Source organism: Epinephelus fuscoguttatus, linkage group LG11, assembly GCF_011397635.1.
Source record: "Epinephelus fuscoguttatus linkage group LG11, E.fuscoguttatus.final_Chr_v1".
Classification (NCBI taxonomy): domain Eukaryota; kingdom Metazoa; phylum Chordata; class Actinopteri; order Perciformes; family Serranidae; genus Epinephelus; species Epinephelus fuscoguttatus.
Window position 1 is genome coordinate 10692347 of NC_064762.1, and position 55334 is coordinate 10747680.

The 55334-nt window shown below is 40.5% G+C and overlaps 2 protein-coding genes across 2 annotated transcripts; both read right to left on the reverse strand.

The window, feature by feature from the left end:
• Positions 1–1076: 1076 nt before the first annotated feature.
• Positions 1077–5218, reverse strand: ccl38a.4 (chemokine (C-C motif) ligand 38, duplicate 4). The gene is made up of 3 exons (XM_049589622.1): positions 5025–5218; positions 2955–3066; positions 1077–1393 (listed from the first exon to the last, which is right to left on the reverse strand). The coding sequence occupies exons 1-3, from the start codon at positions 5110–5112 to the stop codon at positions 1297–1299; spliced, it is 297 nt and encodes a 98-aa protein (XP_049445579.1). The 5' UTR covers positions 5113–5218; the 3' UTR covers positions 1077–1296.
• A 20090-nt stretch (positions 5219–25308) lies between these two features.
• ehd3 (EH-domain containing 3) lies at positions 25309–53498 on the reverse strand. The gene is made up of 8 exons (XM_049589591.1): positions 52298–53498; positions 43620–43796; positions 42897–42994; positions 34265–34406; positions 34046–34145; positions 32494–32664; positions 29950–30114; positions 25309–29854 (listed from the first exon to the last, which is right to left on the reverse strand). Exons 1-8 carry the CDS (start codon positions 52522–52524, stop codon positions 29327–29329), a joined length of 1608 nt encoding a protein of 535 aa, XP_049445548.1. The 5' UTR covers positions 52525–53498; the 3' UTR covers positions 25309–29326.
• Positions 53499–55334: the final 1836 nt, after the last annotated feature.

The window sequence follows — 55334 nt, forward strand, 5'->3', positions numbered from 1 at the left end:
TCTGCCACAGGTAGGTCATGCTTATATGCTAATTTAATAGGACATCTCCAAGACTCCTTTGGTTGTCTCATGAATGACTATTTTCACCTAACCAACAGCAAAATCTCAAACATTTAAGTGAGATACAGTGGCCGGTAAGCATTCTTATTTATTAACGTTGTGGCTGATGATCTTTACAATTGCAAATAAGAAGCACTCGAGCTGCCCTGATTTTTTTTTTCTCCCCACATTAATATGTAAATGTATGCAGCAAGGTCCTCCAAAGATCTAATTAGACCATCTCCTGTAATGGGTCACCTGTGGTGTGAGTGTAAAGCTTTTGACATGAGCTTTTGCTGAGCTATTGTGCTCATAAGATTTTGTATGTACACACACACATGGAGTAGCATGAAGAGTGGCACTGTATAAAAATACAAATCTGGGACACTATTTAAAGAAAAGCTGGGCGATGATGTCACAGCATTGACGTCATCTGAGGTGTCGTTCTGGGACAGGAGGAGATTTTCGGGTCAGTTTGTCAAGATATGTCAAGGAAGTCTAACAAAGTAAGAGCACTGGGAGTAACACTTGCCGCCTACTGTCTGATGTGTAGTGTTCGTCACATATGGTATTTTCCCTTGAGTATGTTTCATTTTAGCATTGACCCCAGACAGAGGCCATCTGAGAGGGCTTCAAGTTGTTCGACTCGGCACTTGACTCCATGACTGACTACGCTGTGGTTTAGCTGATGAAAAACAGAGCTAAGATACTGAAACATCATCTCACTGAGCTGCCGTTCTAAAGAGTGCAATTAAAAATGAGATTAAACAATTCCTCATTTATGCTGCAGTCGACACAGAGCAATAAAAACCTGGTTTTGGAAACTAATATGAAGCATTTACACTTTTATACAGAGAGTAGAGCGACATCTGCTGGCCACAACAGTGCATTACATTAAACTGCAAACTAAAGAGTTAAATGGGATTGTCGCCGCCAAGCACTTGTGATGTGGCTCAGCCAGAAACCACATCAGCTCTGATGTGTCACTGTTCAGCAGCAACGTGATGTGCATGAATTCAATGCAAAGAGACAAATAATAATATGCAAAGTTTTAATCATTGTGTCAGGAAATAATTTTTGGATACATCACATTAAAACAGTCAAAAGAATAGATAATAAAAAAGCAGCAGGAGTTATTTTGCATTTATCTTCAGACTAACAGAAAAATAATTTGTATAAAAATAGAGAAGGCTATGAAGATGAATCGCCACTACGCCATCGCTTCCACTCGGCTCAGTGAGTTTTTAACAAGTCGGCTCATTCGATCTGGAGTTTCAGTTTGGCCTTGATGATGTTCTTGACCCACTGCTCAGACGGGTCCACACAGAATTTAGCTCCATTCTTCATTGTAAAGCTGAAACAGACAAAAAGATTGTTGATGCCATTTTTCAGTTTCACAGTTCTGTGACAGACAATGTGATGTTTGTTGTAAAATCACTACATCAGGGCTATTCAATTACAAACTCAACTGGGCCATATTTTAAAACCAGAAAATGTCGATGGGCCACATTTTCAGCAGCGAGTAACCTATCTACTTTTTTTTTAGTGTGTGTGTATACATATATACATATATATATATATATATATATATATATATATATATATATATATATGTATATATGTATACACACACACACACACACACACACACACACACATACATACATGCAGAGAGCAGGAGAGAGATTGCTTCATGATGATACATGAAACCAAAACTTCCGGGGTCTTGGTACCAATCCCTGCCAGGCCACTCAGAGGTTGCTTCTGGGCTGCATGTGGCCCACGGCCGCTAATTGAATAGGCCTGCATTACATGTTCCTAATACATATATATTTACATTTTAAGTTATATAGACTATAGTGTACATTCGTGACCATTTATTTATGTGTAAATCTATATTCATACTTACTGCACATGCATGTACGTGATACATTAATCTTCCTGTGTATTTTTTCTTATACTAAAAACCCAGCCGAGAAATGTTGGCATTGTATGTTTCTAGAAATGATGTTACATTTGCACGTTTAATATGTATCATATGAACGTTTCTGAAGTGATGTAGGTCAGTGGTTTTAGTTTTTGGCTATCTTTTGTTCCACTCACAGCTTTCTCATTTTAAATGTTATCATCCCTTACACTAGCTGCCAATCAGGGCTTTTGATGTGACACGCAAACGGTGACCAATAGGTCTCCTGAAGGTTTTTTAAAATTAAGGTTAAGGTTATGAATTTAATTTCATTTAATTCAATATTATTTTATTATTTTATTTTTCAGCTTGGGTTTGCCTTTTTTTAATAAGAAGTGGGTGTGAATATTGCAATAAAAATGTGTGGTTATCACAATATCCCACGCCATGCCTAGATTGGCATCACGGCAAACCATTTGATAACCACTGATGTAGTTGTTACTGAGAGGTGGAGGAGATGGTTGATGACCTGTCACTTAGGCGAGACACCTGACACATTGCAGACCACTGTAGACCATAGTTCGAGACTAACCACATCAGTTGTCCTTTGGCGACCCTTTGCGATGTTTCCACCAGTGTTTGTGGCACCGAACCGGTGTTTTTCACCGGACTTGAAGCTGCAGCATTTCCCAGCAGCTTTTGTGCCACTTAACATTGGTGTAAAACTTTTTCTAACCATAACCAAGTGGTTTCTGTGCTCAACTTAGCCACACATTCACCGCAGTGTTGCTGAGACACATTAAGTTTCAGTGCACCCACTACAAAATAATGTACAAATGTCATGTGGCTGTGGGTTGGAGTCACATTCAAGTCAAACATTTTCGTCTGGGTTGGAAAACCGGAGTCATTTTTTTTGTGAATATTACAACATTAGAACACCGCGAATAAGGCTGATACTGATTTTGATTCTCGGTGTATAAAGTTTAACAAGAGAGGATAAGACACTTACAGCACACCCTCCTTTGCACAGCGCGTGTCTGTGTTTTTGAAGTTCACCACCTTGTCCTTACGCAGCCGTGTGGAGAAGAACTCAAAACAGCACTCTTTTGGAGAAAAGTTGCCTGAGAAACCAAGAAAGAAACAGGAATGTTAATGGACCTAAACACACACTATTAAACAAATATGGATCCTAGGAAGAGCCAAGGCAACATTTTCTCTTTATACTCTGTTCCATTTAGAGAACAACGCTGCTGTAACCTGCTGAATATCTTAATTCTGATACGATTCAAAGTAACAAAAACAAACCATTTAAATGTTATCAGTATTTATAAAAACACATAAAGTGAATGTTGTTAAAAATTTTAAACCAGTGACTGTTAATTTATTTATGACAATATTTCAGACATTTTAGTAGCTTTTGTTTGCTTTTTAAATAGCAGGGCTGTCTTCACTTGTGTAACTATGATGGTGGTGGTGGTTGAGAGGTGCATTTTCATTTGACACTTTTTGCAACCTAACCCTCGAGTGGGGTCTGGAGGAAACGACTGCATCATGACTGAGAGCCATTTTAGGTAGCAAGCATATGATTGAGGGCTGCACAGGAAATGTGCACACATTATGAGACATGTAGTTTTCACTTTTTTTATGATAAACTGTGACATTTATGATGACTTAACTTATGACACACTTACACTTTACAACAACTATAAAAATCTACAGAGATACAGCCCATGAAACAGTTGTATTACACTCTAGTTTTCCACTTCGTAATACATTTGATAGTATTGAAATAGAGGGACAGTAGTGTTTGACATTGATTGTACGCACAGCAGTCGAGCTACAGCTTCTGCTGAGGTACGGAAACACCACTTGCACAAACCACACGCAGAACTGCTGTACACTGTTAAACTAAACTGTAGTAAGTTGTGATTATGTCATCAGTGATCATGATTACGTTTGACAATGATTATTTGCCTTTTGTAGCATAGCAAATTATCTCTCTTAATATTAATGTTTTTTTTATGTGTCCCCCTCAATATATTTCTATAATTACTACCTAGATTTATGGAACCATATCGTTGACCTGATGTCAGATCAACACCATAGCCATAGAGTCAACATTACGGTACCGATTCGCGTTGGTACTACCGAGTACTGATTCACTTAAAATGAATCGTGCCAAATTTCGGTACCTGAGGTGGATGCGGAGCGAGAGCGCATGACTCGCACCTCAAGCTCTGCAACAATGGCAACAAAAAAAATGTGCAGACAAAAGTTAACGTGCAGCACTGTTTCTAAATGTTCTCAATAAAATGTTGAAACTGAGAAGTTTAGACTTTAAAAAGTACCAAAATAAGGTACCGTTTGGTACCGGTACCAAATTCCAGATGCCGGTACTGGTACCGTATCGGTTCAGTTATGAACGGTACCCAACCCTAGCTACGGCAACACCACAATGACAAACCACGCAGAAATGCAGCACACTGTAAAACGAGACTGCAGTAAAAGTAATGGCAGTTTGTTCCATTTTTTGTGATTGTGATGACATTTGGTATTATCATGTCACTGATTATTTTGACCTGATGTCAGATCAACACTGTGGCCATGGAGTTAACATTGGCAAACCAAATCAGTGTGCAGTACAAATATGCTGTAAAACGACTTCTGTCTACATAGATTACACAGGCAGCGCAACATAAATGAGACTTTATGCAGATTTCCTGTGGGCTATCTGACTTATATAATGTAATAAAGACTTTATTTGAGTCATGTTCTGTTGGGGTGCGGCAACACAACTTTGACAAACCACGCAGAACTGCAGTACTCCATAATACTAGAAAAGGCAGTAATAATAATGGCACTTTGTTAAGTTTATTTATGATTATATTTGCTCATTATTATTTTGGACAGTGGTGCATATATTATATACAGTTGAACCTCCCTCCAGAATATATTATAATTATTGCCTTGTATCACAAACACTTAATTGGACCCCAAGGAAAATATTAAGAAATTATTACAGTGACGCAGGGATAAATTTGGCCTTTAAGACAAAAAAAGTGTAATGTAGCCAGCTTACCACTTTGCGCCAGGACAGTGACAGTTGAGAAAAGCAAGACAAAAGTCAACAGAGTGATGGGGTTCTTCATCATCATCATCATCATCATCTTGACTGGCTCCTGTTGTTTATCTGACCTGCCCGTTTATCTTGTGCTCTTAAAGGTGTCTGCCTTCCTTCTGTCCGCTTCACTCGCAGCCCCTCAACTTTTATTATGCTGTGTGTGCATTCCCCCTTGTGCACTTAATAGTAAGCATAATGTGTGTGTGTGTGTGTGTGTGTGTGTGTGTGTGTGTGTGTTGCTGCAGGCATAGGTAGCAGGTTCCATGACACAGTAATAAAAAAAAACACAACAACCTGAAACTACCCAGCATGCAAACAAGCTGTGGTCATGTGGTCAACACTTCTCAGTATATACGGAGGTTGGGGGAAGAAGAGTGAGGGGCGGAGGAGAGAGGATGCTGTGGGTGAGTGCAGATTCTATGAAATGTGTGTGTGTGTGTGTGTTTGTGTGTGTGCAGTCTGCAGATGCACTGTGGTTTAAACTCTGTAGCTGCTTTCCTCGTCGCTGGTTCATGTGGTTTTTTTGAAGGATATGATAAAAATGATGATGAGACATGATAAAAGAAACATCTGCAGTCTAAGCTATAGGTTTAAACATATTGATAACAGGCAAACAAGGCACAATATGTCTTTGAGCAGCAGTTAAAATCTGTCACTCTTCTCAAAATTTACAGTATTCTCTACACTGAGCAGGTTAAGATCTTAACTTCTCATAGAGTTTTATTTTTTAAATCTTCTTTCCAACTCATTGAAACCCAAGGGCCTTACAACAGTCTGTCCACAACAAGTCTTCGTTCTGCTTTGTGACTTTTTAGGAACATGGTCAATTTACTGTTTGTATATTTATGATTATATTGATGTTATATTAATACTGACAAATGGCATAGGTTAGGGACACAGAATTGATAGTGAGAGGTATATTTTTATGTATGTACTTTTATGTATGTTATTAGACATGATACATACAGTATGTGTTAATTCTGTCTATGTCACCTTAGAGATTTTTGACAGTCAAGAGTTGACAGGAAATGAGAGGACGGAGGTGGGGAAGGCCCCAGCTATACTTGAACTGTAAACAGTGTGGTTCATGGTCAGCACCATAACCTGTGCAATGTATACAGTGGTTCATATTATGTCTTATGGAAACACATGCAACAGTCTGTAAGATTTTTAACCATTAGTGCCCCTGGAATGGTGTTGTCAAGCAACATACAGTGGTGGAAAAAAGTTTTCAGACACTCCATGCATTTGTGAAATATTGCATTAAGAATCACTCTTAGGTCTTCAAGTGCAATTTCTTTTAGTACAGTCACAGCCAAAATACTAAATAAATCCAAAAAAGCCATTAAAAACTTAAAATTGATTGGTTCCATAAAAATACATAAGAAATTTTGAGTATTGGGTCATTTTGGTACCAGTGATGAAGGTCGTTCTTTTTATTAAAAGACACAATTTTTGTTGCCAAGCTTCGTGTCTACATAAAGCCAGCACATTTGAAAGTTCTTCAGACACAAAAATGGCTAAAACAAGGAACCTAAAGCAGGAAACACACCTGAAGATAAAGATTCTAAGCCAGGAAGGGTACAGCTGCCGCCAGATAGCCAGGAAGTGCAGATGCAGTCCTTCAGCAGTTGGATACACTCTGCAGAAATACAGACGAACCAACAGCTTGGAAGACAAACCAAGATCTGGGCATCCAAGGGTTTCTTCAGCAAGAAATGACCCCATCCTGATCCGCATGTGCAGGCAAAACCGCCGAATGACATCACAGGAGCTTCAGCAGCAGTGGTCAAACCAAACTGGTGTCCAGTGTTTCACCCGCACTGTACGTGGCCGACTTTTAGATCATGGCTTAAGGTCCTACAAGGCTATCAAGAAGCCCCTAATCAATGAGAGACAGAGGTTAGCCCGGCGTCGTTGGGCCCAGGCACACAAGAACTGGACAACCAGGAATTGGAAGAAGATTTTGTGGTCAGATGAGTCCAGTTTCCAGCTTTATCTTCCTCCTACTAATGTGAGGGTACGCAGAAGGCCAGGCGAAGCATTATCTCCAGCATATACAGTACCTACTGTCAAGCATGGTGGAGGCAGTATCATGGTTTGGGGATGCATGAGTGCTACTGGTGTTGGTCATCTCACTGTTTGTGATGGCACATTGAACTCTACCAAGTATTGTACCATTCTCGAAACCCACATGCTCCCTGCTGCGCGGGCACTGTTCCGTCAAGGTAAAAACTGGATGTTTCAACAAGATAATGCCCCTTGCCACACATCCAAGGCCAGTAGTACATCCAAGGCTGCAGGAGCACAGTATCCAGGTCTTAGAGTGGCCAGCTCAATCCCCGGACATGAGCCCCATTGAAAATCTGTGGTGGATTATCAAAAGGTCTGTTTCAAAGCATAAACCAGAGAATTTAGATGAATTAAAAGCAGTAATTCAAGAAGAATGGGACAAGATTACCCCTCAACAGTGTGAAAGGCTCGTGGGGAACATGCCAGCCAGGATTAGAGCTCTACTACGTGCCAATGGCAGGACTACTAAATATTAATTTGATGATGTGATGGTTTATTTATTTTTTGTTCAGTTTTGAACACATTCTCTGTTATTTGCTGACTTTGATACCGACAATATTGAGAACTGACATATTGAAACTGTCAAGAATTTAGTTTTGTTAGTTTTTCTTGTAAACAATTAACAAAAAAATATAATTTGTATTTGTTTGTATCTGTCTAATGCAGCCACACCTTTTGAAACACAAAAAAGATTTTTCCACAAATATTTCATGATAATATTTGAGATTGTGTAAAATTTTAAGGGTGTCCGAAAACTTTTTTCCACCACTGTACCTAACGTAAAGTTACAAAGGTCAGGTTTAGGCGTGTAGAGTAACATAGGTTAGGCAAACACACTATAACAAAAGATGATGTATTACAAGCTGTGTCAATGGTAGGAAATTGACCAATACAACACTAGAAACATTCATTCATTTTCTGTAGCTGCTTATCCCGTTGTGGGTCGCAGGGGGCTGGAGCCCATCCCAGCTGACATTGGTCGAGAGGCAGGGTACACCCTGGACAGGTCACCAGACTATCACACTTAAGACAGTACAGATTTAGTGTTTGCTTCTTATTTTGTCGCTCTTTTTTTTTTTTTTTAATCTGCTAGCTTAATATGCGATATCAGCTGAGCACATGATCATCATATCTCTCAAGAGTGTGTTCCTTAGACAGAGACAGGACTAAAAATACCATTTTAGTGTCAAGAGGCTTGTAAAATTTGGTACAATATTTATGGCAGTAATTTGTATTTCCATTACAACAGAGCTACATACCTGAAGGTGTGTTTTTAACTGATGACGGCTCATCTCGAATGATGGCGTTTAAATGCATCAAGTTGATCCATGGTCGACTATAGCCATTCTTTTTGTTGCATCAGCAACTCACTGTGGCTGTTTCTGCCTTTACTCTTCCATTAGACTTGCCTTTGTTGAAGAAAAGCCACTAACAAAGTTCTGCTAATTCCGTGATAAACACATTTAATTTCCTGTGGATTCTTCACAATAAAAGTCCCCTGTTATGCTTAAGTGATAACGGAAGCACAAATAGGTTCAGCACAGCTAAAATCGGTGTGGCCAAAAGTGGCAACCAAGCAGTACGGTACGGTACAGTTCAGTTTGGTATGCTTTATTTCCTTTTCCACTGTGAAAAGTTGTGGATGGTACCAATGGAACTGTTCTATACCGTCCCCATTTTTGGTCCCCCCTCTGTTGGGGTACCTAGCACACAGATCTGGTACTAAAAGGTGGAGCTGTGAACACTGCAGTCTGTTGATTGGTCAAGAGAGGACGGTCACTCTGCTCAGGGCTGAGTTGTGGCTGGTTTGTGGCTTATGTAACTGATTTTGATACTGCAGAGAGTTTTACAGAATACTGTAACCATGAAAATAAAGGATGTTTTGCTGCCTCTTGCAGCAGCTGTAGTCTGAAAAAAAAAAAAACCTCAAGTCACTGGGCCGACTGCCGGGGACTTTTAAGGTTGACGACTTGAATCAGTCAACACATTTTAAATTTCACTGTGACAGCTTTGACCATTACTTTAGTTTTTATATGACATACACTTTTAGTAATGAGTGGATCTTAAAGCATTTTTTATAATTCAGCCAGGTTATGTGAACGGCATATATTCGAATCCTCACAAAAAACAGCGTCACAGAGCATCAATTCTGTGAACTTCTGTGAGCCTGAGGGACTAAATGCACAAACCCACTATTTTTTACCACATGGAGAGAGACTCTCACTGCAGCCTGTTTTATTTTGTTCTGAAAATGTTGGCGTGCAGCCTCGTTCTGTCGACGATAAACAAGGTGCAGACTTCCATCTGTGTCACCAGTAATGAGGAAATGCAGTGAGTGCTGGACGGAGCAGTGAGTGACAACAACCCCACCCTCATTTAAGGGTACGGCTTGCAGTGGAAACACTAGGGTCTAGGTACCATGTCTGAAGGGCTACTTTGGGTTCCAAAGGTACCATACTGAAAGTGTTTGGTGGAAATGGGGCTAATCACTTGCCTCCTGGGGGAAAGTCCTGTGTTTGTTTGACCCATCCACCACCCCAGCCTCCGTCATTGCGTTGACTTTGCCTCTTCATACTTATTACTTTACTCCCATCAGTACATTGGTCACAGGAGTGGGTTATATTTGAATTCTGGTGCTTTACTTTTTGTAGGTCTGCGTGCTAATAGTGCACGTAAACAGCCTGACCTGAAAGCCACAGAGAGTTGTCTGTGCCCCAGTTAAGTAATAATACACATTTAGTATTTAGTCTTAACCACATACCATGACATACATTCACACCACATAGTAGGTGAAAATCAAGTGAAAATGTTTTCACATGAGAAAGTAACAGGTGGTTCGGCTGTGAAAGAATGGCTTTCCATCTGTATCACTTTACTACATGTTATTTTTTACATATTAACAGATAAATTTTCACCTGTTTAGTGATTACACTTCCTCTTCATTTCAAACTGTAAGCTGAGCCTGACAGGTTCATCCATGTTGCATGTTTGTTGCTCTGTTTTGCAATGTGCATTTGTGCAAATTTCACAAAATGGAATTTACATGTATAAAGCTACTTCTGTCTACTAGAATATTAAAACAGAAACAAATATATTTTCTTCTAGTTACAAGTCACTGGTTGTAACCACACAAAGACGAAGCAGCAGAGGCTGACTGTTGCAGAAATTCACCCCCTGCTAACTCATACTGAAACCTGTGGTCGGTAACAGAGGAAGGGGTTTAATGCAACAAGAATGCTGTGAAACCGAGCAGAGTAAAAATCTCCTTGAGCAAGCAAATTTGACTTATTATTAACACATATTAGCACAGACATGATTTAAAGTTTGAGGCTTGTATCTACAGTATATGTTAAGGAAGATTTTTACAAGTAGGACCCTTTAAACAAATAGAAAAATTAACATGAGTAAAAAACATCCTCATGATGCGTCAAATCGAACCCCGAAAATATTCTCAACTTAAAAGCCGATTTTATTGTGTAAGAAAAACCTTTGATAAAGCTTTCCATGCTCTGCTCCTGAAGGAGAGGTGTGAATACTAGATCACTTACCCACATCTGAGTAAATTGAGGTCAGGTTGGAAATTTTGAAATGGAAAGTCTGTGTCACAAATTGGGGAGATGTGTTGGGGGTGCAGCGGTGAAGGTGGTGGAAAGAGGAAGGCGTTATTTGCCAGCGTGACAGGCCGAGACTCACGGCTTAAGCCCTGTTTCCACCAAGCGGTTCAGTGCAGTACAGTTCAGTTCGGTACGCATTTTTTTTCCATTTCCACTGTGAATAGTTATAATATTATCATAATTTTATTTGTATAGCACTTATCTAAACAAGGTTACAAAGTGCTTCACAAACAATTACAATACAATATTTAAAAAAAATGTTAAGAGCTAAGAAAAATGGTATGTACAGTGGTAAAAATAGAACAAAGGGACATAAAACACAAAAGTTACAAATGAAAAAGTACAAATCAGGCATTAAAAGGGAAAACTCCTATAAAAATATGTTCAAAGCAATGATTTAAAAACAGGTAACGTACTAGTCAGCCTAATCTCCTCAGGCAGAAAATTTCAGAGCCTTGGGGCTTTGATGGCAAAATCCTGGTCACCTTATTTTACCAACTTCAATCTAGGGATGACTAGCAAGGTTAGGCTTGAGGATCTCAGGTCAAGAGTTGTGGATGGTACCAATGGAACTGTTCCGTACCGTCCCCATTTTTGGTCCCCCCTTTGTTGGGGTACCTAGCACACAGATCTGGTACTAAAAGGTGGAGCTGTGAACACTAGGGCTGACCCAAAAAATTCGAAGCTTCGAAGCTTCGTTCGATGGCATGAGATTCGATTGTGAATTTTTTTTTCCTCGAATATTCTGCCTTTTTTTTCTCCCGTTTTTTTGGGGGGACCTTGAACGCAACACCATCTCCGACAAGGAAAGAGAAAGCCCGACGTGCAGTGAATGGAGACCTGGAGAATGGAGTCTGGTGTCAGTGACACATGCTGCTCTAAGTCGCGCATCTGTCTGCTTGCGCTGACAGCCGAGGGTTTTAATTTTTAGTGTTAAATCAAAAGTTAAACACTACTTACCAACAACCAGAAGTGTTTTTTCATTTTTGAATATTTTTATCTTAATTCTAGGGTGGGAGGTGGTTTTGGGGGGCGTGCGTTGGGGGTCTGTGTTGGGCGGTGGGTGGGCGGGCCTTCCTGCCCCGCCCATCTGGGCTGTGTCTCTGGCTCTCTGGGGGTGCTGGCCATTGCCGCCCTGGGTCCTTTGGCCTGTGTGGTGTCCTGCGGCCTCGGGGTGCCTTACCGCCCGCCTTCCCCCGCGGGGCTGGGACATTGGCCCTGGACCCTGGTGATGGTTTTCATAAACACACTGGGAGGGTTCAAATACACGCATGCATGTTCGATACTTCAGTTCCGTGACGCATTGCAAAGAACCGATGGGATCACTCAGAAGGGGCTCAGTTGCTTCTCAAACCTACCACACTGCGCTGGCAACTCTTCTCTACAATCGGGCTTTCCTCCACCACCAGGACTCTCACATTTCTGTTGTTCAGTGTAGACTTCTCTTTTGTTTTTTTGTTTTGTTTTTGTTTTGTTTTGTTTTGTTGTTTTTTTTCTTTATTATACATTTATTTGTTTATTTTTGGTAATCTGTATGGAGCACAACAACCTCAAGGCCACAATACATCAGCTACACCGCCTGTTCCTCCTGTTTTTTTGGTTTGTTTGTTTTTTTTTCTCCTTCTTCTCTGCATGCACTGTCACTATATAATGCAGGACTTAAGCACCTGTCCCTCAATCCCCCCCTGCTTGTCCCTTACTTTCCCCTTGACACACTATGGTGTATCACGGCCCTCTCTGGCTCATATTAGGAAGTTTTTCCAATAAAGGCTGATAGGCTAGTCTCCAGGGAGGGTGGGTGACGGTCACAACCACGCACAGTATGGGTATAAAATACTTGACTGCAAGATTAACAGTGCATCAATCTTCATAAAAAGCTTACACCCTTTTGTGGCGCTAAGCTACGAAGACTAATGCAGACAGGTTGAAAAAAAAAAAAAAGAAAGCATTTAGCTGTAAACTCCAGAGAGCAAATAAGACAAAAAGACGTTAAAGTCCATATCCCTACTTGTTGATCATAGGCTGTATAAAATGATGAAGGTAGCTATCGTGACATCACCCTTTTGTTTGTGGACTCCTGTTTTGAAGCCTCAAGTTTGGCATTTTGACTGTTGCCGTCTAGCTTTTTGGAGCCAGAGGCGATCATGTTTAAGCTGTGGAGGAGCGAGGGGTCGATCTGACTGAGAAGCTGAGGACACTATCCACAGACAACCTGTCACTCAAAGCAGCCCTGCTCTTAATTAAACATAATTTTAAGCCTTAATTAAATGTAATCAGACAAGTTACATAAAACCTCACTCTCTTACAGTTGTCAAGAACAAGGAAATTAGCTATAGAGACCAAAACTGTGTTTGGCACCAGGCTGCTTATTTCTGCTTTAAGGTCGGGCATTATAACATGGGGGTCTGTGAGGATTGACTTGCTCTTTGAGCCTGCCTGCAGTTTTTAGCACCTCTGCATTGGTGTCATTTTTCAGCCCCGGAGGTTGTTGCTTGAGTGTTGATTTAAAAGAGCTGTGAAGACACTTCACGCAGGGTGACGAGCCTCCCTGACAGGCCAGCTCCACTAAGCAAGAGAAAAGGAGGAAACAAACCGTAACAGGAATTGTCAGATGGTTCAAAAGGACATTTGCTTGCAGACTTCAAAACTATTCAACCAACAGTGAAAAACATATTAATCAATTGTTTTTAAAGGGTTAGTTTATACTTACTTCTGTAAGAGAACACTGAGAGCTGCAATTATTGTAGGTATTGTTCTGAATTAAAGTAAATAAACTAGAATCATGCATAAAGGTATAAACATTGCATGTAGCTTAAGAGATTCAAATTTTGTGGTGTTTGATTTACACTGCATCTACCTGTATCCAGCCTTTGAAATAACACGACCTAAACTGTTCTAGACTCTTAAACGTGAAGCCTGAAATGTTGTAATATCACAGTGACCACTGGGTGGCAGCAGAGACATGTGGATCAAGGAGTCTTTGCTTTTTCTCCTTTTTTTCAGTTAATTCTAATCATATTTTTGTTCTGTGTATCTGTATTTGTGCTGAGTTTAACACCAGAAAGGCCTGTAATTTAGGGTTAATTTGAGTAGAGAAATTTTGTCTCAAATAAATCATGGAGGGACACTTAAAAGCCTAGATATTTTCAGTTGGGATGTGTCAAATATAGGTCTTTTTGGAGATTTGAGAAGGGATGGGAAATGACTTCTATATGTCAGGATTGAAGAGAAGCCACTCAGTGTCAAAGTGCCTTTTATCATTTCTTAATTGCACCATCACCCTCAAAAATCCCGTCAGGCTTCTGTTACCAGTGTGTTTAGATTCCAGCTTTGTGTCTTCTGAGAATACATCCTGTCTGTCTTTTAAAGAGGAACACATTTAGCAAACAATAACCACCGTCTCCTCTCTGCACATCCTCTCTCCTCATCCTGGCCCTTGACCAGTTCAGATAACAGACGCTCATTCATCAAGTGATACACTGTTCCCTCCGTTTTTGGTCAGCGTGCTGCCTCTCCAGGACCGCTGCCCCGCCTGCCGGAAAAATGCTAAGGCCTTAAGCAAGAACAGCATGTCCGTATGTCAGGGTGTAAAAGTCTTGATGAAAGCAGAATTAAACAACAAGTGGTGCAGAAATTGATGGCAGGAAGTAACCTTGGGCTGATGTGGATATAAAAATGGCACACTGACAGTAACAATTAATCAGAAAGAACCGAAGTGTAGAAAGCCTCTCTCAAATGTTGGAAAAACACTGGATACTACACTTCCTATGATGCAACTTGATAGCATCTTTCATTAGACGCTTTTTGCCAGATAAACAACCACATTTTTAATAGATCCTGCCAAGAACCTTATGGCACAGCAACATTGTGACACACAGTTATCTGAGCAGAAAGACTTTTGTTTCATTTATATTTCAGTCAGGAGACACTCGTTCTGAGAGAAAATTATTTACGTGTGGACATAAGTATTAGAAATGTGAAAAGTCTTTGGCAGTTAGACACCATCATGATGTCATCTATTCCATGAGGGTGGTAAAGACGTAGTAGATTATGGAGTCTAGATGCTGGTGGTGGTTATGGCGGTGATAAGATGAAGAAGGAGCTGGGGATGTGGATGTGAAGAGGAGTGGGCTTTTGATGAGCTTGTCCTGGGCTCTGGATAAGGTGACTGAATCTCTGAATGGTAAGGAGCAGAGAGGAGAACAGATTTAAAGTTTGGCAGCAGTGACATGAATGGCTGAGGAGGTCGTGGCAAAGTTTGATTGACTAGCCAGGAGAGGGAGCACCCAGAATCAGCTGATTTGTGGAAGCGGGATAGAGAGAGAATTGTGAATGGATATAGCGTAAAGAAAGTCCTCTTGATTGAACTTGCATTGAGCTTCATTACTTCATGTACTGTTTTATTGTGCTGTATATATGTTTTTGGTCTTCTTTATGTTCTTGTGAGGTCAGAGACTTGTAATAGAAACATCAGTTTGCTGTAGGTGTTGATGTTTTCCTGAGCAGATGCATGGAGGTGCATTTAGATCGGAAGTCGCAGAATACAACTCAGAATTCTTGACTTGTGACTCACACTGGATGGCGGCTTAAATGCTACAAAACCAGTTTGTGACACAGGCTTTGTGGGCGGCAGTGGCTCGGAGGTAGAGCGGGTCGTCCACCAATTGGAAGATCGGCAGTTCGATCCTGAGCTTCTCCAGTCCGCATGTCAAAGTATCTTTGCAAGATACTGAATCCCAAATTGCTCCAGATGATACTTCCATCGGGGTGTGAGTGTGCACCTTGTACAGTAGCCCCGGCCACCAGTGTGTGAATGTGGGTGAAGAGGTGAATGATACTCGTAGTGTAAAAAACGCTTTGGGTGGCCTAGATGACGAGGGAGGTGCTAGACAAATGCAGGTCCATTTACTTTGTTAAGAAATTAATGTGTGTCTCTTTTATTAACAGTACAATATGTGCTTAAATTTGTACCTTGAACTCACTGTTCTTATCATAACCAGTAAGAATAATAGTGATGGCTGCCATCCACACCTAAATAATTAAAAATAGAGTTGCCTACAGCTGAGTCAGTCTGGTGCCTGCTCTCTCGAAAAAACGTCATGTTTGCCTTGATAACATATCAGAGAGTTCCTCATTCGGACATCTCTTACATAACAATGATGAAAACTCCTGTTCCTGCATGTTGTGCACAAACACACTTCCACTCATATGCATGCTCACACAGACATACAGGCGCACATATACAGGAAAATCACCACATTGGCATGAACTGAAGAAAAGGGAGTTCAGAATACTTTTCGTAAATGCATTAGGTGACTGACGTGAAGGTGCTGTGTGTAGGATTCAGGGGAATATACTGGCAGAAAAGGAATATAATATGAATATAAGTATGTTTTCTTTGTGTATAATTACCTTAAAATTAGAATGGATGTGTTTTCGTTACCTTAAGACCCAGACACATCAAACTGATAAAAAAAAAATAGTGGCAGCAAAAGCCCCCTGCTGTATCGCTTGACGTCGCTTTTGTCTCGGCCAAAAAGTTGCACAAGAACACACCACAAAGACTTCAGCCAACAGCCATTCAGCATGTACATTCTGTGCTTGCATGAGAGAAAATAACTCTCCACACCAGGAGCGCTATGGCTAAAGAAAGATAATCTTAATGTATATTACAAGTTTGTTTTGATCTCATGCCCTCTTGACCGTAGCTGTTTACTTTCCTCACTTACGTTTCTCTTCTTTTACGCTGAGCTAAACTGCCAATCCGATTGGTCATTTTTATTCACCAATGGGTTTTGTTGTTGCTGACACTGATTCAACGTGCTGATTTGACGAAAAAAAGCCGACAAGAACCAACGAGGGCCAACGGTGTGGGACACACAGCAGCTACTCGGGAAGGAATTTTAACCAGGAGAAGTTTCAGCTGGTTGCAATCTGCTAAACTCACTGCTAGATGCCACTAAATCCCCCTAAATCTTAGACACTGTTCCTTTAAAAAGCACAATACAGAAATGGATGGACATTAACATTAACTTTGAAATCAACTTTTTGAATTGGCATTTGTCCAGTGCTGTGAAACGTGACTGTCATGCGATTTGTATCATAATGTCAAGAAGAGAAATGGCTTCATGAGGATGTAGAATAGCTGAGTTATGTCTTGTTTTGACAAAGAAATCAAGAATGACAAAAAAAGAGCTGGACATTTTATCCAAAGTTCTCATACAGCAACATCCTGAAGGTTAACTGCTGGGTCTATCAGGTGGAAACTAATATATCAGGGGAAATATGTCATCACAATAGTGTGATATGTTGTCTTATCATACAGTGTAACAAGAATGTGAAGCAGATGTGAGTGAGACAATAACAGACGAACCAGTTAAGATCAGAACTGACAGCAGTGTATGCATTATTTTGAAATTCAACCATAGGGAATTCTTAATTTAATGCAGTTAATTTTTTTTTTTTTGCCAAGTACCATAGGTTTTTCACATTAAATACTTGTGAAAGGCATCTGAAAGCAGCACAAGAAAAGTAATGTTGCTCCAGGCTTCAAAGGGTTTAAAAATGTAGCTTTTTTATTGTTGTATAACAGCAAACATAGTAGGAGAACATAAAAATAAAAGCAAGTATTGAAAAAGTCAAGAAGCATAAATGTAAAAAGAAAACAACACAATATAAATGTGAAAAAATACCATAAAAATATGTACAATGTATCAGTTGTAAAGTGAACGAGCCAGTTTTAGAAACAAAGTTTTGAGCAGATGTGTGAAATATCATCCGAGGGAAGTTCACAGTATGAGGTATAAATGAGTAATAAATATAGATAACATTGTACCAGTGTTACCACTTTGTTTAAAGGTACTCTCGGTCAAAAGGTGGTCAGCTGTATTTTTAAAATGTTTCCTGGTATCTGAACAATGATGCTTATTATATTTAAGGTTAAAGGTTGGACTTGTTTGGCAAGCAAAAGATTCCACTAAAACAAGAACAGCTTGAGACGGGTGTACACGGTGGCATCCAAATAAAGAAGTGCATCGTGTGTGTGTGTGTGTGTGTGTGTGTGTGTGTGTGTGTGTGTGTGTGTGTGTGTGTGTGTGTTCACAGGATGTTGACCTCTGTGGCCTCTGTTTTAGCCAGGAAAAGGTTCAAGGAATGGCCACCAGGACTTGGGGTTACTTTTAACACACAGTCACACACTAGTTGTTTCCTTCAGTCACAGGATACAAACACCGCAGAGGCAGCTGACCTGACACCAGTCCAAACAGCTTTTGAAATGTCATTCACTGTCTTTATTTTTGATAGCTTTAACCAGAATACTTTACAATTACATGTTATAAATTGTTTGACTGCAACTCTGCTTAAATGGGCAGCTGCCCGTCTTGGCGAGGCAACCAAAATGCCAGAAAAAATGTTGGCATCGTGCAATTTAGTAAACAATGGATACGCTACATTCAACAACACCATGGTTAACATGGAGTAAGCTTTAGGCACAAAAACCACTTGACTATGGAAAGACAAAGATCATGTTTAGGTTTTAAAAATGTGGTCTGGGTGGCACAGTCACGGCTGGAGAGGTTGTCAGTGTCTCTGTAAGAAAAAGACAACTGCTTTTTGTGGCTTTATCTCCAGAAATGCAGAGATGTCTCTGTAAAAACAAATCCTTTCAGCAATGTCTCTATAAAAAAGTAACTGGTTATTATTGTACTATCCCCGCTGGAGAATTGGCTACAATTTGCCAAAGAAACACCATGTTTAGTGGCTGAAAAGCTGTTGAAAGAAGCAGCAACAACTTAATCACAAATGGTGTTGTTGTGTGTTGGTCTCAAACAGTGGTCTGCAGCCTGGCAAGTGTCTCGCCATCCACCATCCTCTCCAGCTCTTTATGACAGGTCAGTTCATACTATGTCACTTCAGAAATGTCGATATGAAACATATGAAATGTACAACTGTATTCATGGTTTGCAGAAACGTACAGTGCCTGGTGACTGGGCTGTATGAGGTAGTGCTTATAAAGGAGATTTTTAATCTCAATGAGGCCTTTCTTGGTTAAATAAATTATAAATAAAAATAAAAAAAAGGCTCTGACGCCTGCACTCAGGTCAAAAAACTTTATAATTATTTACTGTTAGATTTTTAGCTAGGTTCAAATCTGTAACAACATGTCTCACTTTAAACTTAATTTTCTTCCTAAAGTTTCCAAGAGTTAATTTGAATGAACCCTGGTAGACACTTAACAGTAACAGTCATGTTGTTGTCACTGTTGAAATGTAAAGCACAGTCAGCTGTACTGAGCGAAGTGTGAGTGAAATAAATGTGTGTTTTGTTTGTTATCGTGCCTTGCTCTCACACCTTCTGTCACCATGGCGACAAGGGGGGCAATTAACAGTAAGGTGTCACCGCTCGGCCGACCTTGTGACCACTCCACCCTCGAGCACGCACACACTCATCAAAGCAGTGATGTGATGTGACTCAGTGAGAGTCACAAGTGGATGTGTCAGTGTACTTGACTACTGGCTTGAGCCAGGTTCACTCCCCAGCAGAGGGTCCTCCTCGGTTTGGTGCGGGAACATGTCCTTGACCCTGCAGTACCAACTCAGATTGGTTGTTTGAGCTGCTTGCACAGAGGGGATAAATCTGGGGGGTTAGTTTGACCTTAACACAAGTAAATGTCCTTCTGCTGAAGCTCGTGGCTGATCGGTGAAAAGAAGCAGCTGATGACGATTAAATGTCACAGAGGAAGAATGTCTGCCCACAGGCCCTCTCACGTTGGACTGCATGGCCTTGGAAATCAGCAGGACTGTAGATTTTTAAAAATGAGGGGAAAACATGAGGAATTTTGGTTTCAAAACAAAAGAGGAACGTCTTTCTAACTCTAACAACAATACAGGCCTTCAATGCGAAAGGCACGCTTTTGGCATCTTTGAGACACACAGGGCTTTACAGGTGGATGAATCAAACAAAACTACACTTTCACTGAGGAGACCACAGTTTATGTCCAACGTGAAATCAAAAGTCAGTAGTCACGTTTACATGCAGCTTGAGAAAATCGAATTATTGGCTTAGTCCGACTGAAACCAGACTTTTTTTTTTTAAGATATTTTTCGGGCATTTTTGTGCCTTTAATTGATAGGACAGGTAAGCGTGAGGGGGGGGAGAGAGAGAGGGAGTGACATGCAGCAAAGGGCCGCAGGCTGGAGTCGAACCCAACAGCCTTGTACATGGGGCGCCTGCTCTACCACTAAGCCACCGACGCCCCGAAACCGGACTTTTAAATGCATGTAAACAGCTTAGTCCAACTGAAATTGGACGATCCGTAGCTCGACGAACACACCTAGATAATTCCATTGAAAATCAAACTATTGCTGCATGTATCCACTTAGTCCGACTGGAGTCAGACTCTTCGTTCTGCGCATGCACCACCTTTTCTTTTGCGGGCTTTCACCTGGAAGAAGAAGGAGATGATGTTGCAGCAGTCCAGTAACTCCCAGAAAAGCAAACAAACACACACCACGGTGACCAAGAAGCAGAGAACGCACTTCTGGATTGACGAGGAAACTACATTCGTGCTCCAACAGCTAAAGGAGCTAAACATTTTGAAGTTTATGGATGGAAGGAACATGCGAAATGCGGATTTATTTTAAAAAGTTTCTGAACAAGAACCGGAACTAGTTCAATACGCACTATATTAAAAAGGACACAGCACAGCCTATTGAGGCGGAGTCTTGGTCTTGGTCAGAAATTCAATTTTCTCTTCTGTATGGATACTCAGACGAGAAGTCCGACTTGACTGATTAGCCAAGCGATGAGCTTAGCTCGACTACTGCGTGCATGTAAAAATACTGACTGTTGTTTTAACGTAACGCTATGTTCTGTGTGAAACCAAAAGTCACTGTTGTTTTTACATAATGTTATGGAATTTTGTTTACGGTCAACATGCACTGACGTCACTCACATGATGTATTTGCATAATGTTACGTTACGTAAAAAAATCATGCGTTTTCCACAAAAATATTTGTATAGAATAGAAAAGGCGCTGAAATCCCTTAAGGAGGTGTGTCCTGTGTGTGTATGATGTCCACTATGGGTGTTTTTTGATAACTTTCTCTTGTTCCCTCCTTCATAACAACTTAACCCTCTTTGATGTATAATGTAGTTTATAACTAAAAAAAAGCTAATAACGGGATATACAGCTGAGATTATTTTGTATTATTTAATCTTTTTAGCCCGTGGTTGCAAGATGACGTTAGCTTGTGTTTACTACAAACTCATGACAGTGACATATTGGTGTGTATTTGGGTGTGTGCGTGCTTGAGAGCATCATCCCCACCCAGCTTTCTCAGATACCAGTTCCCTCGTGTGTCCGGATGTATACGTATAATCCTGATGTATAGCTTCCTTGTGCCTGCCTCTCCACCACACAGACGCACACAACTATCACACACATTCACTGCACGCAAACACACACAAACGTTCATATGTCACTGTTGACAGACGTCCCCACATCTGTTACCACGGACAAACCAGCTCAAGATACATTGTGTTTCACCCTGAAAAGATAAGAAACCAACCAAAACAAGAGACACACACGTTTCAGCTGACTCTGACTCCAAATTCTTTCTCCTCTCTCTGGTCTGTTTCCGGTCTCTATCCATCGTTCTGTCTCCACAATTTCTCCACAATTTCCAGGAAAGACTGAAATACTCTTGTCCTGTTACTTTTTCCTATTTTCTATTTGTTTTTCCTATTACTAATTTTGGTTTTATGATCTCGGATCAGTTCCTGAACACTCACCACTACAATGCCAACGCTCACACGCACATACCAAACAAAACAAAGTTGCCCGCACGCTCTATGATTGCTATTAATAAAATAAGATAAGCAGAGAGATAGTGAAAACAGGAAGCATAAATAGAAAAGAGAAAAAAAGTAAAATACAAGTACTTATTGATAAAAAGAAACACAGGTCAGTGTAATAAGTAAACTGTACAAACCAAGGAGGAATATAATGAGAAAACGGTATTGAAACACAAAGCAATATAATAAGTAAGCAGCAAAAATAAGCAAAATATTCTTTAAAATTAATATTTAAAATGAAAAATCTGAAAAAGTGAAGGATTATGTTTTCACTAAATCACTAACAGCTGCAAATCCAGCTTGTTTTTTCACTAATAGAATCATTAAGACCTGAAAATCTGCCTCCGAAACTTTAATTCCTCTGGGTTCTCTCTTTTAGGTGGCCTTTCTGATATAAATAAAACAAATACAAAATTAAAGCTGACTCTTGCAAGACTGATCCACATATGTGTGGGTGTATGTTGGTGTATGTGTGTGTGTGTAAGTGTCAAGGTGGGACAGACAGGAAATGGCGACAAGAACAGAACTTCCTGTGTGAGAGGAGAGAGTGCTGCATCTTCCCTGCATGTTTGTGTGTATCTGTATATGTTTAAGGGGTCTCACAGTCCGAGGGGATGCTTTGACTTCCTGTCACATGCGTGCGCGCGCACACACACACACACACACACACACACACACACAGGGAACTCCCTAGATAATACAATAATGTCTCATATTTCATGCTATGTTTCCTGTAATTTTTCTTTTCGGTGTCAGTGACTCTTGATAATAATATGCTGCCCTTACATATGTACATAACAGAACATTTTAAAGGACCACTGCACAACACACACTCACAATGCATTTAAAGCAGACTCACTGTAACATTGATAGAAAACTTCCCAACAATGAACCCCTGAGGTTTAGCACAAGTAAATTCACCTTTTCCCTTTAAGATACATCCTATTTTTGATTAGTTGGAGCATCTCATTGATGCTCTCTTGAAATAAAGAAACAACGTTTGCTCTGCTATCAGCTCTATTGTGCAGCTTCTTGGCTGCATCAGAGTCAGCTGTAAGCTAATTTACATCTGCGATCCCTGTGCAAGAAACAGAGAATAACAGCTATGTCAGGAAAATCAAAACTGTAATATAAAAACACAATTATAAGACAGTATATTTTCACCATCACCAACATCAGCAGCAGCAAGCTTTCACAACATCAAGACACATTAAGTTTTTGTGTGCATGATAGGTACATGCTGAGGTGTAATGTCCACTGGGGATGGGAGTGGACATGCCCCCCTCTTTTTCAAAACTGTATTTGATTTCAAAATCCTATTATTTTTGAACTACAAAGATCGCGCTTAATATACTACTGTTTGGCCAGCCGGCAGATTCTGACTAGGAGTGTGAATTGCTGCTTGTTTTGCTCTGATATACCCCACAAAAAACAAACAAACAAACAAAAAAAAACATCAGCATATTTCGTACTATAATTGGGAATCACCAGAGTATTCACAATATGTTATTATCATGATACTTAAGTCACGATACAATATTATTGAGATTTTAGATATGTTGTGATATGCCGAGTATTGTGTTAAAATATATTGTGATATATCACAATTTATTACCTTCTTTCAACTGTAAATTATGTCCCCAAAAGAAAACCTTGTCAACATCTGTTTTATCTGATAAGATAAAGATTTCAGTCTGTTTAAATGTATCTAGTGGACTGAAAAATCAATTTATCATATTATTCTAAGAGGCCACCAAAAGTTTGAAAGTGATTTGTATTTGTAATATTAATAACTTATATAATAAAACATTGATACTTGGCACTGTGTGACGAAAAATAGCACGATACTATGCTGTATTGATATTTCCCCCACCCCTATTTAGTACTATCCTGGCAGGATTTAGCATGATGTTTCTTTGATTTTGTTTTTGGTTACCGTAGTCCCTAAATGAATGCAGAAATGCAAGATATGGGATTTATATATTTATTACTTTGCTTGGGGAGGAACCCCAGATCCCCCATTTAATAGTGTCTTCCCCACCACTTCTCAAACTTAAGTTACACCCTTGGATATGAGATTTGGTTGATTTTAGCCATGATTTCATCTTGAACTTAAAATCAGTGACGTTGCAGCACTCTCTTATGTAACTTGGTACTGAGCTCCAAAAGTTTGTTGCTCTAATAGAGAAGGATGATCTGCCAAACTCAGTGGGTCTGCGTTGTCTGCGTCACACAGTCACCTCATTTGCTCTTCTCTTAACACACATTGTACAGACTGTTCATAGTTGACAACAAACTCATCGTGTGTCTGAAATTAAAATCCATTCTTTGCATATGATGGAACTTATTTGTACCCCACATCATAGATAACAGTTTACTTGTCCCGTGTGAAACTCATGACTTGAGCATAGAAATATTTCAGGCAGTTTAGGCTTCCAGTGTGAGTTTAGTCTAATAATGTCATTAAAATAATTTACAATTTATTGAATATTAAAACAAGTTAATATTCTTGTCACACAAGGCATCATCTTATTTGAGTGGAAAATACAAACTCTCAAACACAGTGCAGAAAACCCCCCCGCAAATATAGCGAGGCGAAATGCAAAACGAGAGTGAATGGGGCGGCAGTAGCTTCGTCCATAGGCACTTGCAATGGGAACTGGAGGGACGTCAGCTCAAGTCCCCCATCCACAGCCATTTTTAAGCATTTTTCTGTTGTTATAGCGCCACCCAGTTGCCAATTAGAGTTAAATTTCTCCAGTCACCTTGAGGCGTCCTGTTCTACATATCTACCAAGTTTAGTAAAAATCGATATGGCGGTTAGGCCTAGATAAGAAATTAGCTCTCTAGCGCCCCCATTTTGTTTGATGGGGTCAATAATGGTTGGGTCCCTTCAGATTATGTGTAGTCATATGCCTACAAAGTTGCGTGGTGATGGGTGAAACCCTTGAGATGTTATACACCTTTATGTGATGAGCCACGCCCTCCGCAATATTCATTGCCTTATAGAAGCTCAGTTTTAGTAAGTTTTCCAACTTTTGCCAAGAGGGAACTTTAGATATTGGTCCCTCGATTATGTTCACAGAGTTTCATGCAGATCGGTCAAACTTCCTAGGAAGAGATCCATTTGAAGTGTTTTTCGAAAAATTCAAAATGGCAGAAAATCTATATAACCGGAAGTTATGGGTTCTTGAGGCAAATTTGATCCTCATGAGGAGAGGCATCTCTGTGCAAAGTTTCATGTCTCTACGACATACCCCAGTGAGATATGCCCATTCAAGGTTTGCAATTTCAATCGGTTGCTATAGCGCCCCCCTTTGGTCAATTGATGTAATATTGCTTCATTCACATCCTCCCATGACCCTCTACCACTGTGCCAAATTTCACATGGATTGACCAAATCAGTGAGGAGAAAAACATGGAACAGACACAGAGACACACCCACAGACAGACAGTTTTTGTCATTATATAGTAAGATATCTTCTTGGTTTTTACTTTCTCTTTCGCTTGTGAGCGTGTGTACAAACAGTAACCAACAATCCTGCATAGCATACCTTTAACTGTTTGCAGAATGGTTCTTATTCCCACAGTTTAATTAAGTATCACAGCTGACCAGGATTAAGGAATTCAGCTTTCTGAAAATAGAGTGACTAACCACTTTGATGGCTTTGAACACAAACAAAACAAGGCCAAGCGAAAAGTTGAGTAAATTAATTTTTATTACACTGTTGGAACTGTTGTTTATGTCGACAGAAAAGCAGTGAAGTACAGATTTAGCAATGCATAAACCATCTTAAAACAGAAAAAATACCATAACGCCAGTGTTTCCACTTAATGTTTTCACCAGTACACAGGACTTCAAGTTGCAATCTGTCAGGGTATGAAAACAACTTGTGAAGCTCAAGGACTTTGTTTTGCAGAGAATACCACATTCAACAAGAATCCTTTTTTTTTATATTTACTCTGTTGATCTGATCTGGCTCGTTGATGAAATGTGAACAAGTGATGCATAAAGCACCCAAGATACTGTGGATGATTTCCTAATCTGTGTTCATGGAATGCAAACAGTCTTTTTTTATGTACAGTAGATTCACAGTAATTGCACAGAAACGAACAGGGAGGGGCACGCATGTGGGAAAACTGGAAATATTTCAGTTAAGTCAATTGTGTATACTGAATACTGCCCCACTCATAAAACACAGTGAACATTTCTTTTCATATGGGAACCCAAATTTACTTAGTTTGGTGTTTCATATTAAGATCAAGACTTACCAACCACAAACATAGTCCTAACGTGAAGTATAAATACATATATACTGGCATATCGCTACAGTAAATCAGATTATATTCATTACATGTATACAATTTAAAAACATAAAATGGAAAGCCAGATTTTCATTTGAACAATATGTCGATTAGTGTTTTGTTATCATCACAAAAGAAGCGAACAGCTGCGTGTTCACTCTGGACTGCCAGGTTAGGTTAGATTAGATCACTTAGACAAGGTGAACAGTGACTGAATCACACGTTCATCCACTGACCCAGTCGCCTGTGAGATGCTTAAGACTTGATACATATATACGTTACAAATAATAACACTGATACATGTGGTCATATGCGTACATAGAATAGTCAGGATGTGCCCACACAGAACCGTGAACGTCTGCACATTCAACAATCAAATTCCAGAAAATACATTTATACTGAGAATGTCCGCACACTCGTTTGTACGGACAGTACTCGTTATATAGTTCCATGTTATAGTCACAGTATTTCCATACATGTTAAAGGAATACTTCAACCTTAAAATGATCATTTGTGTATCAGTTACTCAGCTTGTGTTACTTTGAGTTGGTGAAGAGAACTTTGATTTTCTCACATGCCTCCATGGTGGAGGAAGAATCCAAAAACTGAGAAAATTCTTGATAAGTTTAAGTCATAGGGGTCCAAGTTAAAACAACAGCAAAATTACATCAAAATATCCGTTTGCAAACTCTCACACAACTCATGCAGTATAATCCAGGTCTCATTTATGCAGTCGTATGCTCAGTGCTTCCCAAATAGACAACCCTTTCCGAGGGAGAACTGTACAGAAAGTGAAACATTTCTATGCTCTCCTCAAAGCCAAACTCCATTGACAAAACCCATAATTTTACCTCACTGAACACAGGAGCTGCTGGTCTACAGCTGCCTCCATCAGTTAGTTTGTGTGTGTTATTGTGTGACTTTTGTGTTTTAAGTAATACGTCAGATTCACACAAGTCCTGTGTTCAGTGAGGTAAAATTACTGTTTTTGTCGATGGAGTGTGGCTTTGAAGAGAACATTGAGTTTGACTTTCAGTTCACTTCCCCATCCGATAGGGCTGTCTGTTTGTGAAGTACTGAGCATACAACTTCATAAATGAGGCTTGTATTATACTGCATGAGTTGTGTGAGTTTGTAGAGGGATGTTTTGATATAGTTTTGCTGTTGTGGAATGTGGTCACCTTAGACTTCGATTGGATTCTTTGTTCACTGGAGGCTTGCAAGGAAAGACAAAGTTTTCTTCACAAATTCAACATAACACAGGGTAAGTAACTGATATACAAATGGTAATTTGGGGGGGATGAAGTATTCCTTTAATGAAATTTAGAATTATGTAAAAATCATAAAAGGGTCAAGCCACTTCTGATCCTTAGTTTTTCCCACACTTGTTTCCCATCAGAGAAACTTTTTCCTGCTTCTTTGCCATAGGCCAATCCAGGTGCTACAGCAAATGATGGCGATGTCATTGACACAAATATCAACATCTGCATAACACATTTAAAATTATAAAAAGTTGATGTGGGTCATTTTCTTTTTATAATGCACTCCTCTGGTTACAAATCACATTACCAGAATTGTTTTTATTTTCTGTGTGTGTGTGCTTCTACACATTTTGTGTGTATTCTCAAGCCACTCATCAGGAAATCCTTGTAGCCGTTTAATATGTCGCCATGAAACAAAAGCCAGAATACTCAGCCGTGCCAGGAGACCAAAAATAACACAGGAGCTCGAGGAGCAACAACTATGAAATGGTTTTGGCCACTGTGTGGAATAACGCAGTCAAATATGAGTTTTCTGTATTGACTACAGATGATAATACAATTATATTTTGCAGTTTCATATCCCAATCTTCCCTCTCCTTGAATGATCCTTCCAAGAAAATCTATTTCTGTTTGTCTTCACATTGTCACATCGCTCCCATTTTCCTCCAGTAGTTTGGATCACCTTACATTTGCTCTACTCCAGTGTTTCTTGTTGTAGATTTTTAAGTTGATTTTCTTTACCTATTACCATATCGTCTGCCCTAACATCTCTAACACCTATCCTACCTACCAGCTCCCAATATGTCAGCCTTAAAGGGATAGTTAAGATCTTTTGAAGTGGGGTTGTATGGAGTACTTATCTGGTCAGTGTATTACACACAGTAGTTGTCAGTCAGCACGCTCCCAAGTTGGAAAAGCAGGCTTGAATCCAACATGTAAACTAGGGGAGCGATCACACTGAGATGAAACGCTAGAAACGAGATGCCAATAAAACCATTGTTTTTCTATGATACGGTGCGTCTGACCGGCATTTAAGTGTCTTTTTAGACGGCCGTTTTTATAGATGCTTCTTTTTAGACGCACGTAGACGCTGAAAAGTTTAAATATTTTCAACTTTTTGAGCGTCAGACGTCAGCAGCTAGCATGCATTGAATAAGCGCTTCCAGCGTTTCAAGCGTCTTTGAAGCGTCCGCGTCTCTAGCGTCTCATTTCTGTGTGATCACCCCCTAAGCAATGTACTACTGTGGACGTTGGCATTAGCAGAAAGTATCTTAGCCACCTAAAAATATTTATCATTTTGAGAGTATGCTATAGTTAGAATATTTTCATCGCTTTGCCTCGCCTTCAGACAGCAATTTAATTTTACTAACTGATCAAGGCAGCAGCAGACCAGCAGCTCAGTTTTCAGCAAGCCCAAATTACTGTTTTTTCAGTAGAGTCTGGTGGCTTTGATGAGAGGATAGATGGAAATTTGAAGCTGTTAATGGCATCTCTGCGAGGACGGGCTCTCTGATGGAAAGGTAGAGCCGTGGAAATACTCTCAGTGTAGCGTACACTTAAAATGTTAGATTTTTTTAGTTGGGACTTTTTTAAGTGGGTAAAATACATTTTGCTGCTGCCCTCATCCAAAGCAGCACATAGCTTAGTGTCTGTGACGGACTCCAGCCTGCTTCTCCAAAACTGGGTGTGTGTCAATCAACATCTACTGTATGTAATACACTGACTATGGATGAGTACCTCATACAACTTCACTTTATCCCTTTGAACACTGTACTAAAGACTTCACTTTAATGGGAGGACTCATAGAGATCCAGTTCCCTGGTACATGCCACTTCAGCACTGCTGAAATGTAGCATTTGAATCCACGTGCCAACAGTCGAGCTGCGTTCATTCATTTTTATTTGAATGTAACTAAATATTTTGTTCTAATATTTGCCTCTTGAAGCTAAGGAAAGACTGCAGATGGGGGGTGACATCAGCAGAGCGGGACTGAGAGTTGGAAATGGGTCTAATTTGTTCAAATTCTCTTCATTTGTATTTTTTTGCTATAATGCTACAGGAATATTCCTATTTTAATTGGGATACTTTTCTCTGGGTGGAGGGCATATGTCTACTTACAGGCTTTGGGGCAGGGGGTGATGTAATCTTACGTTTACTCTGGTATTTTCCTCTTGGAAGGAGGCACCAGGTGTGCGGGCAGCTCTGATGGCAGTTCATGTCCCTCTAGTTTCACTTTTATCAGGTGGTTGGCCAACGCAAACTCCTCGTCATCAAGCATCCCGTCCTTATCGATGTCTGCCAGCTTCCAGATCTTTCCTAGCACCGTATTGGGCAGTTTTGACTTCACCATCTCTTTCTTGGCATTGGCTCCCGTCACCTTCCCATTGACAGGAGACAATGTGTAGAAAATCTCATCATAAGCAGGTTTATCACGTGCAACAACCCACTCTGCTTCATCAATGCCTTCACCCGCCCCTTCGCCATACCCATGGCCGAACGGGCCATCCAGAGTGCCATCAAAGGCACCGCCCTTCACAACTGGGTTGGGACGCTGGGTTTCTTCTTGGCGGACCAGGACCATTAAGCTAGCGATGTCGTGGGCCAGCATGTCATCCACTGCCTCCAGGAGTTTGGGTTTCAGAGGCTGGAATTTGTTGAGATCCTGAGCTTGGAGTTGGTCCTGGAAGAGATAATACAGAAAAAAAAACAAGTTTAGGTTTCATCTATCTAATCCTCTATCTCTACATCAACATTCCTTGTCTCTTTCCCGTTTACCTGCATCTTCTTCAGATTAGGAAAATCTCCAGGTGAAATCTGATGCTCTCGTTCGATGCGTTTGTAAATATCCCCCAGACTGGCGATCAGTTCTTTCTTCTTGTTCTCCTTCCCGAACACAGAGGGCATCTCTTTCTTCAGTGCACTGATGATGTAGGCATGGACCTGCATTGTGAGAGTGAAAGCTTTACTCAACAGCAAATTAACTGGGACAGCATGTCAGCCTTTATAAAGTTAAAATCCTTGAAATGACACATTTATTGATCACTTGGGGCAGGAAACACACTTTGAGTGGCTATTCTGTCAGAAATACAACAGTAAATCTTGTCTATATATATATTTTGATGTAGCTATGTTTGTGATTTTTCAGTCCAGTGCATGCATACACCATTTCCTGTGATTCTCTTGTGCAAGTGTATGGTATTTGAATCCAGACTGGGAATGCTGGGACTTCACCACTGAATGCAAACTACTAAACAGAGAGCTGACTATATAGCAGCACTGTACCTTGTTGCAGACAGCCGCTGGGGATGCTGTTAATGGCTTCAGTTCTGCATCTATGCTGTCATCAAAGCCACCAGACTCCATTTACAACTAGAATTACCACCCTGTATGTCTGTGCCTCAATGCACCAGTCAAGTTTCTCTTACAGTTTACACCCATGTTGGTGAAAACATGGATGCTTCACACACATCATTTGACCACAAAATTCTTCTCAGTTTATTCTTAAGTCCAAATGGATGTTTCTGTCAAATTTAAAGACATTTCTCTTTAGGTGTTTGTGAGATGCTGTGTTCACAAGAATGACACAGATGCAATTTCAAATTGACCTTGGCCTTTTACCAAAGAAACCTAATTAGTTCATAGTTGAGTCCAAGTGAACATTTTTGCCAAGTTTGAAGAAATTCCCTCAAGGTGTTCTTTTGATATCGCATTCACAAGAATGAGACCGACAAGGTCACAAGGACCTTGGCTTATGACCACAGAAATCTAAACAGTTCATTGTTGAGTCCAAGTAGACATTTATGGCAATTTGAAGAAATTCCCTTGAGGTGTTCTTGAGATACTGCGTTCACAAGGATTGGACAGACGGACAACCTGAAAACATACTGCCTCCAGCCATGGCTGTAGCCATTGTGAAATATTTGCAGGAACTTGTTGTGGAGGATTCAGTGACTGCCATAGTTTGCATGCGGTACTTCAAATGGAGTTCCTGCCATCTTGTGACACTTTTTATGTTGTTATAGTAACATTTAGGCTGGCACATGAACAGACACAGTGACTGAAATAATAGTAATAACAATCAAAATAGGACAAGAATAACCCGATGAAATCACACACGTCGTGAAAGACGACCAGGAATGATTGGTCGTTGACCATTGTGTCGTCTGTTGCACGATTTTATGACTCCACAATCGCCTCATCTGACATGGTGATTGTCGGAACAGACAAAAATGTCGCGTACTGTGAACCCGGTGTGAGACAAAGAAAAAAGTCAACCATTAGCTCTCATAGAATGCATATGTATTGAGACAGAGACATGTTGCATCCACTGTTGATTCAATGTTTTACAGCAACTGATTTAAAATAGGACCCTTAATTATTTACAATGTTTGCACTGCAACATGCCCGCAGACAAAATCAGATATCCGCACAAACCATCTTTTAATGCTGCAAAAATTAAGATTTCTTCAACAAACCATTAAGAATTTCTGAAAAGAATCCTTAAATTGACCAATTTCACTTAACCATGCTTGTAGGTTCTTTTTGATTTATCATTGTCCTGTTCTTAACCTTCGTTGTTATATTTTTTTTTGGGATGGGACATTTGATAGATGACTCACATGTAACATCATAAGCAGCAGACTGTTGCAACCCTGGTGTCTAGGGACACTTCACGCTGCTTTAACCAGATTAGTCATCAGTAAATCTCTCAGATTACCTTTGTTGACATTTGTTTTTAATATTCAGCACAAACTTTAAAAGTAATGGGAAAACCCTTATTTATTAGGTTGCTGTGGTGATGTGTGTGTGTTTCCCTGTATCGACCTTGTGTCCTTGACGCTCATCACGAAACACACACACACCCTATCGGCTGTCAAACAGGAAAACTGCGCTCAGCTTTCAGTTTGATAAATCTGTGTGTGTGTTTGAGTGTCTGCACGCGAACATCCTCTGCCTTTCCTCGAACTACAACAGGCAGCACGGCTGTCGCCTCTTATACCTCACTTCCACTCCGGAGAGGAAACAGGAAGCAATTCACTCAGAGGAAAATAGCCACATTTGTCTGGTTCTATTAGTTCTGTGACAGCGACAAGCTTTTTCTGTCAAGGTTAACAGCTGTACAGGGCGGGGAGGGCGAATGAGTGGTGGGAAGGATAAATAGGAAACTCACATGCAAACACACCTGTGCTTAAATCCTGAACACGTCACTGTCAAATAACATCCCCAGACAAAGCATCACCTCCTGCTCCTGTGAGCTGCAGTGGTGCCATAAGCAGATTCTCCATCACTGAGTATCTGTGTCTTTAACTTGTGCCTTACCTTGGCTAGTCTCGCCCTCTTGATCAGATCATTGAGTTTTCTGAGCGCTGCGTTTCTTGGCAAAGACTGAATGTCCTTGAATAAGTCCTGCTCCTCTGCTTCGAACAGCTTCCTGTTGTCTGGGATCAACAGAGGGTGGGACCAGAATGACCCGATGTAGACGCGGATCACCTGTCAGTGAGGGAAACAGATGGAAAATCAACAGGGGAAAGAACACATAAAGAGGCACAACCCAGCTAAAAGCATCTAATTTTTGATAATTTAAGGCAATGAGCAAGAAACGTTATTGATCAGATTGTCAGTTAATAACCAATTTTACACGTAAGTGTTATTTACATAAGCCTTCAGATGACTACTAGACACCAACTCCAATTTTTTTTAAATTAGTCCATTATTGAGCAAAACCGCTGTCGCTGCAAAACAACCAATGTAACCATTTGGGGCATTCAGTACTGTCGATGTACATCCAATAAAAGTGGTTATTTTTGCCACTGACATGGTCCAAATATATCTGTAAGTGTCTGACAACATTATGGAAAGGATCCCTACAGTGGTCGACTTTTTGTTTAAGTGTAAGATTCTTTTTTTATTAAACCAGAAACAGCCCTAAAATCATTATCACCAAACCCACCAGACTCCATTTCAATACAGTCATTGTAAAATACATTACATTCAAAGTTGACAGAAACAAAATAAAACTCACAAAAACCACCTTGGTCTGTCACTCCACTGTTCCAATAATCACCAACTCTGGTTTGGTTGAAATTAAATCTGAAGTCACCATGTCACATTCACCCAGTCACACCCACAGTCATGCACGGGTGGCTGAGGCTACCATACATGGTGCCACCTGCTACTCCGTAACCATTCACACACACTCACACACCGATGGAACAGCCATCGGGAGCAATTTGGGGTTCATTATCTTGCCCAAGGATACTTCAACATGCAGACTGGGGGAGCCGGAGATTGAGGCGCCAATCTTCCAATTAGTGGCCAATCCACTCTACCTCTGGGTGGCTTTGAAGAGCGATTTCTGGGCTGTTTTTGGTTTAACAAAAAGGATCTTACTTTTCACCAAAAAGGTCTATCTCCATAGGGATCTTTTCCATTATGTTGTCAGACACTTAAAATAACAATCAGAGCCTGTCGGTGGCAAAAACAAACACTTTTAGTTGACTTTAATTGACAGTGTGAACATGCCCCGAGTTGTTACACTGGTGCCCGTTTCACGGCTGCAGCACTTGCTGAATGCTGGACCAGTTTCAAAAATTGTTGTTCCCATTAAAACATGAGAAAACAGGGTCCACGCATAAAGAGAAGGGCATTATATACACAACAAGCCTGCTCATGCTTGTACCAGTACAGTGTTGACACTACCAGTAAAGCATGAGGGAGCTGTGGTTCCAGTGTTCGGGTATCTTGGCTCATGCTCTGCCTATGTCAGGTTTACCCAGGCTCTGACCTTCTGCCTAAATTTGGATTTTTTGGCAACAAATACGAGTCAAGATGGGGGAAAGCTTTAAACCCACATTCCTCATGTTTACAATACCTCTGGTGTGTTGACTATTTTTCCCAGTGACCACATCAGGGCACCGTACACTCTCATCAACTGCTGCGTCTCTATCTGGTCGGCCTTATTCAGCACAACCCTGGCAAAAAAGTGAGACAAGAGAACAGTGTTGACGTTGATTAAATTGTGAGCTGTTGACAATGTAGTGTTTGTTCTCTAGAATTAATTTTATCTATAAGTCAAGGAACCCCACAGTACCTGATCTTGTCCTCATGGTTCTTCAGGGCTTTTATGACCTCTGAGAACTCATCAGAGATGTCCAATTTGTGGGCATCAAACAGTAAAATGATCCTGTCCACTCGCTCTGCAAACCACTCCAAGACAGCCGCAAAGTCATAGCCTGAGAGGAGGAGAAAGAGAAGGAGAGGATCCACAAAAGTGGTTGGGGTACAAAATAATAGGAAAAGTAAATTAGGATTTCAGATGAGGGACAGGAGGGTTTAGATAAAAAGAGAAAGTGAGGAAAAGAGATAATTAAATTTGTATCCTTTTACTTCCTGTTTCTTTGCTCCCATCCCATATCAGTGTCAAAATAGCATTAAATAGAGGCACATAAAGGAACAGTTAGCCCTAAAATCATCTGACCTGTAGTGCTGTTTATCAGTCTAGATTGTTTTGCTGTGAGTTGCAGAGTGTTGGAGATATCAGCTGTAGAGATGTCTGCCTTCTCTCCAATAAAATGGAACTAGATGGCACTCAGCTTGTGGTGCTCAAAGCGGCCAAAAAAATACATTTGAAAAACTCAACAACAATGCCTCTTTCCAGAAATCATGATGGTTGTGAGCAGTTTCATGTAGAAACTATTTTCTCTCTACTGAACTACACCCAACAACCGAATACAATCTACCGCTAGCTCACTTAGCACCACTGAGCTAGCTAACGTTACAGTTCAGCTGAAGCGGACGCCATTAAGGTTTACATCTTCTCGTCCATGAGTAAATGCACGTTTCCTTCTGCGTGGTGATAGAAGTTGTGAGAGTGTAGTTTGGTAGAAAGAAAACAGTTCCTACATGAAACTGCTCACAACAAGGTCTGTGTCTCCAACACTCGGCAACTCACACCAAAACAATCAATCAACAGAGTTACTTTCGAGGCACAGGTCAGTCCACTGAGATTTTATTATGATGAACAGTTTGTATAATCCATGACCTGTACCACGAACCCCAACTGTGATGCAATATTCCCAAAAGGAAACTATTGAAATGGCTTCAGGTCGTAGAGGAGGCAATAAGAAGGACGCCCACATTACAACATGCTGAGGGAAAAGAATGTCTGTTTACAGCTGGACGAGGTCCTGCCAGGGTTCAACTAAGTGGCTTTTTAAAACTAAATAATGAGGGGGGGAAACCAAAAACAATAATATTTTATTGTCTTATTTGGCTCAGATTTTTTGTGAAATGCAATCATGGCAGTAATGAGTGTATACATGAGTGAATGAATGAGTTAATGCCTCCATAACATATGAATAAATGAATGAGTGATGAGGTCTGTCAGCAGGAGTACATCATAGCCTCCTTTGACTTTCTTTCCTACTCAAGGACAAAACGGACTCTAGACTGGAGAAATTCCACAGTATATGAGAGGAGAACAAAGAACAAAAGGACAGGACGAAGGATTAGTGAGCTTGAGTTTCCGACCAACACTGAAGGACACATACGAAACACAGAGTCAGTGGTGAACCTGTTACAGCTGATGTTATGGAGTAGAAGGCATTTGCTGTGAATTGGTAGTGGGAGGAAGTTTTATGTTAATACAGGGGATGTCATATGGATTTTCTGAAGAGCTATGTTTGTGAAAGATTGTCCTTTATAAATTATAAACCACATCACTAAGCTTTGAAAGTGTTATCACTTTGTATCTAAATCTGACTCACTCTGGTCCGCCTTCCTGGTTTACACAAAGGCAGCCTCACAATACAGACATAGCTGTGATAGAAATCCCACTTTTCACATACGCTATTGCTACTGTGGCTGCACTGCTGCTCCTCCCAGCAGAGGAGTAGTTTACACTCATAGTGAGTGACTTCCATAGTGGCTACATATATTTATCCGAATGTTAAACATCTTGCTAAGGCTGCCCCCTGATAGTCGACCATAGTCTACCAGAAAGGTGCCATTTGTTGGCAAGATTTCATTGGTTGGTTAGTCACAGAGAAAAAACATGACGCTCTATTAGAAGCTGCGCCTTGTCAGAATAAATCCAAACCTATATGACTGGACCATGTGGGAATTTAATTTGAAAGGACAGACACAGGAAGTGTCCACGCTCAGCAGTCAGACAGGAGTCAGGTTAATTTCCAGGGCTGGTACCTGCAGTTATTCCACAGGCTAGTTAATAACATGTCAGGCAGGAAATCCAAAGTGTGGGATCATTTTGAGAAGGTGAAGGACGAACCCAAGGTGATATGTAAACTCATCTTCATTGGTCGACTACAAACATGACGTATCATCTGAAACATGGAAGTAGCTACATGCCCATTAGCCCACAGCGTCATTAACAGGCGGCTCGCTCAGTGTGTGACGTGCACTTGTAGATAAAATATAGGCCTATATTAATGAAGGTTCATTAGGACGGTTTTGTGTTTCTCTGTAATGTAGCACAGTGTTAACAATGTTACTGATACTATTCTTTCTCACACCTTCAACTCAAAGCACTCAAAGCTCAAGGCCCTAAATGGAAATGGTCAACTAGGAAAATTCTTAGTCAGGGGCAGCCCTACATTTTGCTGACATGATGCCTCAAAGGTTCCTAACAATGAAAACCTGGTCATCTTTCAGAACAAAATGTTAAGTGTTCAATAATTCCTCACTGGGATGTGAGCAGGGTTTGGCAGCTGTAGCAATAAGTATGTAAAACATGAAAATTGGTTTCCTTTCTCTCCTGTATGAGCAGAGCTGAGAGGAGATAGAGGGCACAATGCTGCTTGAGCAAAGCTGTGGAGGGTTAAAAGAGAAATAGATACCTTGATATTTTGAATTTTAGCGGATTATTCTTCACAGGACGCACTTTTCACATGATGTGGGGAAAAACAAGAATAAGTCTAAAGCTACACTATCACTAGAGCCTGCAATTTTCATAAGACTGTGAAAGCTGAAGATTTTCCTATCTTACAGCCTCACCACAGAGACGCGAAAAATATGAAGTCTGTCCTGACTGTGGGTAAGTAGAGTTAAGGACATCACAAGTACACAATTAGGGTTCATTTTGTTAGGGGCTCATGAATATCTACAATGAATGTTTCAGTTTTATAACTTGTGTAGAAAGCCAGTGTTTTCCACAAATAGATCAAACAACGCCCAGCTGGCTGAAAATGGCAGCCAGCTGTGTACCAAAGAGGGTGGTGGATGGTGTTAATTGAACACATGAAGTGGTGTGTTAATTGACCACCACTGCTGTGTTATTTTTAGGGTTATGAGTCTTTTAGAAATCATTGTTTGGAAGGTCTGTAGTCAAAGCTAGATTATCTGCAGAGGTCGACTCCTGCTCCTCCAAACACACCTCATGATTAAAATGGATAAAAACACTGACTATAGCACTTTCACGTAAAAAAAATCAGGGTTTCTCTGACATTCTTTGGCGGCCAGAGGATGTAAAGATGGGCTGAGATGCTGCTAATATTACAGTATCTCTACCTGCTTCTAGGTGCTCAGCTTTTTTTAAGGTTAGGATTCCTTAAGTGTTCAACTTTCAAGAGGTTTTTACTGGGAGTCGAATTATGCATAAAGACTGAATAAAGCAGATTCATATAAAAACGTGTCTCTCCGACACTCTTAGGCTGGCTCAGGACATCCGGGAGGGGCAGGTGGGACTGTGAGCCAAACTGGCACTAATGTTAACTCAGCTTTTTTTTTTTTTTTTGTCTCATAACTTAAGATCCAGATGTCTGATGACTAAAATTCTTCATCTGGTTAAAAGATACGGTTCAAAATGACCAAAAGGTGATGGTGACGTGACTGGAAACAGTGAGAAAGTAGTCCCCGGGAAATGTTTTAATGTCCCGCTATCCGGCACTCCTGGAAAACTCTACAAAGCTAACATTTCAACCTGAGGATGATACTAGTTCAGTGGTTCCCATCCTTTTTTGGGTCAAGAACCCCTTAATTTATACACATTAGGTCATGGAGTACCATTTGATAAGAGGTTACTTTAGGGACCTCCATCTGGAAAGATTTTAGGATGTTAGAATTCTATCGTCGTCTGCTACAGTTAAGGGGAGAGAACGATGGAGGAAGTGAAACCTGTAGTCAGAATAGTTGATTTTATGACTCTTTCACACATTGAGCTAACTTCTACAGTGAATTCAATAATGGAAATTAACATCCCCTATATTCTAGGGATCTCCTGGTAATCCGTCAAGGATTCATGGGGAATCTTTTGACCCCTGATTAAGAACTACTACACTATGGTAAATGCTCTTGGAGTATGAATGTTAGCAAATTGGAAGGACTTACTAAGAAATTTTGTTCCAATTTGTCCACCAAATTATACTGTTTTCTTTTGAGGGAAAGTGGAATTCTTGAATTGATTGTGGCAGAGTGCTCAGAGCTAAAAACTCAGGGATTCCTCCTCTAATGTCACTAAAATACATCCAGTAGTTCTTGAGATCTGTCATAAACAAAAGTGTTGGTCGATGGGGGATTCATGAGATGGTGGCAAAAGACGAAAGGCCAGAGAATCACCAAAAACAAACTGATTTCTCTTCTCAGGATCATGAGTATTAAGTTCACAGCATCTGACAGTAATTCTTGAAATATTCCGCAGAGAAAACCTGAAATAAGGAAAACTACATTTGATAAATCTGACTTAAATGTCCAACTAGCTACCCAACAAAGTAAATTTTGGGACAAACATATTTTTTCCCCTCAAACCATGTGACAAGAGTCTGGTGAAGAACATCTAACAGTCTATAAATTCTTCAAAATATCACTTTAATTAGCCTTTCTGCTGCTGGGTGATGCCCAAGTTTATCTACAGTACCTCCATAAAGACATCTATGTAGGCAGCTATAGCCTGACTCCTCATCTGGACACACACACACAAATAAATAAATACAGACAGTGATGAAAACAATGCAACAGGGTGAAAGAAAAGTGAAGAAAAGAATGAGACACAGCATACAGATATACAAACAAATGAAACATGAAAACATGACATGCAATAGACAAAAGGATGGAACTGAAAGGAAAGGAAAATGAACACATTAAGAAAACACTCTCACATGCACTCTGTCCCCAGAGAAAACACAGCTGTGCTGACTCAGAGAAGTTTAACCTGTATTTTTTTTATATCCAACACACAACAGCAGGGTCACACCTCACTGTGCTGTTTATTTGGTTTGACAACACGTTCACGGGACACTTTGAACGAAGAACCAGAAAGTAGAACGGACTGGATGAGGGTCTGCTTCAATTAAAATACTTTCAGCTGTAAACAAAGTGAAATTCTGTCGGTGCTGACAGACTGCCGACTCTTTGTTGTTTCTCAACAGAAGAGCTGCAGAAGGAAACGTTCTCATGACAAACATTAATCCAGACCCAACCCTGCTATGAAGTAATGTGCTGAACTCAGTGACCAGATTATGCTCCTTGTACTTATTTAGCCTTTGAAACTTCATGAATTTGTTCATATATTTTATAATGTCAGCACTATGAATTTCATATTATTGTCCATTCACAATGCTTTTGGCACAACAAAGGAAATACTGCCTCATTATGAAAGCAGGAGAAATCACTTCATAACCATTACTAAAATGGTAATAATGATGCCCATAATGGAGTTCACACCTGAACTCATATTAAAGGATTATCTCTTTTGAGTGCAGATAAATGACAGTGAAGTGTGAAAAAGGTTTCTATTGAATCAGCATCTGCTCTACATTCAGTACTAATCTACTGATACTGCTGCAGTATTATGTTCTGACAAAAGCATCATTATAACACAACATATTTAGTGTTCAACAGTAGGAATGAGCATGAATGGCACCCCTTTGTTAAGTCTGTGTTGTTAAAGGGAACCTATTATGCTCATTTTCAGGTTCAGGTTTTAATGTTCATAAAACCCTTTATTTTCCTCTTACTGTCTGTGCTGGATCACCTGTATTCACCCTCTGTCTAAGACGCTCCATTTTAGCGCCTGTCTCTTTAAGCCTCCGTCCTGAAAAAGCTCAGTCTGCTCTAAATGGTCAGTGTTTCCAGGTCTTCTGTATCTGTAAAAGCTTCTAAACCATAATTTTCACAACCGGACATGTTCCTACAGAAAAATGATCCGAAATCAGTGAGAAATTAACAACATCAACAACCAAGATTACATGTTTCCCTGACATTAGCATGTAGCAACATGTAGCCCCGTCCTTGCATGCGGCGTAGGAATGACTGAAATAGAGTACAGCAGCACTTTATACCATTAGAAAACACAGGTAAAAGCTTCTAAACCAAATTTTTTACAACTGGACATGTTCCAGTAGGAATATGATCTGTAATCAGGGAGAAATGATCAACATCAGCACCAAGATTACATGTTGCACTGACATTAGCACATAGCAACATGTAGCCCCGTCCTCGCAGCGAGGGAATGAGTGTTATGGAGTAAAGCGGGACTTTGCATTGTGAAAAATCACTAATAAAAGCTTCTCAACCAAAATCTCTAAAACTGGATGATCCAAAATCAGGGAGAAATTAACAATATCAGTAACCAGGATAACATATTTCCCCAACATTAGCATGTAGCAACCAGTAGCCCTGTCCTTGCAGCAGGCGAATGACTCTTAAAATGACTTTTTACACTTAAAATCAGCAGTAAAAGCTTCTAAACCAACATCTTTACAAGTGGACATGTTCCAGCAGGAATATGATCCAAAATCAGGGAGAAATTAACAACACCAGCAACCAAGATTACATAATTTCCTAATGTTAGCATGTAGCTACATGTAGCAGTGTACATAATGTAAAAACTTGCAGCAGAGTGCAGTAGAGTGCCTGGAGCCAATGACCATATCAAGAGATGTCTGTCATTACCGACTGAAAACACTGGAGACAGTATTCAGAACGGTCTGAAGCCTGAGGTTTTTGCTCACAGGGATTACTTTTACATACATTTACCTCATAATTTGAATCTTGGCTGCATTTAATACAACCATCCAACATTCTAATATTGTACATATGACAGAAAAAAAAGGAAAAGCATAATAGGTCCCCTTAATTCCTTCAACATACAAAACCTACTTCTATTTTGTGGCAGTGTGCATTCAGTGATTAATGTACTGTGGTGAAGACCATTACCAAGAGTTTTGGTAGAAGAGACACAATCAGTATGGGCCGTATTTAGCATAAGAAACCTCTAGACAGTGCAAAATTAAGACTGGAGTACAAACAAGGGGAGAGAGTGGACAGACAGAAGAATGGAGGGAGTAAAAATGGACAGTGAAAGAGTGGGTGAATGTGGGACAGACTAAATTATAGCTGTCTTTCATTATCTGAGCTCTTTTGTTCATGTTAGCAGTTGGTATGGCAATACCACTGTTCAGCGCTGGGAATGCCAGCCATGCCAGACACATATCAAACTGTAAGAAAGCCCTGAGGAATTCTTGTGAGCCTTTCACACCTAAACTTCTCTTCAGTCTCTGCGTTCAGTTCAACACCACGGTTGAGATCTGTCCAGTTCACATCTTAAAATGTAGATAAGAAGTACATTAAGGATTAAAGAGCTTTTTGTTTTTTTCTGTTTTGCTTTACTTGCAAAAAATGTCTAGTTTTATAAAATTCCCATGAGCTGACTTTGGTATTCAGAGATAAGCACCAATGGATAAGCAAAGAGCAGTATGCCCTAGAGATGAATGAGTTTTTGTGTAAACAGATGGGATGTTGGATGTTGTTTGTTGACCATAAAAGTTTAAAAGGATAGTCTAGATTTTTTGAAGTGAGGTTGTATAAGGTATTTATGCATAGTTAGTTCATAGCTTACAGTAGATGGTGGTCAGCACGCCCCTAGTTTAGAGAAATAGGCAGTAGTGCCACCATGGAAGCTGAGCAATGTACTGCTGCGGATGAGTCAACAACAAAACTTATTTTTGCCAACTAAAAGTCCGACCTGAAAAAATCAATATCAGTTTAAGGGTGCTTTCAGACCTAGAGTTGTCTCCTTTGGTCTGAATCAGGGACTAATTTTGTCACAAAGTTGTATAATTGCCGAGTTGGTTTGTATTCTAACGGCAGCATTTACAAGCGGACCAGATCAAATGCCTTGTGTGAGAAAGCTGCTCTTGATTGGTCAGAATTTCCATGTGGGAAAAATCCGGGAAGTAAACAAAACTTTGAAGAAGAGTACACTTGCAAGATAAATGTGGCACTTTCTAATGTCACAATGGAGGGACAACTACGCAGGTTGATTTTAGCGCTGCTCATCGTGGACTATATTGCTGTCATTGTTCATTTTAGTCAAACCATACAGTTTCAAAATCTGGACCATCCCTTTAACACACGAAAAAGCAAATGTACATCAAAATGAGTACTGAACTTTACAGTGTTCAAAATATGTGCATGCATTTGTGTGTGTCTTGTGTATGTGTGTATAAGAGAGCACATTCAGAGCTCATCTTTTTGTCGCTGCTTCCTGTTCTTTGAAATGAATGAAGCATAATCCTCCTGATAGCTAAAAGCTAAAATAAACACACGCGTACACATCCAAAGGAAATGCTGACATTGTGGTTCAGAGTTCAGTGGGACTAGAGGGGGGCTGCAGCTGAATGGGTCCAGTGAACGAATACTGACACACACATACACACACACACTCATTACCATAAACAGAGGGAGATAAAAGAGTGTGTGTGTCTTACCTCGACTGATTCTCTGTTTCTCTCCTGACAGAATTCCTGGTGTGTCAATCACACTGATGCTTTCCAGCACTGGGTTTGGGAGCTGGGCACACACAAACCTAGAACACACACACAAGGAAAGGAAAGAAGGAGAGGAGAGGAGAGTTAAAAGAAACTGGACAGAAGTGTAAAACGTTTAAACAACAAACATCATCCTACACCAGACCTCTGCCTCCCTCTCTCCTCCTTCTCCTCTATCTCTCCGTCTCCAGCTGTATAAATACTAACAGGTTAGCGGTCGTCCTCACTGTGAACCCCGCTAATCCCCACTGATAGTCAGCGATTCCTCTGTCTCCTTTCAGCAGCGGTGGGCCCTCACAGCAAGGACACTACCGTGAGAGTAAAGCGTTTTTGGCACTTTTTGTTTTTCCAGAAGGATGACTCTGCAAAGACGACTGGCTGTCTGTCTCTCCGTCTCTCCCTGTCTGTCTCTCACACACAGACAGCCATTAAAAGAGAAAAGCCTGACCAGTGAGCAGAGGGAAATTCAATCACGCAGGAATGTAGAGCTGTAGCGTGGACTCTCTTTCTCACTCTCCCTTGATTTTCCACTAGTTTCCCCGTGCGTCCACACACTCCACCTTGGTACACCACTCTGTGTTTTCACTACACACACCTCCACAGGTATCTGACAGCTTCTCCCATCAGTGCATATCATCTGGCGTTTCGTGAAAGTGTGTTTACCTGTTGAGGAAGGCGTTTCCGAACGCGTTCAGCTTTCTGAAGGGCTTCTTGGGGTCAACCACCAAAGCGTTACCGGGGATGACTCCCTCTGTGTCGCCGTGCATCACCGCGATGAAGGAATCCGTGGTGGGTTCAGGGCCGATCCGCATTCCGGGAAAATCCTGCTCCAGCAGGTAGCTGTAGGGGAGATAGTATTACATGGCGTTACAGAAAACAAGACGAGATGTTTTTGATAATGATAATAAGTAATAGTGCAGAGGGCATTGTGTAGATAGCATACTATGAGGCGACAAGAGTATATAATACAACTTCATAAGATAACAGCATGTATTACTTTGACTTTTTTAAAGCCCCCACCCCCCACCTAAAAATGTAATTTTCTTTTGTTTATGTCCCCTAAAATGTCTGACCTTGACTATACTGACTTCTTATCTGTGCAAAGTTTGTTACTTTCCTCTACAGAAGGGGGCGACATCTGTGACCACCTCTAAAATCTCAGTTTCAAGCAAGCTAGATTAGGTGCGTAAGCAAATCGCTGTCTAATACTGTTGACCAGGAAGAGACTTTGACACTAAACCGACAAATAAACCTGAAACCTCCAGCGCAGAGCGGACTTGTCAGTACAGAGAGCAGTTAGCATTAGCATAGTGAAAGTTTTGACAGTAGACATGTTAGAGTGTGCAGTTTCTGGATATAAACAGGACCCATGTGAACACACTGTACCATCATAGCAGATATTACTAGGGTTTCACAACCATTAATGCTGAGTCAGCCGCTGCCATTTAGCCTACATGCTAACAAGCTAAAAAACAACATAAACATATAAAAGATGCTAACTAACGCTTAGCATTCTGATACGACTGCTAGTCACCGATTTTGGTGCACAACAGCACCATCTGACTCCGACTCTGACTGAAGCTCAAATATGTACGGCTGAATCTCTCCCATGTTTCTTCGAAAGGTAACGTTGGTTATCTTGCTGTGCACTGCTCTAGCCGTAGCTAGACCTTTATCCACACCTAATTTTAAGTGAAATTAAAAAGCAAAACCTTCTGGTGGGCAGGGTGGAGGCCAGATCCAGAGTCTCTCGCCCCTTTTTAGAGTTTTTAAAAACTTTTTATGTGGGAAAACCTTGTTAAACAAATATTAATCACAGCAGAGTATTTTACACACTTAAAACATATCTTGTCTTAGAGTTAAATTATGTTTCTGTAAATGCATGTACAAGTTCTCCAACCATGGGTTACTGAGTCAACCCCTTACGCAACTGCTTGTAGTTGACCTTCCATCATTTCTATCATTCCAATGAGTTGACTGAATCCCCACGGTCAACTTCAGGCAGCAGGGCAGATGTGCGTTACATCTGCAGGCTCTAATTTGAAAGAAGCACTGCGAGGCCTTTTGGTCAGGATGATAAGAAACTATTCAAAAATCAACAGAAACCAGGTCTGTCTTGAATTAGAAGCTGCTGGAACGAAAAATGGGGGAATTTGACATCATCCTGGGCTGGATAGCTGCTGAGCACAAAGTAAACCACTGCTCCAAATTCAGCAGCATTAAGTTTGAAACAAGTTTGTTTTGTGGTTAGATAAGACAGAGATGGAGGTGTTTGGCCAAAAGTGGGGTTAAATGAGCGAAAACCTGTTGCAGGAGAGATGGTGAGGTATTCAGACCCAAGAGCATGGTGACTACTATCAGGAGAAGATGACAGCATCACACTCTGGGAACGACATGCTAGATAAACAGATAAAAGTGGGCACAATAACAGAGAAGAAAGCATAGCTATCAGCTACAGCTGGAAATTTAGGCCTCACTTAAGTGTTCCTACAGGAAAAGTCAACTTAGAAGCATCAAAATTCTTTTTGGAGTTGCTAAATATGTTTAAAATTAAGAATACTCAGATTGAACTAGGAAGCTGAATCTGTACAAGAATTTGGTTGAGCTCTACCATTGCTGAGAAAAGGAGTGGTCATATACACCACCCTGCCAGGCGCTTGTTTTGCTGACAGATGATGAAAAACAGCTGAATGAGGTGAGAAAGGTTAAAACAAGATGGACAACCACATGTTAAAGTTTATGCATGTATGGGTTGTGACTGGGCACATTTTTTTTTAGCAGACCTATAAACTCAAATTAGTGAATGTTTTCTTCTGCAAATGGGTGTTCGAGTTACAACTGATGCAAACTTTTGACCTCATCTTTAACCGTTGCTATGGCAACACAGCTGACTTAGATCTCATATGTTTGAGGTGTGAAAGGTTGAATGCTTATCTGTTAATTCAGTGACATCACTCATCCCAGCGATGTGGGTGCAGGCCGTAAAATGGAGATTTAGGCAAAAGATTTACAGCTAAAGGGCCATAAATTCAAGATGTGAGTGTGGGATGTGTATGCATTTTAACTGCTACCAGATGTAAACACAGCTCACTTATACATCTTCTCCACAAACACACACACACCTTGTCAGAGGAGTCAGCAGTGCCTGGTAGAGCCATCTCTCTGCACATGTGTCTGTGTAGCGTGTCTGTGGAGAGAGGTTGTGCAATGCGTGTGTACAAGTAGACTGTATGTTTGATATCCTAAAGATACTGTGTGTGAATGTGTGTGCAATTCATCATCTCACATCATGCTATTTCATTTATCAGGGCTTGACAGTAACAGTTGCCAGGTTGGTTGCATCAGTGACAGATGCTTTTTAATATATAGGCTATAAAAAATAGGGAGGCTAACAACAAAACATGCACTGCAGAGTAAATAAATTTTTAATATTTGCTGCAATAGTGATATTTAAATACTGCCGTTACAGTCAAAACCGGACCAGCCAACGCTGCATGTGTATTGGTGCATTCACTCGCATGCGCACAAGCATCTGTTTTAGGGCCCTGACCCACCAAGCTGACATTCTGCTGTTGGTCAATGTTGGGCCATTGTTGAGCCTTTGTTGCCTTTTTTTTGTAATTTAACCAGAAAAACCTCTTGAGATTAAAATCTCTTGCTCAAGAGTGTTCTGGTTGAGACAGGCAGCAACAGACAGACAACGTAGACAAAAAAAAAAAAAAAAAATACAGAATAAAAATGTACAGCTCTAAAACAAGAAATATAAAACACAAAATAAGATCACTACAAAGAAAAGCCAAAAAGTATGTTAATGTATACAAGAAGCGATTCGTAAAAACGCAAAAAATGGCAACTATACATGATTACAAAGATGAGAGAAGATACACTGTGACATCGGCATACAAAAGTTTGTGTACAAAAATCCTGCAACAGTGCTTTGAAACTGCCGAGAGGAACCAATGAGTGCATCTTTAAGTCCCTCTGCAGAAGATTCCACATAAAAGCAGCTGCTTACGAGGCACTCTTGCCAAACTCTATACGTATCCTCGGTACAGACACTAAAAACATGCTCTGAGAATGGAGAGCAGAGCCACTTTCAATTTTAGTACACACATAAATATGTTGGAAGTAGGCCAAGAATAGCTTTGTAAACATGAGAACGCCAGTGAAGACTTATACGAAATTGTAAAGAGAGCCAGCTAACCCAAGCATACAGGACACAGTGATGAGTTAGTGGCTTACAGTTGGTAATGAATTGAATGAGTTATATTTGTGCTAGTTGGCCGTAGTCTTTGCGGTGTGTTTAGGTGCCACCTTTTGGCTGAGGCATAGGCAACATGAGGCGATGCAACAGTCGGCCTTTGTTGCCACTGGTTCTTTGATGTTGATCTGGTGTGTCTGAACCTTTAGAGATAATGCCAAAGTAAATTAATTTAGTTTAACTGTGGGGTGAAAAGTCTGGCTCACCGTCAGCATCACAAATATGAAAAGTGAGTCAACTGACAAAGAACCAGATAAACCTGAAAGAAAAACAAGAAGTAAATTTGTGAAGTCTTGGGAGGGTAAGTATCCTGGCATTTTGGAGCTGGATGGAAAATTATTCTTCAAGGCATGTACGACACACCTTGATAAGTAACGTATCTAGTTCACTGATTAACTGATAAAACTTCCGATGCAAATTCTGTGAAGTATCAGAGAAAACACAATGGATTTTGTTTGCTTACTGTAATAAAAGCTCTTATTCGTTTGAGTCACATTTTCATTATTAAGCTCCAGTATCTTAATTACACAAAATATAAGGTGACAAAAATGCCCACCACATTTTCACTTTCGACAACCATAAGCTGATGCCTGGTTGCCAGCTTGGTAACCACTTTCAGAAATTTGCGTTGAGCCCTGTTGATCACATTCTGTGCAGTATGTTGTCAGTGGCACTTTTAAGATGATAAGTTATCTGTCCAATCCAGTTGATTCAGCATCCTCTAAAACTCCTAAATTCACTTAATTAATCAAAATCAGCCCCCTGAGAGTTGAAATATGGCTACATGTAGTTTAAACAGCCTTTTTGACATTTTGAAAATATCAGAAATGGATTCTGCATCTTTAGTAACCCCCAAAACCACTCCAATACTGTCCAAATCCACCAAGCATTTGCTGAAATATAGTCTACATAGGTGGTTATGCTAATCAATGCTAGCGATGCTAATTTCCCAACATATTCAAGTTAGCATCCAGGAAATGCTGGGCACACATTCTGTACATTTCTAGCATAAAACTTTGGGGAACTCAACATTTCCAGGTTCACACAGTTGGCAAGTAGACTCTCTGGAAGGCTGGAGTCTGATTTGAGGTACAGTGACAAATTTAGGCCAGAGCAAGTGTAATTTTCAAGATAGAAAAGTCAACTTGGACTCAATTTGAAGCCTGTCAACTTGGGCAGTTCTCTAAGTGAGGCAGTGATAGCAAAGTGATGAAACATGATCATTTTAAATTAGAATCTGTCAAACGGACAGTAATTTTTTTGGTTATTGGGGGATGTTGTGCGTGATATTTTGAAATAAAATGGCAGCAAGCCCCAGAATCTTAATCTGCTACTTTCCCCTTTGTGTCAGGATACTACTTGCCAACTTTCATACTTGTATGGCTATTTATGTCATCGTAGCACCCTAATATTTGCATCATTTTGCCAGAAACATGTCCAAAAAAGGGGGTTTTGGGCCCCTTGAGACCACTCGGCCACGAGTTGTGGGTGCTTGTTATCAACTTGTGATTGCCCAAGGTATAGGCTAACGGGAAATAATTGTGGGGAAAAAAGGTAGCAGGACTGGACCTGACTCCCGGCCTATGAGACCTATGAGATGAAACTGAAAATTCAAAGGTACTTGCTTCACCAACCCATGACCTCACAGTGACATCATATAACGTTTAAAGCACTGACGCACATTAAAATCTACCTGTGAGCAGAGAAAATAGAAGACTATGACTAGACTAAATATACTTCCTGTCATCCCAGCCAATGTGTCCTGTCACCTTGAAGGAGAAGTTGGGTTCTGTGGATGATTCACTCTCTGAAAGACTCAGAGTGTGAAATTTGCAGCAAAAAAGAAAAATCGATAAATTTCAGCCCTGAAATGAAGACAGGCTCAGATTACTGACCTCTGAATAACCGCGAGAGACTACATTACCCTCCACCAACATCTCTCGCCTCTCTATCCATCTTCTCTTCCTCTGACAGACATTCATTCACATTTTATCACTTTCCTATTTCACACCAAGTCAAACACGATTTAAATAAACATCACTATTGGAGCTTTTCCAACCTGCACTGCTCCCACATTTAAAGTCTGGGGCCCTGTGATGCGAAATGAAAGAGATGCTGACCGAGGGTTACTCAGCAGTTTGTGCATTCTGCATCTTAGTGTTACAATGCCGGTGGTGTGCTGTGGGGGGGTCAGGCTGCTGACTGGTGGGTGTTGTTGGTGAGAAAGAGAAACAAAAAGCCAGGGAGAGAGGGAGAATCAGTGAGAGACAGAGGAGGAAGATGTCTGCACTGTCCTGTCTTGTAGCAGGAAGTCACTAACAGCATCCTCTCTCTGGCTTTCAAAGGCTTACTCCACTAATTACCCACTACGCTCTGTAAGCCAATGTGAGTGTGTGTTTATGAGTTTGTGTGTGTGTTTGTGAGGGGCATGTCGTTAGTAGCAGTCCTGCAGTTCAAAAGAGGCCCAACACCCTGCTGCTGATAATCTCCTGCTGTCACACATAAACACATACACCAACACCAGAGCACACAACTCTGTAGAAACACTATTTTTATACTAAGTTTTATGCTAAATCTGAATTTGTTCATAATAAGGCACCCTTGTCCAGAATAATTTTAAATGGCTGAAGCACTATCGGTCATACCCTGGTAACAAAGAGTACTTAAGGTACTGATAAGCAAGCAAACACTGCTTTTCGCTTTTATCTAAATAAAGATAACTTGTATTAAAGGGACAGTTCACCCTTAAATCAAATATAAAACAGCCAAGATTTTCCAGCTATCTTAGCTGAATTTAGCCCTGACTCGGTTTCATGAAAGCAGAGGCACATGGAAGATTTACTCCAGACCTGCTCCAGACCAGGCTAGATTAATCCTTGTGGCTTATCTGCTGGAAACCAGTGTGTTTTTTCTGTGATTTTATGTTTGTATTTTGCCTTACTGATACTAGCTTGCATTGAAATACCACAGGTACATATGACCACTCAGTTAAGTATTCAATCATTCATTTCTGTAACCGCTTATCCTGTTAGGGGTTGCGGGGGGCTGGAGCCTATCCCAGCTGACATTGAGCGAGAGGCAGGGTACGCCCTGGACAGGTCGCCAGACTGACGTGCATGTCTTCGGACTGTGGGAGGAAGCTGGAGTACCTGGATAAAACCCACACTGACATGGGGAGAACATGCAGCTCTGCACAGAAGGGCTCTCTCACCCCAGGTACAAATACCCCACCCCAGGTTAGAACCAGAAACCCTCTTGCTGTGAGGCAACAGTGCTAACCACTGCTCCACCGTGCCACCCACTAAGTTAAGTACTATTATTATTTTTATAATTATTCCTGTGATAGTCATTGGCACTGTTATATTGTGTTTATGAAGACTGATGTTCATATTGTTGTCAGACAGGCATGCCCAAATCCATCCTGGGGGCCAATTGTGACTTGCAGATGGCTTTGAAACGGCTCTTGGCTTGTCTTCTAAAATATACTCTAAGTGGCCTCCCACACAACTAGGGTTGCGACGGTATTAGATTTTCACGGTATGATAACCGCCTAAGAAAACATCACGGTTCCACGTAATCATAGCATTACTTAATATATATTACTATCAGTGAGAATGACCCTTAAAGGAATGAAAACAGAAGGGTTATTTTTAGTTAAACAAACATTTTATTATTATAATTGGATGTATGTGTAAAAAGTCTCTCCTTTTTGAATTACTAAAATAAAGGGGAGATTCTCCTTCCAGTTGCGTCATTTCTTCAATATCGTAGATAAGCAAATGTACACGGTATGATAACCGTCAACTGTTATATCACGATATACCCTGAAACCGGTGTATCGCTGCAACCCTACACACAGTATTGCTTGATCAAGCAAGTTCATGTTGCATTTCTCTGTTCACCTTGCGATGGCACAACTATCGTACAGTTTGTAGACATGCACCAACTAGGAACTATGCAGGTGGAGCTAATGTGTTTTCATAAAGACATGGTAAACAAGCAAGCAAGCAGTTAGCTAACAGCAGATAACTCCTGCGAGGTGTCCACAGCAAAAAAGCGTGACGTCGACAGCAAGGGCTGCCACTTTCAGGAGCAGTGAAAAGTTGAATAGTTTTAGTTGCATTTGTCTCATTTGTATGTTTTTAATAACCCATATGATGCAAGGCGCAGCTGGCCCTGAGGTCACTTTATCAAATGTGGCTCCCATTACAAAGAAGTTTGGACACCCCTGTTGTTTGAGGTTTTATGAATATATTATTACAGATGTTGAGATTATTAAAAGTTACTTATAAAGTTGCAAAGGTGTTTTCAGTTCAGCCAGTAATGAGGACAGTTTTTCAGCCTTTTCAAGTCATGTTTCCAGTTCCTTCACCACCTGAGGGTTACCCCAGCCAGGGCTTGTGACATCACTGATGCCTGCGCTCATTGTTGAGGTTTTTAAGTGGGTTTTTTGGGCGTTTTGAGCACCACAAGCTGAGTGCCATCTAGTTCCATTATATTAGAGAGAAGGCAGATATCTCTGCGGTCAATATTTCCAATTCTCAGCAACTCACACCCAAACAGAAGAGCTACAGGTGGGAGGAAAAATGTGTATTTTAGATTCAGGGGTGAACTGTCCCTTCAAGCATTAAAGGCTAATTCTTATCTCCACCAGATGAGGTTTTATGAGCTAGTAGGTCCTTATTACAAATCCTGATGTGTCTTATCATCCATACACACACATCAGGGAGGACTGCAGTGCCAGGCAGTGTGTGGGTGTGTGTGTTATGTTGGCTGTCATATAAACATTTTATGGATTCAGTAAAGCTTGTAGAGGTGTGGCTTCCTGCAGTTAGGCTGTGGGTGTATTTGTTTGGTTATCCTCCCTTTTTCCATATTGCTGATGGTTTACTATCCCATGAGCTCTTCTTCCTCTCTCTTCATAACAAACTGCCTAACTGGTGCAGCTCAGAGAGTGTAAAGTCAGTTTGGGTGTGTCATCCTCTCCCTGTCTATCTTTCTGGTGGCCTCATGTGTTGCATGTGACTCCCCTTTCCATATGAACCTCTTCATATATGTGTATGTGTGTTGTTCCCCTCACCGTATGAAGCTTGTCTTGCCGGTGGAGTACTGTCCCACCAGTAGGACCATGGGCTTGTTGTCAAAGTCTGCATCCTCCAGAGCCGGGGAGTGGAACTCGTGGAACTTGTAGCTCTCCTCCAGTGGCAGGAGTTTGGTTTTGTAGAGCTTCTTCAGTCCGTCACTGACGGTCTGAAAGACCTCTGGCTCCTTCTTCCTCCGGTCGTCGGTTCCAAGCCAACTGAACATGGCTGTTGGTTGCTTGTTAGGACTAGTGAAGCCTCTGATGGGTGTAACTGGTCGGAGATGCTGTTTTTGTCACTTTACTGACAGGTTATTGAGCTATCCTGAAAGGTCTGTGAATTTGGTATGTCCTTGAGATTTCTTTACATATACAATGGGAAGAGCTCCAAATTAAAACTATTAAAAAGTCAGATAAGCTGGAACTTAATTAAAAACAAATAACTTCAGATCCACCTTTAAATCCAAACAAAAATGACAGTTGGTGACATATACGCTCTAAAAATAATCTATATTGTTTTCAGCAGGTTATGTTTTACTGGAAATATTCTCAAAAACAGATCAAATCTCCTTAAAAGTTTTGTTTTATCTTAAATCAGTCTCAAGATAATATATGCAGATGAAATGAAGTCAGTCTGTCCTTCCACACTGATGGGTGGTGACTGTTGCTGTTAATAATATTAAGGTTTAGTTTCTTATATTCAGCACAGTTGAAGGTTATTTTGTGTCCATTAATATCTACAACAATATTAAAACCCAAATTTTTGTATGTATTATATCAGAAATTAAACCTGACCCTTCAAATGCACTCTCATCATCGAGTCCATCGGTCCTCCCCAGTCCAGGCCACTTGTGCTCCAGGGCCACAAAAACACAGCTTTCAATGAGTTTGTTGTTGTTTACCAGTCTATTTCGGTAAACAAACACTACCCAGAAAAAGCCTAAATCATTCCGCTCATGCACAACGTCACGTTACCGCTATTCAGTTTCGTCCAGCAGCTAGCGGAGGAATCCCAAAAATGATGCACCGAGCCGCTGTCACAGATCGACCCCCGTTATTGTTCACCCGCTCCCGCTCCTCTGCCCACCAAACTACCCGGATCTCCTCCGGAGCTGAAATTATTTCTGTCGTTTCGGTTTTAAAAAAATAAGAGTAGCCTGTTTAGCTAGCGGTTATTTTCTGTCACAGCGCGGCGCTGAGTGCAGCAGCAGCTGATGTCCTGCAGCTCAATTTAAATGCCGAGTTGAAGGAAACCCGACCCCGGCGGAAGTGCCCAACGCCTGGCAGCCCGACCCACCGAGGTCCCGCCCAGTGATGCTGGAGCTGAAGCAGAGCAGGAAGACGCCATGACGGTAGAGGAGAGATGGAGGGGCAGCCGTTAGACGACAGCGCGACACCTAACGGTTAATAACGGGTTTCAACGTTTATCAACAGTCCGACGGTTTGTCATACATATATATTTTATATATTAAAACAATATGACATAACTGCAAGTCAGTGAACTTTACTTTTTCGAGCATTTCCCCCAAACTTGAATAACTGACCCAAAATAGCAGTTCCCAGACACCTCGTCATTAGCAGGTAGCCTACATTTACTGCACTTGAATACAATTTTTAGGTACTTGTACTTTAACGTTACTTGAATACTTCAGTTTTATGCTACTGTATACTTGTACCCCACTACACTACATCTTTGAGGGATGTACTGTAGCCTACTTTTAACTCCACTACATTTATTTGACTGTTGTAGATATAAGACACTTTGTGGATTGAGATTAGTGACAGCAGTAATTATAAAATATACAATTAAAGAATAAAATGGAAATTAGCCCACTTTTACCAGCTGTAACATGAAAGTGACACTGACATATAAATGCACAATTTATTTTATTTTATTTTATATTTTTATTTTTTACATAACATTTCCTGACATGGGACCTGATATAAGCCTACAAAATAAATAAATAAACAAAAATAAATTAAACAAAAAAAGTAAAATAAATAATAATCATAATAATGCACCAATATATATAATCAGATTATTTCATATTCTGAAAGGGAACATTCTGAATGAGTACTTATACTTTTGGTACTTTAAGTGTATTTTCATTCTAAAACTTTTGTACTTTACTTTAATTTTGAATGCAGTACTTTTAGCCTACTTGTTGCCGCTTGTCAGTGGTGGAAAGTAGTACTTATACTTTAGTTAAGTGTTAAGTGTTTACATTTTGTGCAAAATTTACTCCAAATTTACTCAATTTCTTTTTAGAATATTTTTTGGGGGCATTTTAGCCTTTAATTGATAGGACAGTCAAGCCTGAAGGGGGGAGAGGGGGAGGTAGTGACATGCAGCAAAGGGCCACAGGCTGGAGTCAAACCCAGGTCGCTGCAGCAACAGCCTTGTACATGGGGCACCTGCTCTATCCACCAAGCCACTGATGCACCAAATTTACTCAATTTCAGAGACAATTTAGCCATCCTGTGCAGAGTTTGCATGTTCTCCCCGTGTCAGCGTGGGTTTCCTCCAGGTACTCCGGCTTCCTCCCACAGTCCAAAGACATGCAGGTTAAGTGGTGACTCTAAGTTGTCCGTAGGTGTGAATGTGAGTGTGAATGGTTGTCTATCTCTGTGTGTCAGCCCTGTGATAGTCTGGCGACCTGTCCAGGGTGTTCCCCGCCTCTCGCCCAGTGTCAGCTGGGATAGGCTCCAAGCGTTTACAGAAAACTAATTAGTGAACTTTTGTACTTTTCTTTGAGTAAAACTTTGAATGCATTACTTGTAACAGAGTATTTCTACACCGTTATATTGTTAAAGTAAGAAGTGGCCCACATTTACTCAAGTTCATAAGTAGCCTACTTATACATAAATGCAGTAGAGTAAAAGTACCACAATTGTCACTAAAATTGAGTAAATTTGAAGTAAATTTTGCACAAAATGGAAACACTACATTAAAGTCAAAATTACTAGTTTAAGATCAGGGTTTTACATGGTGAACATAGCGTAAAAATGTCATGCATTTAGATGAACCACTCATCAG

Bases quoted from the DNA above. Each gene is read 5' to 3' on its own strand.
- ehd3 (XM_049589591.1), bottom strand. From the start codon at position 52,524: ATGTTCAGTTGGCTTGGAACCGACGACCGGAGGAAGAAGGAGCCAGAG. The intron at 42,995-43,619 runs GTAAACACACTT...TGTGTGTTCTAG, and splicing joins GGAAACGCCTTCCTCAACAG to GTTTGTGTGTGCCCAGCTCC. The intron at 29,855-29,949 runs GTAAACGGGAAA...TATCTCTTCCAG, and splicing joins CTAATCTGAAGAAGATGCAG to GACCAACTCCAAGCTCAGGA.
- ccl38a.4 (XM_049589622.1), bottom strand. From the start codon at position 5,112: ATGATGATGATGATGATGATGAAGAACCCCATCACTCTGTTGACTTTT. The intron at 3,067-5,024 runs GTAAGCTGGCTA...TTGGTTTCTCAG, and splicing joins CACTGTCCTGGCGCAAAGTG to GCAACTTTTCTCCAAAAGAG. The intron at 1,394-2,954 runs GTAAGTGTCTTA...TGTCTGTTTCAG, and splicing joins TGTGCAAAGGAGGGTGTGCT to CTTTACAATGAAGAATGGAG.